The sequence below is a fragment of the Oncorhynchus gorbuscha genome, linkage group LG17 (genome assembly GCF_021184085.1).
Source record: "Oncorhynchus gorbuscha isolate QuinsamMale2020 ecotype Even-year linkage group LG17, OgorEven_v1.0, whole genome shotgun sequence".
Lineage (NCBI taxonomy): Eukaryota > Metazoa > Chordata > Actinopteri > Salmoniformes > Salmonidae > Oncorhynchus > Oncorhynchus gorbuscha.
The window spans coordinates 7,534,659-7,606,747 of NC_060189.1; the positions used below are offsets into that span (position 1 = coordinate 7,534,659).

The following is a 72,089-nucleotide window of genomic DNA, read 5'->3' on the forward strand; positions in this document are numbered from 1 at the left end:
TTTTGCAACTGAATCCTAGTGAATACATCCCTGGCAACCTAAACTGTAATACATGTATTACCGCTTTTACATAGCTATATGCTGAAAGGCATGTTTCATGTTGTAATGTCAAAATATTTCTTGTAAATTTTATCACGTCATTAAAATACAGTACGGTATTGATAAACATGATATATTGGCCTGTTATAGCTGATTCGGGATCTCAAGACCCACCATTGTGATTTTCATATGACCGTAGAACAGGTGCACCGCTCAGCATCACATCAGCCCAACATCAACAAGTTTATAAACATACCCCATATTAAAAAACCTGGTGGAGGAACAAACAAGCAATGCAAACAAACAATGCTGAGACGATGCACCTGATTACCTGAAGCTCCAAAGCTGTAGACCTACTGTGACATTTGTCTTCAAATAAACTTAAATATAATGCCTTTTTATCATTAAAAACAATTCAAATAAAGACGCATCTTCTGTGTATGGTCTACATCTTCAACATCTTCTGTGTATGGTCTACATCTTTAACATCTTCTGTGTATGGTCTACATCTTCAACATCTTCTGTGTATGGTCTACATCTTCAACATCTTCTGTGTATGGTCTACATCTTCAACATCTTCTGTGTATGGTCTACATCTTCAACATCTTCTGTGTATGGTCTACATCTTCAACATCTTCTGTGTATGGTCTACATCTTCAACATCTTCTGTGTATGGTCTACATCTTCAACGTCTTCTGTGTATGGTCTACATCTTCAACATCTGTGTATGGTCTACATCTTCAACATCTTCTGTGTATGGTCTACAGCTTCAACATCTTCTGTGTATGGTCTACATCTTCAACATCTTCTGTGTATGGTCTACATCTTCAACATCTTCTGTGTATGGTCTACATCTTCAACATCTTCTGTGTATGGTCTACATCTTCAACATCTTCTGTGTATGGTCTACAGCTTCAACATCTTCTGTGTATGGTCTACATCTTCAACATCTTCTGTGTATGGTCTACAGCTTCAACATCTTCTGTGTATGGTCTACAGCTTCAACATCTTCTGTGTATGCTTTGAAATGAACATAGTTGCTTATACAGGAAGTTGGACTGATAGAGGAAGGTGGACTGATACAGGAAGGAGGACTGACACAGGAAGGAGGACTGACACAGGAAGTAGGACTGGTACAGGAAGGAGGACTGGTACAGGAAGTAGGACTGGTACAGGAAGGAGGACTGGTACAGGAAGTAGGACTGGTACAGGAAGGAGGACTGGTACAGGAAGTAGGACTGGTACAGGAAGGAGGACTGGTACAGGAAGGAGGACTGGTACAGGAGTGTGGACTGCAGATGGTGGTCTAAAGCTTCAACATCATGCAACAAGGTAGGTGTGGGGGGAGAATAAGTTGACATTACATTCACCCCTCTTGATATGGTTGTGTTCGAGAGAAAACATGTTGCATTCCATTTTCCGACGGTGTCCGTGACCTATACACAACAGATGTTGGCACTAAATGCTATTGTTTTAACCTTTGGAGTGTTTATGAATCACCTATAAGCAGTACAGTGTGTGGTTCATGTCATCCAGCTCTTTATTATCCCTGGATTTCTTCCCTAGAAATATTAATAGACATTTTAATCACAAGAGTGGCATTGCTTTTCAAAACTGAGACATTTGATCAAGCCAACATATTACTAACAGCGTATTTCTGGTAGGGGGGTAGGGATTCAGCTGGGGAAAGTGCCCTAACTTAGCTTTGCATATGTTTTCATTTAATATAATGGAATGATTTTCAAAGATCAAATCAATTTCATGGTTTCCGGTCCAAGCGAAGTCCAAAAACTATAGGAGCAGTCAGCTTTACGCATATCAAGAATCATTTAGAATTTAACCTTTGGCAAACGCCAGAGTAGTGATGCTTGGTGCAAAAGATGATGGAAATTGGAACACTCGTCAGAGTCTGGGTCACACTGTCTGCTGTAGTCCTCAAATGTTCGCTTCTTAGAATTACTCATTCTAATATCTAGAATTACCCATTCTAATATCTAGAATTACCCATTCTAATATCTAGAATTACCCATTCTAATATCTAAAATTACCCATTCTAATATCTAGAATTATTCATTCAAATAGAAAAAATTACCCATTCTAATATCTAGAATTACCCATTCTAATATCTAGAATTACCCATTCTAACATCTAGAATTACCCATTCTAATATCTAAAATTACCCATTCTAATATCTAGAATTACCCATTCTAATATCTAAAATTACCCATTCTAATATCTAGAATTATTTATTCAAATAGAAAAAATTACCCATTCTAATATCTAGAATTACCCATTCTAATATCTAAAATTACCCATTCTAATATCTAGAATTACCCATTCTAATATCTAGAATTACCCATTCTAATATCTAGAATTATTTATTCAAATAGAAAAAAATACCCATTCTAATATCTAGAATTACCCATTCTAATATCTAAAATTACCCATTCTAATATCTCGAATTATTTATTCAAATAGAAAAAATTACCCATTCTAATATCTAGAATGACCCATTCTAATATCTAGAATGACCCATTCTAATATCTAGAATTACCCATTCTAATATCTAGAATTACCCATTCTAATATCTAGAATTACCCATTCTAATATCTAGAATTACCCATGCTAATATCTAGAATTACCCACTCTAATATCTAGAATTACCCATTCTAATATCTAGAATTACCCATTCTAATATCTAGAATTACCCATTCTAATATCTAGAATTATTCATTCAAATAGAAAAAATTACCCATTCTAATATCTAGAATTACCCATTCTAATATCTAGAATTACCCATTCTAACATCTAGAATTACCCATTCTAATATCTAGAATTATTCATTCAAATAGAAAAAATTACCCATTCTAATATCTAGAATTATCCATTCTAATATCTAGAATTACCCATTCTAACATCTAGAATTACCCATTCTAATATCTAAAATTACCCATTCTAATATCTAGAATTACCCATTCAAATATCTAGAATTACCCATTCTAATATCTAGAATTACCCATGCTAATATCTAGAATTACCCACTCTAATATCTAGAATTACCCATTCTAATATCTAGAATTACCCATTCTAATATCTAGAATTACCCATTCTAATATCTAGAATTACCCATTCTAATATCTAGAATTACCCATTCTAATATCTAAAATTACCCATTCTAATATCTAGAATTATTTATTCAAATAGAAAAAATTACCCATTCTAATATCTAGAATTACCCATTCTAATATCTAAAATTACCCATTCTAATATATAGAATTACCCATTCTAATATCTAGAATTACCCATTCTAATATCTAGAATTACCCATTCTAATATCTAGAATTATTTATTCAAATAGAAAAAAATACCCATTCTAATATCTAGAATTACCCATTCTAATATCTAAAATTACCCATTCTAATATCTAGAATTATTTATTCAAATAGAAAAAATTACCCATTCTAATATCTAGAATTACCCATTCTAATATCTAAAATTACCCATTCTAATATCTAGAATTACCCATTCTAATATCTAGAATTACCCATTCTAATATCTAGAATTACCCATTCTAATATCTAGAATTATTTATTCAAATAGAAAAATATACCCATTCTAATATCTAGAATTACCCATTCTAATATCTAAAATTACCCATTCTAATATCTAGAATTATTTATTCAAATAGAAAAAATTACCCATTCTAATATCTAGAATTACCCATTCTAATATCTAAAATTACCCATTCTAATATCTACATTTACATTACATTTAAGTCATTTAGCAGACGCTCTTATCCAGAGCGACTTACAATTACCCATTCTAATATCTAGAATTACCCATTCTAATATCTAAAATTATTCATTCAAATATCTAGAATTACCCATTCTAATATCTAGAATTACCCATTCTAATATCTAGAATTACCCATTCTAATATCTAGAATTATTCATTCAAATAGAAAAAATTACCCATTCTAATATCTAGAATTACCCATTCTAATATCTAGAATTATTCATTCAAATAGAAAAAATTACCCATTCTAATATCTAGAATTATCCATTCATTGTTACATCTAAAAAAAGGATGTGAAAAAGAGCACCAGCATGTCATAGCCGTAGGAAGTAGGGGTGCTGAGGGTGTACACCCCCTGATAAATGTGACTCAGGCCTTTATCACTCCTGTATGAGTGGAGAAAGATACTCCTCAGCACCTCCCCACATCCTTCCGAGGGCCATGCACCATTTGGTGGTCTCTGAGAGAGGTACCGATTTCCATTGGAGGTGTCCTGGTAAGAGGACTGATAATGACCAGCTTGTGACAGGGGTACAACTCACACTTTACTGCCACACCGAACACACACACACACACACACACACACACACACACACACACACACACACACACACACACACACACACACACACACACACACACACACACACACACACACACACACACACACACACACACACACACACACACACAGAGAGAGAGAGAGAGTGCTTACCAGAAGAGGGAGACTAGTAGTAGTGTTAGTGGAAGCGTTGTAGTTGTTTTCTGTAGAAGATAATAAACAGGGAATATACTGTACTACCAGTGTAATAGCAATGTAAGGCTATAGAAAGGGAATGGCAGTCTGCCGCCTCACGGCCCGTTGCAGGTGCACATGAGCAGCGTCCCAGGTCTCCTCCTTGCGCTTAAACCATTCGTCCACTGCAGGAGCTTCGATCTGGCTCTGATTCCAAGGTTCCAGTACCTGCTGATACCCCTGTACGCACTGGAAGGGAGAGAGGTTAGTGGAGGAGTGAGTTTTGGGCCATCTCTGCCCAGGGAATGAACACTGCCCACTCCCCTGGCCAGTCATAAGCAGAAACCTACCTACATCCTGGTTTACTCTCTCCACCTGCCCGTTACTCTCGGGTGAAAACCTGAGGTGAGGCAGACTGAGAACCCCAGACGTTCCATGAACGCCCTCCATACTCTGGACGTGAACTGGGGACCCCGATCAGAGACTATGTTCTCAGGCACCCTGTAGTGCAGGAAGATGTGAGTGAACAGGGCCTCCGCTGTCTGTAGGGCCGTAGGGAGACCGGACAAAGGGAGGAGACGGCAGGACTTAGAAAACCGATCCACAATGACCAGGATCGTGGTGCTGCCCTGTGAGGGAGGAAGATCCATCAGGAAGTCCACTGACAGGCGCGACAACGGCCGTTGTGGAACGGATAGGGGTTGTAACTTCCCTCCGGGCAGGTGCCTGGGAGCTTGCACTGGGCGCCCACCGAGCAGGAGGAAACATAAACCCTCACGCCTTTGGCCAAGGTGGACCACCAGTACTTCCCACTAAGGCAACACACCGTCCGCCCGATGCCAGGATGACCAGAGAAGGGTGACGTGTGGGCCCAATAGATCAAACGATCGCGGACAGCAGACGGAATGTACAGACACCCAGCTGGACACTGGGAAGGAGTGGGCTCTGTGCGTAACGCCCACTCAATGTCCGCGTCCAACTCCCACACCACCGGTGCCACCAGGCAAGAGGCCGGAAGTATGGGAGTGTGATCCATGGACCGCTCCTCTGTGTCATACATCCGGGACAGTGCGTCTGCCTTAGCGTTATGGGAACCTGGTCTGTAGGACAGAGTGAAAACAAAACAGGTAAAGAACATGGCCCATCTTGCCTGGCGAGGGTTCAGTCTCCTCGCCACCCGGATGTACTCCAGATTGCGGTGGTCAGTCCAGATGAGAAAAGGGTGTTTAGCCCCCTCAAGCCAATGTCTCCACGCCTTCAGAGCCTTGCCAACAGCCAACCGCTCCCGAGCAGCAGGTAGTCAGCAGGTTGTCCAGCCGGATGGACAGGTCCAGCAGCTGGTCCAACGTGATGGTGGTATCTCGGCAGGCCAACTCCCGATGGACGTCCTCGAGCAGACTGCACCGGTAGTAATCGATCAGTGCCCTGTCGTTCTCTCCCGCGCTGGCAGCCATGGTCCGGAAGTCCAATGCGAAATCCTGCGCGCTCCTCGTCCCCTGCCTCAGGTGGAACAGATGTTCACACGCCGCTCGACCCTCAGGCGAGTGGTCAAAAACTGCCCAAAATCGACGGGTGAACTCTGCGTAATGGGCTTTGCCTGAGAGGTAGGAGACGAGAGCAGACGACAGAAGGAGCCGGGTGGATGGTCGCCAGGTAGAGTTCCAGCTGGAGTAGGAACCCCTGGCATCCGGCAGCCGTCCCATCATACTCCCTCTGGAGCGCGAGCCGAATCCCGCTGGGACCGGGTGAAGGAGGGGTGGACAGTGGGGTCGGCGATAGTGGAGCTGGGTGAGGCGCTGGAAATCCTCCTCCTCTCTCCCAACAATCCATCGTCTGCAGCACGCAATCCATGGCGGTGCCCAGGCATTGCAACATGGTTGCGTGCTGCTGGACGCGCTTCTCTATCGCCAGAGAGTGGGTGTCTGCTCCTGCTGACTCCATTCGTGGGTGAGTGATTCTGTAATCGGCCTGTGTGTAGCTGGAGTGGAGGAGTCAGGCGCAGGACAGGAGATATGAGTAATGAACGTACTTTACTCAAGACTATCAAATATATACAACACAATAAACTAGCCCACAATAATGAACCGTATACATACAAACAATCACTCCCAAAAAAACATGGGGGAACAGAGGGTTAAATAATGAACAAGTAATTTGGGGATTGAAACCAGGTGTGTAAAACAAAGACAAAACAAATGGAAAATTAAAAGTGTATCGGCGATGGCAAGAGGGCCGGTGACGTCGACCGCTGCCCGAACAAGGAGAGGGACCGATTTCGGTGGAAGTTGTGACATTTATTGAACTTACAGGCAACAGATGATCTAATCATTATGGTAGGATACTATAACACAGTGTTACAAGTACCTCAATGGACCATAAAGGTAATCACTCTACAAACTATCATCACCGTGCCCTTAAGGAAATCACACATTTTATGGACACATTAGAAATAGTAGATATTTGGCGACTAAAACACCCTGACCTAGTGAGATATACATGGAGAAGACTTAATCAAGCTAGTCGTCTTGACTACTTTCTTGTTTCTTGCATCAAAGGTTAAAAACGTTTTAATAGGAGACAGAATGCGATTGGATCATCATCTAATTGGCCTTCACATACATCTTATGGAATTTCCACGTGGACGGGGATATTGGAAATTTAATCAAAGTTTACTGGAGGACAACTTATTTTTAACTAAGACAAAATAATTTATAACTGAATTTTTTTCCAGTATAATATAGATTCAGAAAATCCCCTTATTGTTTGGGATACCTTTAAATGTACCTTCAGGGGTGATTCAATGCAATATTCATCAATAATAAAAAAGCAGTTTCTGGCGAAAGAGACAAGAGTAACAAGGGAAATCCATGAACTAATAGTACAGGTAGATAGCAATAAAAACAATACTACAGAGATACAAAATAAGTTGGAGGAAAAACAAAAAGAACTTGAGGAACTTATTCAAGAACAATCTAATGTAATCTATTACAAAAATAAAGTAAACTGGATGGAATACAGAGAGAAATGCACAAAATTCTTCCTGAATCGCCAATACAGGAACGCTAACAAAAATAATTTGCAGAAACTCGTTACTGAAGATGAAGTCATCTATGATTCTCCGAATGATATTTTAAAAGAGGAAGCTAATTATTTTAGGCAGATGTTCTCTTTTCTCATCCTCTCCCAATGAATGAAGATGATGGTAAAGAATTATTTCCAAATAAAAAAAAATGGAAAACTAACAAATGTACAGAAAGGTCATTGCGAAGGCCAAATTACAGAAGAAGAACTTGTTGAGGTGATTAAATCCTTTCAGTCTGAAAAAATACCAGGGCTTGATGACATACCGGTAGAGGTATATCAAGTATTTTTTTATACACTAAAAGCTCCATTGTTAGATTGTTTAAACTACTCCTATAGAGATAGTAGTCTGTCAGGTACTCAACTGATTTCTCTATTATTAAAACAAGACTGATGGAAAATACAGTATAAAGACCCAGTCTATTTAAAAAAAACTGGAGGTCCCTTACACTTCAATGCTGTGAGGCAGCAGGGTAGCGGCAGGGTAGCCTAGTGGTTAGAGTGTAGAGGCGGCAGGGTAGCCTAGTGGTTAGAGTGTAGAGGCGGCAGGGTAGCCTAGTGGTTAGAGTGTAGAGGCGGCAGGGTAGCCTAGTGGTTAGAGTGTAGAGGCGGCAGGGTAGCCTAGTGGTTAGAGTGTTAGACTAGTAACCAAAAGGTTGCAAGATCAAATCCCTGCGCTGACCATATAAAAATCTGTTGTTCTGCCCCTGAACAAGGCACTGTTCCTAGGCAATCATTGAAAATAAGAATTTGTTCTTAACCTGTCTAGGACAGCCAGTGAAAGTGCAGGGCGCCCAATTCAAAACAACAGAAATCTCATAATTAAATTCCTCAAACATACATGTATTTTATACTGTTTTGAAGGTAATCTTGTTGTTAATCCCACCACAGTGTCCGATTTCAAATAGGCTTTACAGCGAAAGCACCACAAACGATTATGTCAGGTCACCACCAACTCACAGAAAAATTTTGCCATTTTTCCAGCCAAAGAGAGGACTCACAAAAAGCACAAATAGAGATTAAATTAATCACTAACCTTTGATGATCTTCATCAGATGAAACTCATGTTACATAATACATGTATGTTTTATTTGATAAAGTTCATATTTATATGAAAAATCTGAGTTTATATTGGCGCGTTACGTTCACTAGTTCTAAAACATGCAGTGATTGTGCAGAGAGCCACATCAAATTACAGAAATACTCATAATAAACATTGATAAAGATACGACTATGGAAATTTAGATAAACTTTTCCTTAATGCAACCGCTGTGTCAGATTTCAAAAAAACTTTACGGAGAAAGCAAACGATGCAATATTCTAGGTACAGCCTTTAGACAACAAAGCAGACAAAAAGATACCCGCCATATTGGGTAGTCAACATTACTCAGAAATAGCATTTTAAATATTCACTTACCTTTGATGATCTTCATCAGAATGCACTCCCAGGAATCCCAGTTCCACCATAAATGTTTGATTTGTTCGATAATGTCCATCAGTTATGTCCAAATATCTTCTTTTGTTAGGGCGTTTGGTAAACAAATCCAAAAACGCGTTCAGGTCACGCCGAACGTCGGACGAAAAGTTAAAACATTTCCGTTACAGCCCGTAGAAACATGCAAAACTAAGTATGGAATCAATCTTTAGGATGTTTTGAACATAAAACTTAATTAATTAATGTTCCAACCGGACAATTCCTTTGTCTGTACAAATGAAGTGGAACGTAGCTACCTTTCACGTGAGTGCGCCAGACTGAGGCTGTGGCACTCTGCCAGACCACTCACTCAAAGAGCTCTCATGAGCCCCTTCTTTAGAGTAGCATCCTCAAAACAGGTTCTAAATAATGTTGACATCTAGTGGAAGCCTTGGGAAGTGAAACATAACTAATATCCCACTGTATCTTCAATGGGGGCTGAGTTGAAAATCTACAAACCTCAGATTTCCCTCTTCCTGGTTGGATTTTTTCTCAGCTTTTTCTCATATGAGTTCTGTTTTACTCACAGACATCATTCAAACAGTTTTAGAAACTTCAGAATGTTTTCTATGCAAATGTACTAATTATATGCATATTCTAGCTTTTCCGGCTAGGTAGCAGGCAGCTTAATTTGGGCACGTTTTTCATCCAAGCTACCCAATACTGCCCCCTACCCCAAATAAGTTTAAAACTGACTTGCCTAGTTAATTTAAGGTTAAAGAAAATACTAGTGAAATGCATAGCACTCCGAATTAAAAAGGTTTTACCAGGTATTGGTCATCCAGATCAGACAGATTTTGTACATTGGAGACAATATACGACAACTACTAGAAATAATACAACATCATGAAACATATACGAAGCCAGGAATGGTATTCATAGGTATTTAAAGGCATTTGATTTTTTTCAATTTTGGTAATTATTTTATAAAAAGGGGTAAAATATTATGTATAGCAACCCGAGATGTAAAATAGTAAATAACGGCTAAATCTCAGACAGTTTTGAATTGTCAAAAGGAGTTAAACAAGGGTGTCCGAGGTCACCTTATCTATTTGTTATGGCCATCGAAATGCTAGCAACTAAAATCAGATCCAATAACAACATTAGAGGATTAGAAATCCAAGGCTTAAAAACAAAGGTGTCCATGTATACCGATAACTCAAGTTTTATATTAAGGTTAAGTCCACAAGCTAGATCCCTGCAATGTCTCATTGAAGATCTAGATACCTTTCTGTACTCTCTGGACTAAAATTATTACATAGCATTCTTGCCACCAACAAAATGTTGAATATTTGGGGCATAAAGTCATCGAAGCTCTGCAGATTTTGTTGTGAGGATACAGAATCAATAGACCATTTATTTTGGTATTGCCCTTAGGTAGCCTGTTTCTGGTCTCAGGTTCAGGTTCAGGAATGGCTGAAAATGAATAGCATTGATCTAAAATTGACCCTAAAAGTAGTACTGTTAGGAGATCTGGAGAGACCAGGTCAGTCAAATACTAAAATACTAATACTCTTAGTAAAAGTATTTATCTTCAACTCGCAATCTGTGGATTATTTTCGATTAGATAGACTGAAATTGTATGTTAAACATCACAGCATAGTTGAAAGATATGTGTTGCGTAGAAACCTGAAGCGGGTGGCCAGCATAGATAGATGGGATGGGCTGAGGGAAACTGAGGGTTGGGGATGTGGAATTGGAGACAAGTGGGAGTGGAGTTGCTGTGTGGGAGATAGAATGATGGTCAAAAAGTTTTTTAAAAGGTCAAAATAAAACATAATAAAAAGTCTGTTTGAATGACACTGAGGCGCAGTGTTTTTACAACTGAAGCCGGTTTGCCTGAGGCCGATGCCGTGCAGGTGTTTGTACACATGCATATACACACACTCTCAATGGGGGAGGGTGGGACTGTGGGAGGGATCTCAAATGGTGTTGGGACAGCTATTGGGGAACTGTGGGGAAGGGATCTTGGGGGGTTCGGGTTCACATTTTTTGGCCAGGTGGTAGATTTGTCAACGTGCCCTTGAGCAGGGCATTGATCCTGGATGCTTCTGTGTGTCGCTCTGAGTGGGAATCTGTTGGATGACTGGTATGATGTAGTTGTTAAGCGGTCTCACTGCAAGTATATTGTATTTTTTGGAAAATCAATAAATGTAATAAAAAATAAAAAATAAACTTTATCCTGCCCTATGAAACATCAGAATAAAGACCAACACTTTATCCTGCCCTATGAAACATCACAATAAAGACCCACACTTTATCCTGCCCTATGAAACATCACAATAAAGACCCACACTTTATCCTGCCCTATGAAACATCAGAATAAAGACCCACACTTTATCCAGTCTTATGAAACATCAGAATAAAGACCCACACCTTATCCGGTCTTATGAAACATCAGAATAAAGACCCACAATTTATCCGGTCTTATGAAACATCACAATAAAGAACCACACTTTATCCTGTCCTATGAAACATCACAATAAAGACCCACACTTTATCCTGCCCTATGAAACATCACAATAAAGACCCACACTTTATCCTGCCCTATGAAACATCACAATAAAGACCCACACTTTATCCTGCCCTATGAAACATCACAATAAAGACCCACACTTTATCCGGTCTTATGAAACATCAGAATAAAGACCCACACTTTATCCTTATGAAACATCAGAATAAAGACCCACACTTTATCCTGAAACATCACAATAAAGACCCACATCCTTTGAAACATCCAATAAAGACCCACACTTTATCCTGCCCTATGAAACATCACAATAAAGAACCACACTTTACCCTATGAAACATCACAATAAAGACCCACACACTTTATCACAATGCCCTATGAAACATCACAATAAAGACCCACACTTTATCCTGCCCTATGAAACATCACAATAAAGACCCACACTTTATCCTGCCCTATGAAACATCACAATAAAGAACCACACTTTATCCTGTCCTATGAAACATCACAATAAAGACCCACACTTTATCCTGCCCTATGAAACATCACAATAAAGACCCACACTTTATCCTGCCCTATGAAACATCACAATAAAGACCCACACTTTATCCTGCCCTATGAAACATCACAATAAAGACCCACACTTTATCCGGTCTTATGAAACATCAGAATAAAGACCCACACTTTATCCGGTCTTATGAAACATCAGAATAAAGACCCACACTTTATCCTGCCCTATGAAACATTACAATAAAGACCCACACTTTATCCTGCCCTATGAAACATCACAATAAAGACCCACACTTTATCCTATGAAACATGTTCAGTTGCTGCCCTCTGAAACCTGATAGATGTGTTGGAGCTCTGCTCTTATGCTACACATGGTGTATATCTTTCTTTTTAGTTCCATTATCCTATTGAGGGGATACATGCACAATGTGATCAAATGCTCTACTTTCATGGTTTTGACATGTTCTATATTTTTCACCATGTTAACAGGCAATTAATAAATGTACAACCTTTTGAGTTTTGTCTATTTTCTGAAGATGCATGTGATTATAGTAGACTGTATTTTGTGATATTCTTACTTTATCTGATCATAGGGCAACAGAACATAAGTACTTGCCTATACAATGTTTTACAGACTACCATAAAAAAACTGATTTTTTGTAATTGATTGTGCAGCTTGGATGTAATATGGCTGTGCACAATGGTAAACTAATGTTAGCTAGCCATGCTGCCTCATGCTAGTTGTGTTAAAACCAGCTCTAGATTTGTTTCCCCTTTCAACATCTGTTGGAAACTGGAAAAGGGATTTTTCTCCCTTTCCATTTTACAATAAACAAAGTATTTATTGATGACAAATGTTTATTGTGAAAAAAGTTGATTGACATAGGGAGTACTAGTAGTGGGAAAACTTGAAAATAAATCGATTTCTAGCTATTTAAACCTAGTACGTTTTGTTTTAATTTTTGTTTTTGTTGTTGTTGTTGTGAATTAACTAGCTAGCTAGATATCTAATTGGGACAAGCTAGGTACAGCCAAGAAGAGGATGAAGACCATTTGTGCCTACTGAATATGCATGACGTTCATTAGGAAAACGGCCACTGTCTCGTGCACTCGTCCTAAACAAAGTAATCTCTTTAAGCAATTAGGTAAGTCAAGTCTACCAAACTTAGTGCACTCTGTTTGATATAGATTCTAGTTTTGGAAAAATAAAACAGTATGGAGATCAATATTTTTGAGAATAATAGCAGAATCTCGGCCAAAATCCATCTAGCTCAGTCTTCTCCCACTGCCGGACACTGGGCTTCCTCTCACTACCATATTTGGCAGGGAAAATAAACTTCAACCGGATATCTCACATTTATACATGCAGTGTAGAATGTATGCACACATGACTGTAAGTCGCTTTGGATAAAAGCGTCTGCTAAATGGCATATATTAATTATCTGTCTCATATATCTGTGATATTACCGTCATGGCAGCAACATTCATCCATGTAGCAGCATTAAGACTTTTGGTTTTCCGGTTTAGCCTTCAAAATAAAAGTCTGCATTAAAAAGCTATGCGTGCGGTATGAAAAAAAATCATTTTTGCACCTTAACATAGTTCATTATGCTGAAATGAAATTATAAAATTATAACGGCATCAGGGAAAAACCTAAACTAAAGAGAATTACTACTTTATATAAGATAAATAATATTATCTATCAAATGTATGTATAAAGCCATTTCTACATCAGCAGTTTTCACAAAGTGCTTATACAGAAACCCAGCCTAAAACCCCAAAGAGCAAGCAATACAGATGTAGAAGCATGGTGGCAAGGAAAAACTCCATAGAAAGGCAGGAACCTAGGAAGAAACCTAGAGAGCAACCAGGCTCTGAGGGGTGGCCAGTTCTTTTCTGGCTGTACCGGGTGGAGATTATAAGAGTACATTTCCAATAAGGCCAGATTGTTCTTCAAGATGTTCAAACGTTCATAGATGACCAGCAGGGTCAAATAATAATCACATTGGTTCTAGAGGGTGCAACAGGTCAGCACCTCAGGAGTAAATGTCAGTTGGCTTTTCATAGCCAAGCATTTAGAAGTCGACACAGCACGTGTGGTAGAGAGAGAGAGAAAGTGCGAGAAAGCGTGAGAGAGGGGGAGAGAGAGGCTCGAAACAAGGTAGCACGACCGGTGAACAGGTCAGGGTTCCATCACTGCAGATGTAGCGTGATGTTGTTCCCCTAGATCATGTTTCAGTATGATATGTTACATAAAGGAATAACAACAGACACCAATGTCAGGTTCAATAGCCTTGTTTGTGCATTGTACGAATGGCAACAACTGGAGTCCCGGGGAACAGTCCGGCTAGTCGATTACCTATCAACTAGACTCCGTAACAGATTATGCACCAAGTTGCACACAAGGACCAATTCAAATAGGTCAAGAGGGGATGTTAATAATAATAATTCAGTGTGTTTTTTTTATTACAGCTGCATAGCTAATGTTATTCTTTAGTGTACAAACACTTTTTCATATCAATATTGGACATACATGTGATTGTAAAAGTTTTGTATATTTTGGTTTGGCCCATCGCGGGTTCTGTATTTTCGTACCCCCTTATTGTTCTCTTTTGCCTGACCTTCGGCATAGCAAGGTATGTTGTCCTTGGCTCCGAAATTGGTCAATTTAAAACCGTGGTAATGTTACACAATGTGCTGTTATGCAACCATAAGTTTGTTACAATGTGGACAATATAAAGATGAATGTTAACAAGTTTCACCAAGCTCGCTAACTAGGGTATCTATTGTAACTTCTGAGTACTTGGGACAGTGTTTGAGTGAGTGTCCATGTGCTTGCGCAGGTACCTGAGAGCTATGACTGCGCCAAGGGTTAACATATTGTGTGTTGTCTCTTCGTGTGCAGGGCAAATAAAAATAATTCAACCAGCAGAACCTCCAGTTGTGACAGTGCCCTAATTAAAAAGTACACAACGCAGAACGTACCACGCTACACAGACATAACAGCAGAAACTGGATCAGCAGCAAGACCAGGTGGATTGAGGACAGGGACAGCTAGGAGTTGTCAGGCCAGGTAGTCCTGAGGCATGCTCCCAGGGCTCAGGTCCTCCGGGAGGCGAGAGGGAGATGGAAGAATTAGAGGGAGCATACCAAAGATCACACAGGAACCAGATAAGACAGGAGAATTAGATCAGACAGGACAACTACTCTGTCTGAGAAGTAGTTGGTGAACCAGGCGAGGCAGTCATTTGAGAAACCAAGGCTCAAGTGTAGATGAAGGGTAGGAGACAGGTGAAAATAAGATTTTTTTTTGCCTTGAGACAATTGAGACATGGATTGTGTATGCCATTCAGAGGGTGATTGGGCAAGACAAAAGATTTAAGTGCCTTTGAACAGGGTATGGTAGTAGGTGCCAGGCTCAACAGATTGAGTGTGTCAAGAATGTATTTCACGCTCAGCTGTTTCCCCGTGTGTATCAAGAAAGGTCCAACACCCATCCAGCCAACTTAACACAACTATGGGAAGCATTGGAGTCAACATGGGTCAGCATCCCTATGGAACAATTTCGACACCTTGTAGAGTCTATGCCCGGACAAATTGAGACTGTTCTGAGGGCAAAAGGGGATGCAACTCAATTCCAGGAAGGTTTTTCTCAGTGTTCTGTACACTCAGTGTAGTGTATTGTGACCAAATGAGTGGGTGGAGTAAGATGTGTTGATGGGAATATAGAACTCAGTCCCTCATGAAATAACACCATATATATATATATTCTATAGACCCTACTGAATCATTTCAATCCCCACATTTACTTTGGCACCTAAGAATAGTTTTTGCTCTATAATTTTTTTCATTGTAGCTTTATTTTACCAGTTAAGTTGACTGAGAACACATTCTCATTTACAGCAATGACCTCGGGAATAGTTACAGGGGAGAGGAGGGGGATGAATGAGCCACTTGGAAGCTGGGGATGATAAGGAGGTCATGATGGTATTAGAGCCATATTGGGAATTTAGCCAGGACACCGGGGTTAGCACCCCTACTCTTACAATAACTGTCTTGGGATCTTTGGTGACCACAGAGAGTCAGAACACCCATTTAATGTCCCAACTGAAAGACATAAGCATTCCATATAAATGGAATCGCATTGTATCAAATCGAATGGGTGGAGTAAATTATTCACTCCGTATTATTCAGTGCCCCATGAAATGACACTATATATACATTCCACAGACCCTACTGAGTATTCCTTACAATACCTTTAATGTGGTACGTATAATAGTTTTTGCTCTACACGCCAATATGTTTTCCATATACAGTGATGTGCATTGGGGACATTTATTTGACTTTGGAACATTGCAAATGTTACTTAAATATGAATACATTTTAATCATTGTTAAATGTTTATACAATTATTTTGCATATACCATGAATAAACACAGGTTATTGAAAGTTTTATACTATTACGTGGGGGGGCTTTTATTTTGAACATTTGCGGGAATTCCGTGACACGGAAGTACTTTTTGTAGTTGTTGAGCATTGTTGATAAAATGCTGATATGATAATGCATTTTCACTGAAATCTACAAAATGAAGGGAACGGGGGGAAAAAATGATTTAACGGCTCAGGTCGACTTGATATTGTAACGAATGAACTCCTACTAGCTTCATTACCTAAGTTCGTAGTGGTAGTTCAGAAAGGAGTGTTTTTAACGTTGCTAGCTTGGCTACCGTAAACAAGCCATCTGGCGACCTGTCACAGCTCGTTGTGGTCACTGTCAGGTGCTTTTCATTGTGGTGAGATGCCTATCGAAAGAACTCTCTCGGACCTCCGTTCACGGTTGGGGGGTAGGTGTCCTTCGTCTATCATTATACTCCATTGATGCACTACTAATCCTAGGTACTGGCTAGTTAGTTTTAGGATATGTTCTAAAAAAAATTTTTTTTTTAAGTATCTCAATGAATATAATGTTCACTGACTAGCTAATGTTAGTTACCGTTTCTCTAGCTAGATATGATTGTGAATTAGGTAGCTGGGTTGATAGAATTTTTTTTTTTTTTCATATCACATCATTGTGAAAAGTAGTATGCATGGTGTTTGCTAGAGAATTGAACAATATACAGCATTTCAACTTGCACTACACTTTCTGTCTAATGTCTAGCCTATTTCTGTCCTGCTTTTCCAACCCACACCTTAAGGGTCGAAGGGCAAAGGCTCCTCCACTACTGATTACACATTAATCTGAAGGATCTTGCCCCTAAACCCTGCTGCTCTTCCCTGTCTTTGTCAGAGAGACGTAGCTAGTCACTGAACCCGTCTGATGAGGAAATGCAGTTCAGACAGTCATCAGTGCATGTGTCTATACAGACTCTCTCAAGATATTGTATCCTGTTAAGGATTTCCTTAACTGAAGCACAGAAACCCTCAGAAGTTATTGGCTGTATTTTATATGGTCATGTTGATGACCGTGATCGTCTATTCAATTCACTCCGTTGTCTCCAAATCTTGCATTCACTAAGAAAGCAAAGGGCTGTACCAGCTAATGACAGAGGCCCTTGATTTCTCCCCCAATTTCCTCTTGAAGACAGTGCAGTGACAGAGTAATGCATGAGTAACAGTGGAATCAATTGTCTTTGTCATGGTTATACTGTACTGTATGAGGATTCTGTGTGGGCAAAATCGCTCTTAGTGTCTCATGAGATCACACCATGTTTATGTGGGCATGACCATTGAATTAAGCTCTTTGTTGTCTGTTGACTGTTAAATAGGCCTAGCTAGGTTTTGAAGGTTCCACAGCCTATGCAGTGAAAGTGTTGTTGGTCTAACTAAAGATTTGAATTAAAATTATTATGATTCAGGTTTGCATTGATGTCAATGGAAGATTTGTGTGTAGTGTAAGCTTCTGTAGCTCCTGCAGATAGTCAGGATTAGGCCCAATGATTTATATATATACACTAGATGACTGATGGGGGTGCTGTTTTGATGCCACGGTGCCTCCATCTTGGCACTCCCCCAAAATGCATTCATTAATGTCTACATTCGTTTTTGCCACATTTTTTCTATTGCAAACACCTTAATGCATACTTTAAAATTATATTATACGAGCTAAACATTTAAAAAATAGTTTAGAAAAACATTTTCCTTCATGTATATTTTTCTGAGATTACTAATGTTACTGTCCCCGCTACAACAACAAAAATATTTAAATACTGTACATGGGATTTTTGTCCTTCAAAATTTTAATTGAAATACAGTATAATTCTATTTATGTCTATGGCAGACTGCACCTACTAGGGAGGGCCAATATGGCCGACCGTGTGTTCAAATCCTCTCAATGGCCAATACATAGCAAAATGCAATCTAGGGCTTATATAAATCATTGATTGTGTCTAAATGAGTTTACACTCTGTAGGAGTGCAAGAAGATGCACTGTTTTTCTTAGACACTCTAATCTATTTAGCCTATAGGCCAGTGCCATACAGGGTGGCGATGGTCTTGCACCATGGTTGAATGTGTAGGAGAAAGTAATTGCACACAGAAACCTGGTATGTTAAAAGCCTAACGGTTGTTGTAAAGCCTTGATGGGGCAAGATGTCTTTTTTACCGTTATCCCATAGGATATGAGAAGATTGAGGAAGCTACATCAAGGACCTCTATAGCTGACCTTGAGGATGCCAGACTTATATTCATCAATCAGCCTCAACTCACTAAGTTCTGCACCAATCACGTCAGGTAGCCCAAGTGTTTACATTTTATAAGTAAACTAATTTGTAGGCCTGTGTTATTATTTGGCAATGACTATTTTGCCCAGTCAATTCTTTGTAAACACCTAATAATTTCTCTACCGTGCTGCTGAATATTGTTGTGGGTTTCTCTCTCGCCTTTTCCAGCACAGCCAAATACAATGCGCTTACCTTCCTGCCTCGATTCCTATACGCTCAGTTCAGGAGGGCTGCTAACTCATTCTTCCTGTTCATTGCACTACTGCAGGTGGGTCTAAATAATTACACAGTGTATTTTGCACATTTCAGCACTGTTTAGCAGACAGAAATTCTCACCTATCAGACACACATTGTGGTTGTTAAATGGATAGTTTTTTTTTTTTTAGGTTTTAAACGACTTAATCGAAAATCGGTTTTGTAAAAAAAAAAAAAAAGGGTTAACTATCGATTTAACACACAGACTAACTATGTCTGTCTCCATTCTCCTGGTAGCAAATTCCGGATGTTTCTCCCACAGGACGGTGGACTACCCTGGTTCCTTTGATCCTCATCCTGTTGGTGGCAGCCCTGAAGGAGATCGTTGAGGATCTGGTGAGGACCATAGAACTAGAATGACATTAAATATATCTCTATTTCTATACAGAGGACATCCGTTATGTGTTCTCTGAAAACGTGCCCAAGTGCATGGGCATGTCTGAAAGTCGTTATTGTACTCGCTGACCGTGTGGTTTTTGATTTTCTTGAAACTGATTCCATAAAAAGGTCCTTTGGATGAAGGATGCTTGACATACAATAAAACATTGGACAGAGATAATTTCACTTTTGAATGTTCTTCCCAACAGAAACGTCACAAAGCAGATAGGGTGGTCAACAGGAAGGAGGCCCAAGGTAAGAAACTGTTGAAATGATTGATCTTATTACTGCTTTTCAAACAGGTGTAGGTTATTGGACAGATTTTAATATCTCTCCTCTTCCTGTTTCCCTATTTCTCCCTTGCTCTCTCTTTGTCAGTTCTGAGAAATGGAACATGGGAGACTGTTCACTGGGAGAAGGTATGTCACTCAATATCAGGCCAGAGTCAGATATTTTCTGCTTACGTTCCTCTGCCTTCAGATGGGCTGAACCCTAATTGTTGTTTGATGTCTAGTGATTCAATGGTTAAGTAGAGCAACAGTCTGTCACTGAATAGGGTGTACATTTTAAGTTGTCATATTTTACATTGCCTAGTAGTTTATTCTTCATTAGGGGGAAAGACTTAGGATTTAGACCTAGCTAATGATTTAAACACATGTAAACTCAGGGAAAAAAGAAACGTCCTCTCACTGTCAACTACATTTATTTTCAGCAAACGTAACATGTGTAAATATTTGTGTGAACATAACAAGATTTAAGAACTGAGACATAAACTGAACAAGTTCCACAGACATGTGTCTAACAGAAATGGAATAATGTGTCCCTGAACATAGGGGGGGTCAAAATCAAAGTAACAGTCCGTATCTGGTGTGGCCACCAGCTGCATTAAGTACTGCAGTGCATTGCCTCCTCATGGACTGCACCAGATTTGCCAGTTCTTGCTGTGAGATGTTACCCCACTCTTCCACCAAGGCACCTGCAAGTTCCCAGACATTTCTGGTGGGAGTGGCCCTAGCCCTCACCCTCTGATCCAACAGGTCCCAGACGTGCTCAACGGGATTGAGATCCAGGCACTTCGTTGGCCATGGCAGAACACTGACATTCCTGTCATGCAGGAAATCACACACAGAATGAGCAGTATGGCTGGTGGCATTGTCATGCTGGAGGGTGATGTCAGGATGAGCCTGCAGGAAGGGTACCACATGAGGGAGGAGGATGTCTTCCCTGTAATGCACAGTGTTGACATTGCCTGCAATGACAGCAAGCTCAGTCCGATGATGCTGTGACACTCCGGTCCAGACCATGAGGGACCCTCCACCTCCAAATCGATCCCGCCCCAGAGTACAGGCCTCGTTGTAACGCTCATTCCTTTGACGATAATGCGAATCCGACCATCACCCCTGGTGAGACAAAACCACAATTCGTCAGTGAAGAGCACTTTTTGCCAGTCCTGTCTCGTCCAGCGATGGTGGGTTTATGCCCATAGGCGACATTGTTGCCTGTGATGTTTGGTGATGACCTGCCTTACTACAGGCATACAAGCCCTCAGTCCAGCCTCGCTCAGCCTATTGCGGACAGTTTGAGCACTGATGGTGGGATTGTGCATTCCTGGTAGATGTTGTTGCCATCCTGTACCTGTCCCACAGGTGTGATGTTCGGATGTACCGATCCTGTGCAGGTGTTGTTACACGTGGTCTGCCACTGCGAGGACGATCAGCTGTCCCGTCTGTCCCAGCTGTCCTGTCCCATCTCCCTGTAGCGCTATCTTCGGCGTCTCACAGTGCGGACATTGCAATTTATTTCCCTGGCCACCTCTGCAGTCCTCATGCCTCCTTGCAGCATGCCTAAGGCACGTTCACGCAGATGAGCAGGGACCCTGGGCATCTTTGCTTTGGTGTTTTTCAGTCAGTAGAAAGGCCTCTTTAGTGTCCTAAGTTTTCATAACTGTGACCTTAATTGCATACCGTCTGTAAGCTGTTAAGTGTGTTAATGACTTTTCCACAGGTGCATGTTCATTAATTGTTTATGGTTAATTGAACAAGCATGGGAAACAGTGTTTAAACCCTTTACAATGAAGATCTGTGAAATTATTTGAATTGTTAGGAATCTTCTTTGAACGACAGGGTCCTGAAAAGGGGACGTTTCATTTTTTTGCTGAGTGTGTGTTTATCTACATAATGTCTAGTAACTGCCGTAGTGTAGAGGTGGGAGATGTAGTCACATTAAATGGGAGAGAATACATCCCTGCAGACTCGATCCTGCTGTCCTCCAGGTAGTGCTAGAATCACAGACGGTAGATTGGTAGTTTGTTGTGGTTATGTCTCTCTGCTTTAGGCTTCAGTAACCTCTGTTCCCTTCTAGCTTCAGTAGGTCACGCTATCTGTGTTAGTTGTTCTGATATCTTGTTTTGAAGTAGTCTCACTCTTTCTTTCCCTTCCTCTCCCCTTCCCGACATTCCCTGTGTTCTGTCTGTCAATGTGTCTCTGTGTGCCCATGTCTCTGTCCGCACCCCCCCACCCTGACCGTTCCCTGTGTTCTGCCTGTGTGCCCATGTCTCTGGCCGTACCCCCCACCCCGACCGTTCCCTGTGTTCTGTCTGTCTGCCTGTGTGCCCATGTCTCTGTCCGCACCCCCCACCTCGACCGTTCCCTGTGTTCTGTCTGTCTGCCTGTGTGCCCATGTCTCTGTCCCCACCCCCCACCTCGACCGTTCCCTGTGTTCTGCCTGTGTGCCCATGTTTCTGTCCCCACCCCCTACCGTTGCCTGGTCGCTCCTGGTACGTTCTTTTGCGGGTAACTTAGGTGACGGTCGGGGACGTAGTCAGAGCCAGTGACGGGGACCACCTCCCGGCAGACCTCGTCCTGCTGGCGTCCAGGTCGGGGTCTTGTAGTCTACTGGCATTGGGGCTGAAATCAAACCTTTTGTAACAGTGTTGCACCTATCACTTTTTTACTAGACCACGTGGTTGTAAAGGACACAAGAGGAAGAAAGGATCCTACTTAATTATTTGAACATGCTAAATGCCAAATGCCCCGTGTCATACTTGAATCCTGCGGAGTGGGACTGCTCCCCTTGTTGGCACGATCTCTGTTTGTACCAGGCATCTCTTCCTCTTTACGTTACTGTCTAAAAATCAAAGGACTAGCTAGGTTATTGTACTGATAACAAACCTAGTTATTAGACCACAGAGCACACTCATCTTGGAGCTTAGTGCTTTACTGTCTCCCTGTTGCTATGGCTACTGTAGCATTGTTGTTCTCTCCCTGGATCTATTTTCTTACCCATCTCTGTTCCTGTTGTTAGATAACTTCTGTGAACACCATTCTAGATGCATTCTAGATTGTTTTGACGGCCACTTTCTTTTCACCAGCGAGCCACATGCTATGTGCTACATCGAGACGTCAAATTTAGACGGGGAGACCAACCTAAAGATACGACAGGTGAAGGTTCTTAATTCATCCACACACACACAGACGCATACACAGACACACCAAACATACCACTTATTACGTTCCATTGTGGCCCAGATAGGAGGAGTCAGCTCGTCAACTCAACCCCTGCACCTTTTCCTTCCCCAACCAGGGTCTTCAGGTCACAGCTCATGACAAGGATGCTGATAAGTCTGTCGCGGCTGAGAGGATGCATGGAGTGCGAAAGCCCCAATCGCCACCTCTACGACTTTGTAGGCGTCATCCGATTAGAGGGTCATAGGTGAGAGAGATCTACCTGTCTATCAATCAATCAATTATATATATATAGATGTATAGGTCCTAGCCCTTTCTACAGCGACAGTAACCCAGCCTAGACCTCCATAGAGCATTCAACAGCACAGTGCCAAGGAAAAGTTCTGTCTCAGTATTCTTTCATACAGTCCTTTCAGGAAGTTTCCACCCTCTGACACAGCTTAGTGTGAATCACTACTTCCTAGGGTTGCAATAAATCTGATATCCACCGATTCGTTCTCCCCAGTCCAGTCCCTTTAGGTCCGGAGCAGATCCTTCTCCGTGGAGCCCGGCTCCGGAACACCCAGTGGGTGAACGGCATGGTGGTGTACACAGGGCACGACACCAAGCTGATGCAGAACAGCACGCGGCCTCCGCTCAAGCTGTCCAGCGTGGAGCACATCACCAACACCCTGATCCTGGCGCTGTTCGGCTGCCTGCTGGCCATCTCCCTGGTCTGCTCGGCCGGACAGACACTCTGGAAGACCCAGTACGGGGACTTTGCCTGGTACATGGACCTCAACTGTGAGTCACCTTACTTTATGTTAAGTAACTTTATGCTAAATTACTTTGTTACGTTATGTTTTATTACTTTACGTTAAATTCTACTTTGCGCTATTCTACTTATTTTACTTTTACTTTATTCTATTAGTACAACGTGATGTAGGATGGATATGATCATGGAGGCACTTTCTATCAGACTGATATATTATTGGATAATACCAATGAATTAATACCAATTATTGGATAATACCAATACCAACTGTAATTTGTGTATGATCCCAATTTAGTAACCAGCAAATATCTGATATATAATAATTTACATGAACCATTACCCTCTCAGTAAATGTAATGACATGTTGTTTTTATTTCTTTACCACTGTAGTCTTAGCATCTCCAGGTAACAACCTTTCTCTGAGGCCTGTAGAAATGTTTTTGGTTGTATCCCCCAGACTAGTGACTTAGACCCCGTTGCTCATTAACGTAGAGCTTGTTTAGAAGTAAGAGCTTGTTAAAATAGAGCTTGTTTAGAAGTAAGAGCTTGTTAAAATAGAGCTTGTTTAGAAGTAAGAGCTTGTTAAAATAGAGCTTGTTTAGAAGTAAGAGCTTGTTAAAATAGAGCTTGTTTAGAAGTAAGAGCTGTAGATTATTTTATATGTGAATTCCATGGCCCATGGTAAACAATGTGTCCACCTAGCTAGTCATGTTTTAAAGTCATACTGTAGCAAAACCAAAAACCGAGTGTTCAGATTATAACTTTTTTTTTTTTTTTAACTCTGTTTTGCACCATTTTATCCCTAGTGAACATGTCCCAGGTCTAAAGAAAGGGTTTGTTGTGGCACCTGGATTCAAATTAGATTAAAGGTCATTTCTCTGTGTAACTTGCTCTAACTCCTTCCTACCAGATGGTGGCGCTGCCAACTTTGGCCTCAACTTCCTCACCTTCATCATCCTCTTCAACAACCTCATCCCCATCAGTCTACTGGTCACCCTGGAGGTCATCAAGTTCATCCAGGCGTACTTCATCAACTGGGTGGGAAAATCACTGCACTACACAGCCTCTTACTTCATCAACTGGGTGGGAAAATCACTGCACTACACAGCCTCTTACTTCATCAACTGGGTGGGAAAATCACTGCACTACACAGCCTCTTACTTCATCAACTGGGTGGGAAGATCACTGCACTACACAGCCTCTTACTTCATCAACTGGGTGGGAAAATCACTGCACTACACAGCCTCTTACTTCATCAACTGGGTGGGAAAATCACTGCACTACACAGCCTCTAACTTGGTATCTCAGAGTGACGGTCAATTTCAATTTAATTCTGGTAGTGAACACTCTAAGTAGACGTTTAAATAGAATAATGCCACAGGAGTAAATGTATCTACTTCAAAAGCTTGGTGAGAAGTTTTGGCAAATATGGAATTTGATCTAGTACACGTGAGTGAGCATAGAAATTGATGTCCGTACTATGGTAGATTTGGGACATTCAATTTATGCAATGACTTTCTCCACATCTTGTTTGTACTGCAAAGCCTATTGGGGATGTGAATGTGTTTGTGTGTGTTCAGGACATGGATATGCATTATGAGCCTACGGATACCTCTGCCATGGCACGGACGTCCAACCTAAACGAGGAACTGGGTCAGGTCAAATACATCTTCTCTGACAAAACAGGCACCCTCACCTGCAACGTGATGCAGTTTAAAAAGTGCTCCATCGCAGGTGTCGCCTACGGGTGAGAAGGCGTTAATCCAACCATTTTATAGGCATGAATTAGCATGAATAATACTATGTACTTTGCTGGATAGGTACAGTTGAAGTCAGAAGTGTACATACACTTTAGCCAAATACATTTAAACTCTGCTTTTTACCGTTTCTGACATTTAATCATCGTAAAAAATAACCTGTTTTAGGTCAGTTAGGATCAGCACTTTATTTTAAGAGTGTGAAATGTCATAATAGTAGAGTGATTTTTATTTCAGCTTTTATTTCTTTTATTACATACACTCAATTAGTATTTGGTAATATTGCCTTGAACATTTTCTAACTTGGTCAAAAGTTTTGGGTAGCCTTCCACAAGCTTCCCACAATAAGTTGGGTGAATTTTGGCCCATTCCTCCTGACAGTGATGGTGTAACGGAGTCAGGTTTGTAGGCCTCCTTGCTTGCACACACTTTTTCAGTTCTGCCCACAATTGTCCTATGGGATTGAGGTCAGGGCTTTGTGATGGCCACTCCAATACCTTGACTTTGTTGTCCTTAAGCCATTTTGCCACAACTTTGGAAGTATGCTTGGGGTCATTGTCCATTTGGAAGACCCATTTGCGACCAAGCTTTAACTTCCTGACTGATGTCTTGAGATGTTGCTTCAATATATCCACATACTTTTCCTGCCTCATGATGCCATCTATTTTGTGAAGTGCTCCAGTCCGTCCTGCAGCAAAGCACCCCCACAACATGATGCTGCCACTGAGCGGCCTTTCAGGTTATGTCGATATAGGACTCGTTTTACTGTGGATATAGATACTTTTGTACCGGTTTCCTCCAATATCTTCACAAGGTCCTTTGCTGTGGTCCTGGGATTGATTTGCACTTTTCGCACCTAGGTACGTTCATCTCTAGGAGACAGAACGCTTCTCCTTCCTGAGTGGTATGATGGTTGCGTGGTCCCATGGTGTTTATACCTGCATACTATTGTTTGTACAGATGAACGTGGTACCCTCAGGCTTTTGGAAATTGCTCCCAAAGATGAAGCAGACTTGTGGAGGTCTACAGTTTATTTTCTGAGGTCAAGGCTGTTTCTTTTGATTTTCCTATGATGTCAAGCAAAGAGGCACTGAGTTTGAAGGTAGGCCTTGAAATACATCCACAGGTACACCTCCAATTGACTCAAATGATGTCAATTAGCCTATCAGAAGCTTCTAAAGCCATGACATAATTTTTTGGAACTTTCCAAGCTGTTTATAGGCACAGTCAACTTTGTGTATGTAAACTTCTGACCAACTGGAATTGTGATACAGTGAATTAAAAGTGAAATAATCTGTCTGTAAACAATTGTTGGAATAATGATGTCATACACAAAGTAGATGTCCTAACCGACTTGCCAAAACTTGTTTGTTAACAAGAAATTTGTGGAGTGGATGAAAAACGAGTTTTAATAACTCTAAGTGTATGTAAACTTCTAACTTCAACTGTATCTCGTTGTCTTTTACTGTAGTGCTTGTTCACACAGTTATGTGGTGTAGGACAGATCTTTATTCTCATCCCAATTGTAAACATATTTAAAATTGTAGATAAACCAAACATGTCAGAATATAATATTAGTTGTTGTTGTTGTCTGAAAGGCACAACACAGACAGTCCTGAGGAAGAGGGCTTTGGCGATCCGACCTTACCGGAGAATCTCCACAATGATCACGTGAGTACATAAACATTAGACGATGTACTACCTGTCTGTATCAACGTGTTTTTTTATTTTTTATTTTATCTCTTTTTTTTGTGTATTAATTGTGTTTGTGCGCCCAGCCCACAGCCACTATTATCCAAGACTTTCTGACCATGATGGCTGTGTGTCACACTGCTGTTCCTGAGAAGACTGATAACACTATAGTCTATCAGGCCTCTTCCCCAGGTACACATGTCTACAATACCATGCTCTCTCCCTCTTGTACTATATTATACCCCTTCTACTATATTACACCTCTTCTTACCCTTCTACTATATTACACCCCTTGTACTATATTACACCCCGTATACTATATTACACCCCGTATACTATATTACACCCCGTGTACTATATTACACCCCGTGTACTATATTACTATATTACACCCCTTTTAATATTTTCCACCTCTTCTTCTATTGCCTTTATGACGTTGTACAGTGTAATCTTTGATTCTAGAATGATTCTACAGCTTCACTCCTGAATTTGAAAATCCCCAACAATCTCAAGTTTACTTTATTACGATGTTCCTTTCCCCTGTCTAGATGAAGCGGCCCTGGTGAGAGCAGCCAGCAGCCTGGGCTTTGTATTCTCTGGACGAACCCCAGACTCAGTCATCATACACGCTGTAAGTGGAACCAATTTATTATGTGATGCAGAATTAGAGTTAAACAATGTTTGTTTGAATCAGAGCCATATATTTAGATTAATAGTTTGGATTTCTAGCTGCTATTTATGCTATAAATTACTGTATAGGAACACATGCCATTGTTTGTCTTTGTTTACAGCTGGGAACAGAGCAAAGGTTTGAGTTGCTGAATGTCCTCGAATTTACAAGGTAGTTTTTGTATGCATTTGATGAGTCGTTGTAGATGTGTCCTGTCTATTGTTGGACTGTATTTGTCTCTTGGTTCTCATTTGAAAACCCTGATCTTTACTCTTTTTTTAGCGATCGCAAAAGGATGTCAGTCATCATGCGTACACCGTCCGGGCGGATCCGACTTTACTGCAAAGGAGCGGTTAGTATGGAGGACCAAGACTACACACATTTATATTTTTTTATGTGTTCCTCAAATGAACATAATGCAACTGCAGAGTTAGCTTTTTACACATTCTTTGAAGGGCGATTGTACTTCCTGATTTGGCCTCATTTTAGATTTGGTTAATTAAGAAATGCTAGCTGCCATGACTGAATTCAAACATTAGTTGGTTTCGGGGTGTGGTTTGATGTGGGTGTCTCTTGTGTGTCTTCGGAGGTGGGAAGAGTTAGCCAAAGAACGCCAAATAACCCTGTTTCTAAAAAGGAAAGCCAGCCCTATAGCAGCTTCTTCCCTTACCCTGGTTCTTTGACCACTTACAGCCTACTACTGTCTGCTCCCCCTGCACTGTCAGTAAGACTTACAAGACCTCACCACTTCAGCCTACTACTGTCTGCTCCCCCTGCACTGTCAGTAAGACTTACAAGACCTCACCACTTCAGCCTACACATTGTCAGTAAGACTTACAAGACCTCACCACTTCAGCCTACTACTGTCTGCTCCCCCTGCACTGTCAGTAAGACTTACAAGACCTCACCACTTCAGCCTACGGCGCCGGCTGAGATGCAACAATGGCAGGACTTGTGTATGTGGTCCTTCTGTAGCTCAGTTGGTAGAGCATGGCGCTTGTAACGCCAGGGTAGTGGGTTCGATCCCCGGGACCACCCATACGTAGAATGTATGCACACATGACTGTAAGTCGCTTTGGATAAAAGCGTCTGCTAAATGGCATATATTATGTGGTCGTCCTCTTGTCTGTGACCGGTGTTCTGGTTACAAACCGATGTGAGGAGTTTCTGTGCCTTGATGGGGTCATCAGTGGATCTGCCCGGTCCTCTCAGCTAATCCCAGTTGGAGCTGAGTCACAGGAAAAGTCTGGTGTAATCAATGGGTGAAGGGTCTGAAACCCGGATCGACGGTATGCAGGTCGTGTGGAGTTACCGTGGGACTAGAAAGGAGGACTGCACCCTGACAATCAGACCTGAGATGAGGTGACAAACACAACGTATTACTTCACGTGTAAACGCTACAAGTCGGGTTGGAAAGATGGCTCCGGTGGAGTCGCCCTGTCTGTCACAGACCTGCAGGTGATGAGGGGGAATATACTGAACTGTAGCATCACCAGCACTCTGATTGGAAACCCCACCGACATCTGGTGCAAGAATGGACAACATGACTATATGAGAGCACTTCATCTCGCGCTACCATTTCTGGACAACATTTAAATCCAGCTACTCCTGTGCTGTAAAAGGCCATGTATATCTGGGAGGGAGTGTAGGGAGTTTTTCCTAGCCACTGTGCTTCTGCACCTGCATTGCTTGCTGTTTGGGGTTTTAGGCTGGGTTTCTGTACAGCACTTTGAGATATCAGCTGATGTACGAAGGGCTATATAAATACATTTGATTTGATATCTCCATTCTCCTGCAGTGTGTCTTTATGACCAATACTTTTGGAGTGTCAATTACACCAAGAGGAGTATCTGTGCCTTGAGGGGATCATATGTGGCCAAATCCAGTATTTACACACATCCCAGTCATTCCACAGAACAAGGTTCATGTTGGTTTTTTAAAGAAGAATTGTAAAGATCTGAGGCTGGACCCAGACTACTACGCTGGTCGTGTGCAATACCATGGGAACAATGGGAGTGACTCCATGCTGGCAATTTAAAGGCCTGAGAGAGTGACTCAGCTGAGGTACAGGTTCAGATTAGGAAGAACACTTTCTGAGGAATACGCTGCCAGTCCTGGGGTTATCGTGACTGTCACAGACCTCCTGTTAGCGATGGATCCTACGTCTGTGTCCGAGGAGGAGAGAGTTGTCCCAAGATGCCGTATCAAATGTACTCTGGATCTCAACACAAACTTTATTTGGTATAAAAACAGACAGCCTGTACCAAAGAGTGATGCCTACTCCAACAGCCTGTACCTAGACCCGGTAAGCGTTGATGATACAGGCCGCTACTCCTGTGCTGTAAAGGGCCGTGAGGATCTCCACTCTCCTGAAGAGACTCTGTCAGATATGGCCAATAAAAAAAAGAATTGTGTCAATTGGTCCCTCTGGTGAAGTAGTGGAGGGCAGATCAGTGTCTCTGAGCTGCAGCAGTGATGCCAACCCTGCAGTGGACATTTTATACTTGGTATTTCAATAATACAACTTAGGCAAAGTGTATTCGGACACAGTTCTCTCACGTCAGCTCTGAGGACAGTGAACTCCAGCGCTGAGATGATATCATTGTAGCATCTCTCCAGATTCCAGTGTCTGCCTGGGTTCCTGTGGTGGGGGTCTGTCCTGGATGCTGGAGCTCTTCTAGTCCTCATCTACTGGATTTTGAAGAGGAGGTCAACTGGAGGAGGGGATACCATAGGTCACACGTAGTGTTCACCCTGACCCCAACAATGACACGTACACAGCTGTGAACAATATGTTCACAGCATAATGTCCAGGTCCCTTGAGTACGACACACTGGCAAGTGTGAGGGACTACGCCATTGACACGTACACGTCTCCTCAGAGAGACGCTCAACCCCCACTGTATGCGAACATGCAGAGGAGAGGATCACCACAGAACCCGGACTGAAGAAGATTACCACAGGACCAGGACTGAAGAGGATCAACACAGAACCAGGACTGAAGAGGATCAACACAGAACCCGGACTGAAGAAGATTACCACAGGACCCGGACTGAAGAAGATTACCACAGGACCCGGACTGAAGAGGATCAACACAGAACCAGGACTGAAGAGGATCAACACAGAAGCAGGACTGAAGAGGATTACCACAGGACCAGGACTGAAGAGGATTACCACAGGACCAGGACTGAAGAGGATTACCACAGGACCAGGACTGCAGAGGATCACCACAGGACCAGGACTGCAGAGGATCACCACAGGACCCGGACTGCAGAGGATCACCACAGGACCAGGACTGAAGGGTCTTGGCACAGAGAGTCACTGCAACAAACCAAAGCTAGTCCGAAAAATGTATCTACCCCTGCTATCGTAATGACCTATCTAGACATTTTATTTGAACCTTTTATTGAATATTGAATTTTAATGATCTTCTCTTGAAATTCTCATTATCTATGTTGATGAATATAGTATATTGGATTATGTCTATAGTAGTTTATGTTCTAATGTTGGGATTTGCTATTGCTGCATTTTTTTATTACAACATACTTTTCTCAGCTGCTAAAATGGATTATATTAGTAAAGCCTTTTTTAAATGTTTTTTGCTTCTGGAACAAATTGCTCTTGATATACACTCAGAGGCCAGTTTATTACGTACACAACCCTGTTCACAAATGATTCGCTCCTACAGACATTGAGTTGTGGCCGTGGCTTGCTGTATAAAGCAGGCATTGAGGCATTCAGTTACTGTTTGATTGAACGTTAGAATGGGAAAAACGAGTGACCTAAGCCACATTGAGTGTGGAGTGATTGTCGGTGTACGGCATGTCGGTTCCAGTATCTCAGAAACAGACTGCCTTCTGGGCTTTTCACACACACACACACGACAGTGTCTAAGGGTTTACTGAGAATCGACAAACAAAAAACATCCAGTCAGCGGCAGTCCTGTGGGTGAAAACAGCTCGTTGATGAGAGGTGGAAGGAGAAGGACAAGAGTCATGCAAGCTAACAGACGTCCCACAAACAGGCAAATAACGGCACAGTTCAACAGTGGTGTGCAGAACGGCATCTCGAAACGCACAACTCGTCGGTCCTGGTCACAGATGGGCTTTTGCAGCAGACGACCACACCGGGTTCCACTCCTGTCAGCATGAAACAGGGCTCCAGTGGACACGCGATCACCCTCACTGGACAATTGACGATTGGAAAAACATTGCCTGGTCTGATGAATCTCGGTTCCTGTTGTCATGCTGATGGCAGCGTTGGGATTTAGCGTCAGCAGCATGAGTCCATGGCTCCATCCTGCCTGGTGTCAACGGTACAGGCTGATGGCAGCGTCGGGATTTAGCGTCAGCAGCATGAGTCCATGGCTCCATCCTGCCTGGTGTCAACGGTACAGGCTGATGGCAGCGTTGGGATTTAGCGTCAGCATCATGAGTCCATGGCTCCATCCTGCCTGGTGTCAACGGTACAGGCTGGTGGTTGTGATGTAATTGCTTGGGAGCAACGGTTCAACTCCACAGCGTATCTGAACAAAGAATTCAGGCTGTTCTGGAGACAAAGGTGTGTCTGACCCGGTACATAATAAACTGGTCACTGAGTGTACATTATATATTTTGTTGCTTTCAGATACAATGCATTTGAAGGAAATAATTGTTTTGATCTTTGATCTTCTTCTTTCTCATGATAGTCACACTTGTTTTCTTATTCTATTACAAACTATTAATGAGGACCTTTTGGAAAAGTTCAGTGTAAATTAAATGCATGTTAGAAATTAGCTCAAAGTTAAATGTTTGAAATATACAAAAAATAAAATGAGTTTGCAGCAGTGCAATGTCCATTTGTGGTTAAAAAAACAAACAAAAACAGTTATGATATATTGCACATTCAAAGAATTAGCCACGTTTGTTGCAACAATCTGGGTGGGTCTTCTGACAGGACTCTGTCATCTACGAGAGACTGGCGGACAGCTCCAAGTACAAAGACATCACTCTCAACCACCTGGAGCAGTTTGCCACAGAGGGTGAGCCACAGTTCCACTGTTCTCACGCATTCCAATGGCATAGTTATTTTTTTTTATTTTACCTTTATTTAACTAGGCAAGTCAGTTAAGAACAAATTCTTATTTTCAATGGCGGCCTCCCGGGGAACAGTGGGTTTACTGCCTGTTCAGGGGCAGAACGACAGATTTGTACCTTGTCAGCTCTGGGATTTGAACTTGCAACCTTCCGGTTACTAGTCCAACGCTCTAACCACTAGGCTACCCTGCCGCCCCAGAGTAGAGTAGGACTAGCTAGCCAATGAACCTCTTCAGATGCAAGTATAGTGTTGTTATTTCATGTTTTCGTAATGATCTGGTTAGCTCTGATAGGTTCAACCCACCTTGCCCTCTGATTGGCTGGGCTGAATTTATCACTATGCTACTCATACTTATCCAATTATCTCAGATCTGTACTGTACAGAAGCATTGTATCATCTCTCTCTGTCTGTCTCTCTCTCGCTCTGTGTGTGTGTTTTGTCAGGACTAAGGACGTTGTGTTACGCTGTGACCAACATCTCAGAAGAGTCATACGAGCAGTGGGCTGAGTGGTACCAGAGAGCCGCCACCTCCCTTACCAACCGAGCTCTGAAGATGGAGGAGAGTTATGAGCTCATCGAGAGGGTAACCAATAGAAGAACCCGTCTTTACAATAAAATAAAGACACACCTTAGACCTACAACTGTTTTTTTTCTTCTAAAGGACCCTGTGCCTTCTGGCTGTCAGAAAATACTGTCATAAAGTGACAGTTTCCCGTAAGACGATACAAAATGCATTCTTTCTCAAGAGTTTTCATGATGAAGCTACGATGTGGCATTGGTGTAGGCTGCCTCCATATCTTTACGTGTTTGATTTAAGCTTGACGGAAAGCATTTGTACTTTTCGCTGCTGCTCCACCGGTTCCATTGGACCAGGTAATCAAGTATATCAAGTGCACCTCAAATATTTAAAATGTATTTCACTTGTATTTTGTTTTCTCCAGAACCTGCAGTTGCTTGGTGCCACGGCCATAGAGGACAAGCTACAAGACAAAGTCCCCGAAACCATAGAGACTCTGCTCAGAGCTGGTATCAAGATCTGGATTCTCACCGGAGACAAGCAGGAGACTGCCATCAATATAGGTGAGGAGGCAGACCGACTGACTGACTGGCACACACACACACACACACACACACAGACACACACACACACACACAGACACACACACACAACTCCACCTGCCAATACACACTAAAAGTGCTCAGACCCACTTAGATCCACTATGAATCAGTACCGTCAAATTAAATCCTTCTTACCCTCTGCCTCTCAAGGTCACTCGTGTAGGCTGCTGAGGAAGAACATGGGGCTATTGGTCGTGAACGAGGAGACACTAGAAGTAGGTGTCAATCCCAATCTCGCCCTCCTGTTGTCAACAACAGAAAACAAACCACAGCAACTGGATATGAGGCCTTTTCTGTTCTGAGCATGTCGTTCATAAATGTACTATTATGACGCTAGCAACACCACGGACGAGAATTCCATTCTCAGAGGAACCACATGTACCAAAAAAATCTATGTTTGTCTAAGTTGCTTTGTATAAAGGCATCTGCATCACAGTGCTAGCTGTGCCACCAGAGATTCTGGGTTCGCGGCTGACCGTAGCCGGGAGGCCCATAAGGCGGCGCTCAATTGGCCCAGCGTCGTCCCGGTTAGGGAGGGTTTGGCCGGCAGGGAAATCCTTGTCTCATTGTGCACTAGCGACTCCTGTGGCGGTCCTGGCGCAGTGCACGCTGACCAGGTCGCCAGGTATATGGTGTTTCCTCCGACACATTGGTGCGGCTGGCTTCCAGGTTGGACGTGCATTGTGGCTAGGTTGGGTTGTGTTTCGGAGGACGCATGGCTCTCGCCCTTCGCTTCTCCAGAGTCCGTACGGGAGTTGCAGCGATGAGACAAGACTGTAACTACCAATTGGATACCACGAAAAAGGGGGTAAAAAAAAATAAAGAAAAAGCTATAAAAAAATTAAGGCATCTGCTAAATGACATTCATTCAATAACTTACTATATCCTAGGGGACGCGAGCGGCTTTGAGTCATCACTGTGGCATGCTGGGAGAGGCGCTCCACAGGGAGAACGACGTTGCCTTGGTGATGGATGGCGAGACGCTGAAGTACGCCCTCAGCATCGAGGTGCGCCAGTACTTCCTGGATCTGGCCCTATCCTGCAAGGCCGTCATCTGCTGCAGGTAGCCAATCACAGCATAGGAGCCCTCCATTCAGACTGTTGCTAAAGATGGAGAGAAGCCCTCCTGTCGGTGTTCACTCCAACACTCCTGTTCACTCCAACTCCAGTTGGAACTAACCTGATTCAGCTAATTATTAGAATCAGGTGCACTAGTTTAGGGTTGGATTGAAAATCTACAGGACTGTAGCTCTCCATGCATAGGGTTGGAGTTAACCTACAGGACTGTAGCTCTCCATGCATAGGGTTGGAGTTAAAACCTACAGGACTGTATCTCTCCAGGAACAGGTTTGGAGTTAAAACCTACAGGACTGTATCTCTCCAGGAACAGGTTTGGAGAGCCCTGCTATAAACATTCATATTCAGTGATGATTCAATATCACGTGTGTGCCCAGGGTGTCTCCACTGCAGAAGTCGGAGGTGGTGGACCTGGTCAAGAGACAGGTGAAGGTGATCACCCTGGCCGTCGGTGACGGTGCCAACGACGTGGGCATGATCCAGACGGCTCACGTTGGCGTGGGCATCTCTGGCAACGAGGGCCTGCAGGCCGCCAACTCCTCCGACTACTCTATCGCCCAGGTATCCCCTCTTATCACCTTAACACATCATTACTTCTGGATGTATTTGAGGACTGTTTTTTAGGGGGAAATAATATCACTTATGGCATTATTTAACAAGGGCAAATGGACGATATGATATTGTGGATATCACCTAACCCTAATATGTGGCATCTGGTCTCTGTCTCGCTCCGCCTGTCTCGCTATGTCTCCATCTTTATGTCTCTCTCTGTTTCGTTCCCTGTCTTTTCAGTTTAAGTACCTGAGGAATCTTCTTCTAGTCCATGGGGCGTGGAACTACAACCGAGTGTCCAAATGCATCCTGTACTGTTTCTACAAGAACATAGTGTTGTACATCATAGAGGTAGGGCTGCTTCAGTAGGGCTGCTTCAGTAGGGCTGCTTCAGTAGGGCTGCTTCAATAGAATTCAGGTAAATTTCACTAAAGGTCCAGAGTTTCCAGAAGTCCCGGTTGGAAGGAATAAGCAGGAAATCCTCTAACCAGTCTTTTTTTCTTCTAATGTCTCATTGGGATTTTGTGAAAGTTCCCATAATTCTGCAACCCTTTGAGATCAACATGGATGTCAGTGTGTAATAGAGAACCTCAGTCACTCATTCATCTTGTTTTTTTAGATCTGGTTTGCGATCGTGAATGGTTTCTCTGGTCAGATTCTATTTGAACGTTGGTGCATTGGTCTTTACAATGTGGTAAGTGTGTGTACACTCATTATTCAACCCTTACATGGAGTTCTCCTTGATTTACCCCTGGTAAAATATGACTGTGTCACTTTTTAGTCTTTGTGTGTGTGTGGTGTGTGTGTGATAGATCTTCACAGCGATGCCTCCTCTGGCCCTGGGTATATTTGAGCGCTGCTGCAAGAAAGAGAACATGCTAAAATACCCAGAACTCTACAAGACCTCCCAGAACGCACTGGGTTTCAACACCAAGGTACAACCTCCACCCATTTAACCCCGGTCATTATTGCCTTGTGAAAAGGAGACGAGGGGCCTTTCTCATTTATCAATCATGAGCAGCACGAATTTGGGCGTGTAACATTTGCATAATCATTTTTTTCTTCTTTACATTTCAACATTTGGTCATTTTACCAAATTTTCAAAGATAAACTAATAATGCCTGCAGAATCAAAATGTTTATAGCATTAGGGACTTAAGGTCCATTTGGAAGTTGGAACTAGGCCCTCTTGGTTCATTTGTTTCCCCCTGTCCCACTGCAGGTGTTCTGGGCTCACTGTCTCAACGGCCTCCTCCATTCTGTCATCCTCTTCTGGCTACCCCTGCTGATCTTCCAACACGGTGTGTGTTTCTGTCCCGTCTGTCCAGCTGTCTCGGTCCGTTCTAGTATTAAACAGTCCTGCATGTTTGGTTTCTTTTATTCCAGATACTGTGTCTTGGAACGGGAAGACTCCAGACTATCTTCTCTTAGGAAATATGGTTTACACGGTAGGTTGACTGCATGCCCAAAAGAAAGGTCTGGTTTGTTTTTGGATAGCCTTCCCAGCTCTCAATGAAATATCTGAAAACACTTTGGTAAAATTGTTTCTGAATTTAGTATACACACAGTAGCAAGACTTCGATAGAGAAGACACGACACCTCTGATTTTCCATATCCTCATGAAATGTTGCCTGGTAAAGTGACTTGTTTTCTCTCTTCTCCGTCCTCCAGTTTGTGGTGATAACCGTTTGTCTCAAAGCTGGACTGGAGACTTCATCATGGACACTGGTGGGTTCAGTAGGCTTCCCATTTCTGTCATTCAGAATATGACGATGAGAAACAAAGTGTGATGTTTTTCCTGACCTGCTCTGTTGCTCCCTCTAGTTCAGTCACATAGCCATCTGGGGCAGTGTGTTCCTGTGGGTGTTGTTCTTCTGGCTCTACTCCACCTTGTGGCCAGTTATAGCTATTGCACCAGACATGTCTGGTCAGGTAAAGTACGGATCACTCTATGTTCAACAATATGCATTTGTTGGACAAATATGTTGCACAATAAGCAACACCGAAGCAAACTTACTATTCACGTGTGTGTGTGTGTGTGTGTGTGTGTGTGTGTGTGTGTGTGTGTGTGTGTGTGTGTGTGTGTGTGTGTGTGTGTGTGTGTGTGTGTGTGTGTGTGTGTTGCAGGCAGAGATGCTGTTCACCTCAGGAGTGTTCTGGATGAGTCTCCTCTTCATCCCTGTCACCTCACTGCTGTCTGACGTGGCGTTCAGAGTGTGAGTCCAGACCTTAATACATACAGTGCTAGCTTCAGAGGAACAAATACTCTTTACACAGCCCTTTCATTCTATAATAGAATTTACATCTCTCTCTTCTCTCTCGCTCAGGGTAAAGAGGTCTTTCTGGAAGAACCTGGTTGATGAGGTGCAGGAGCTGGAGGCTAAGGCTCAGGACCCTGGAGTAGTGGTTCATGGGAAAAGGTATTTTTATACCATCTAACTGTATTGAGAAAATAAAAAATTAAAAAATGTCACAAATACAACAAGTGTAGACCTTACAGTGAAATACTGAATTCAACAGGTGTAGTAGACCTTACAGTGAAATACTGAATACAACAGGTGTAGTAGACCTTACAGTGAAATACTGAATACAACAGGTGTAGTAGACCTTACAGTGAAATACTGAATACAACAGGTGTAGTAGACCTTACAGTGAAATACTGAATTCAACAGGTGTAGTAGACCTTACAGTGAAATACTGAATTCAACAGGTGTAGTAGACCTTACAGTGAAATACTGAATACAACAGGTGTAGTAGACCTTACAGTGAAATACTGAATACAACAGGTGTTTTAGACCTTACAGTGAAATACTGAATACAACAGGTGTAGTAGACCTTACAGTGAAATACTGAATACAACAGGTGTAGTAGACCTTACAGTGAAATACTGAATACAACAGGTGTAGTAGACCTTACAGTGAAATACTGAATACAACAGGTGTAGTAGACCTTACAGTGAAATACTGAATACAACAGGTGTACACCTTACAGTGAAATGCTTACTTACAAGCCCTTAACCAACAATGCAGTTTTAAGAAGGAAAAAAAAGTAAGAGATAAGAATAACAAATAATTAAAGAGCAGCAGTACCTATAGCGGGGCTATATACAGGGTGTACCGGTACAGAGTCAATGTGTGCATGCTTTTTTGTTTGTCTCATGTACTCTTCTCTCTCTCTCTCGTGTGTGTGTGTGTGTGTGTGTGTGTGTGTGTGTGTGTGTGTATGTGTGTGTGTGTGTGTGTGTGTGTGTGTGTGTGTGTGTGTGTGTGTGTGTGTGTGTGTGTGTGTGTGTGTGTGTGTGTGTGTGTGTGTGTGTGTGTGTGTGTGTGTGTGTGTGTGTGTGTGTGTAGCTTGTCAGAGAGAGCTCAGCTCCTGAAGAACAGCATATCGTCAGCATACAGCACAGAGTCCGTCCCTCAGAACATGCTACGTAAGTCACACGCCTTACAGAATGTGGTGCTTCACACTTGTCCTCTTCCTTCTGTACTACAGTAAAACATCACCATCTATAACAGTGTCTAAACCCAGAAGGCACAACATCACAAAACGTCCAGAAACGCTTGACCAAACAGACCAGGCCGGGGTTTGAGAGGTCAATCAGAGAAGTGTAAAATTCATCCTAAAGGCACAACCAAGATTGGAGCCAATGTCTTAAGTAGTTGAACATGTTATTACTCCAACCTCGTAAAGGTGACAAACTGACATGTTTTTCTTTTAGTCAAAAACACAACAACTATATATCAAAGGAGTGCCTTTGATATTGATGGCCTGCACATGGGATAGATAGAAGACCGTTAGACTCAATGACGTGCTTCTTCGCATGAGCTTTGCTAGCCAACGTCGCCATGACATCGCCTACAAGTGTGATCGGGGATTTCTATTGGAGAATCCGTTTGTCTAACTTCCTACTGTACTGCCTTTGACAACACTCTGACTACATTTCCCACAATGCCATTTGTCCCCTCACTGCCTCCATACACATGCAGGCATGGAGGGGGTGAGATTGTCGTTGTCACTCGAGGTGTGAAGGTTAGTGAGCCCCTCACAAGGTTGGATCTGTGTAAAGTAGGTAAACTTCCCTGGAGTCATAGAGCTTTGACAGTGGTTAGAATCGTCCCTGTAGTTTGAATAGATGGACCTGTGGGCTAGAAGAATAGAAATAGTTCTTAATATGAGAAGAAACTATTGTGTAGGATATGTATTGTGTTAGGATATACACTATACAGTGGCTTGTGAAAGTATTCACCCCCTTGGCATTTTTCATATTTTGTTGCCTTTACAACCTGGAATTAAAATAGATTTTGGGGGGGTTTGTATCATTTGATTTACACAACATACCTACCACTTTGAAGTAAATAACTACTCAAGCAAAATATGTTTTATTGTGAAATAGACAAAAAAAATAACTTGAGCGTGCATTACTATTCACCCACCTAAAGTCAATACTTTGTAGAGTCAAGTCTCTTGGGGTATGTCTTTATAAGCTTGGCACATCTAGCCACTGGGATTTTTGCCCATTCTTCAAGGCAAAACTGCTCCAGCTCCTTCAAGTTGGATGGGTTCCGCTGATGTACAGCAATCTTTAAGTCATACCACAGATTCTCAATTGGATTGAGGTCTGAGCTTTGACTAGGCCATTCCAAGACATTTTAAATGTTTCCCCTTAAACCACTCAAGTGTTGCTTTAGCAGTATGCTTAGGGTCATTGTCCTGCTGGAAGGTGAACCTCCGTCCCAGTCTCAAATCTCTGGAAGACTGAAACAGGTTTCCCTCAAGAATTTCCCTTTTATATAGCGCCATCCATCATTCCTTCAAATCTGACCAGTTTCCCAGTCCATGCCGATGTAAAAACATCCCCACAGGTTGATGCTGCCACCAGCATGCTTCACTGTGGGGATGGAGTTCTCGGGGTGATGAGAGTTGTTGGGTTTGCACCAGACATAGCATTTTGCTTGATGGCCAAGAAGCTCAATTTTGGTCTCATCTGACCAGAGTACCTTCTTCCATATGTGTGGGGAGTCTCCCACAGGCCAAACATCTTTGCTAATTTTTTTCTGTACCGCTTTTACATTTTCTTTGAAATAAGTTCATTTTTTTCACTTCACCACTTTGGACTATTTTGTGTATGTCCATTACATGAAATCCAAATAAAAATCCTTTGAAATTGCAGGTTGTAATGCAAATTTTTTGAAATGGGTGCCTTTTGCAAGGCAAATACAAAAGTATGTGGACACCCCTTCAAATTAGTGGATTTGGATATTTCAGCCACACCCATTGCTGACAGATGTATAAAATCGAGCACACCGCCATGCAATCTCCATAGACAAACATTGGCAGTAGAATGGACATACTGAAGAGGTCAGTGACTTTCAACATGGCACCGTCATAGGATACCACCTTTCCAACAAGTCAGTTTGTAAAATTTCTGCCCTGCTGTATTTGTGAAGTAGAAACGGCTCAGACGCAAAGTGTTAGGCCACACAAGCTCACAGAACGGGGCCACCGAGTGCTGAATCGCGTAGCGCGTAAAAATCGTCTCGGTTGCAACATTCACTACAGAGTTCCAAACTGCCTCTGGATGCAATTTCAGCACAAGAACTGTTCGTCGGGAGCTTCATGAAATGGGTTTCCATGGCCAAGCAGCCACACAGCCTGAGATCATCATGCGTAATGCCAAGTGTCGGCTAGAATGGTGTAAAGCTCTCCGCCATTGGACTCTGGGGCAGTTCTCTGGAGTGATAAATCACGATTTACCATCTGGCAGTCTGACGGACAAATCTTGGTTTGGTGAATGCCAAGAGAACGCTACCTACCCTAATGCGTAGTACCAACTGTAAAGTCTGATGGAGGATGAATAATGGTCTGGGGCTGTTTTTCAAGGTTCAGGCTAGGCCCCTTAGTTCCAGTGAAGGGAAATCTTAACGCTACAGCATACAATGACATTCTATACGATTTATGTGCTTACAACTTTGTGGCAACAGTTTCGGGAAGGCTCTTTCCTGTTTCAGTATGACAATGCCCCCATGCACAAAGCGAGGTCCCCATACAGAAATGCTTTGTTGAGATCGGTGTAAAAGAACAGGCCTGCACAGAGCCCTGACCTCAACCCCATCTGAACACTTTTGGGATGATTTGAAATGGCAACTGCGAGCTAGGCCTAATCGCCCAACCTCACTAATGCTCTTGTGGCTGAATGGAAGCAAGTCCCTGCAGCAATGTTCCAAAGTCTAGAAGAGTGGATGCTGTTATAGCAGCAAAGGGGGGACCATCTCCTTATTCATGCACATGATTTTGGAATGTTCGACAAGCAGGTGTCCACATACCTTTGGTCAGGTAGTGTACAGTGCATTCGGAAGGTATTCAGACCCCTTGACTTTTTCCACATTTTGTTACGTTACAGCCTTATTCTAAAATGTATTTAAATAGTTTTTTCCCCTCATCAATCTACATACATTAACCCATATTGACAAAGCAAAAACCGTTTTTTAGAAATGTTTGCTAATCTATTAAAAATAAAAACTGAAATATCACATTTACGTAAGTATTCAGACCTCTTACTCAGTACTTTGTTGAAGCCCCTTTGGCAGCGATTACAGCCTCCAGTCTTCTTGGGTATGACACTACAAGCTTGGCACACCTGTATTTGGGGAGTTTCTCCCATTCTTCTCTGCAGATCCTCTCAAGCTCTTTCAGGTTTGATTGGATATTTTCAGGTCTCTCCAGAGATGTTAGATTGGGTTCAAGTCCGGGCTCTGGCTGGGCCATTCAAGGACATTCAGAAACTTGTCCCGAAGCTACCCCTGCGTTGTCCTGTTGGAAGGTGAACCTTTGACCCAGACTGAGGTCCTGAGCACTCTAGAACAGGTTTTCATCAAGGTTCTCTCTGTACTTTGCTCCGTTCATCTTTCCCTCGATCCTGACTAGTCTCCCAGTCGCTGCCGCTGAAAGACCACCCCACATCATTATGCGGCATTCACCATACTTCACTGTAGGGATGGTGCCAGGTTTCCTCCAGACATGACGCTTGGCGTTCAGGCCAAAGAGTTAAATCTTAGTTTCATCAGACCAGAAAATCTTGTTTCTGATGGTCTGAGAGTCCTTTAGGTGCCTTTTGTCAAATTCCAAGCGGGCTGTCATGTACCTTTTTACTGAGGAGCGGCTTCCGTCTACTGTAAAGTTTTGATTGGTGGGGTGCTGCATAGGTGGTTGTCCTTCTGGAAGGTTCACCCATCTACACAGAGGAACTCTGGAGCTCTGTCAGAGTGACCACCGGGTTCTTAATCCCTGACCAAGGCCCTTCTCCCCCAATTGCTCAATTTGGCTGGGCAGCCAGCTCTAGTAAGAGTCTTGGTGGTTCCAAACTTCTTCCATTTAAGAGTGATGGAGGCCACTGTGTTCTTGGGGACCTTCAACGCTGCAGATGTTTTTTGGTACCCTTCCCCAGATCTGTTGCTCGACACAATCCTGTCTCGGAGCTCTACTGACAATTCCTTCAACCTCATGGCTTGGTTTATGGTCTGACAGGCACTGTCAACTGTGGGACCTTATATAGACAGGTGTGTGCCTTTCCAAATCATGTCATATCAATTACATTTACCACAGGTGGACTGCAATCAAGTTGTAGAAATATCTCAAGGATGATCAATGGAAACAGGATGAACCTGAGCTCAATTTCAAGTCTCATAGCAAAGGGTCTGAATACTTATGTAAATAAGGTATTTCTAAAAAACTGTTTTTGCTTTTTCATTATTGTGTGTAGATTGATGAGGAAAATAATTTAATCAATTTTAGAATAAGGCTGTAATGTAACAAAATGTGGAAAAAGTCAAGGTGTCTGAATACTTTCTGAAGGCACTGTGTAGGTAGCTGCTGGACCCCTCCCCAGTCTGACTCATCCATCACATCCTGTGTTAGACATTTACCTTCACCTAATATTGAGTTATTAGATCTATATGTCTAATTTAGCTGTGGGTTGTTGTTCTAACTGTCCTGGATTTCTGATAATGTAGTGTGTGATAATGTACTATGTGCAGTAGTGCTTCGCGTGTAGCCTGGTTTTTGTAGAGGGGAAGGGAACAAAGTTTGCTACAGGATTTGTGTGTGTTCGAGTTGACTGCACCTGTGGTGAATTGTGGGTAAATTGTGACAGACTTACTGATCTACAAATAATAATGAGTAGTTATTTATTGTAGACCAGTCGGTAGGCTGTCGGCTGAACAAGCCCTTTGAGATGGGTGGGGTTATACATCCTTATTTCAAAACTCTCACTAGGTGGTCAGCGTGAGATTTTGTAATGGCGTCTACGTTTTTATAAATAAGTTTCATGTGCTTGTTTTCCCTTAGACGGCTATGCCTTCTCTCAGGAGGAAAACGGAGCAGTGTCACAGTCTGACGTGATCCGGTCGTACGACACCACCAAGCAGAGGCCTGCTCAGCCCCAGTGGTGAAGCCTCTCCCCTCCCCCTCAGCGATGCCCTCCTATCACATGCTGCACTCAGCCATCCCCATTGGAGGAGGTTGACAGGAAGTCACCTCACGAAGTGTGGCCGGTCAACTTCCACCAGAAAGTCTGGAGTGAAGACCCCGTCCAGAAACAACCCCCAAAACCCATAACCTCCTGAGGAACTTCTGTTGATCTGAGAAGACTGGAACGGTGTCAGCAATATGGGGCAAATTCCCCTCGAGGGGCAGTGGTATGTATGTCCTATTGGTTATACCTGACCTATCTTTCAGATCTACTGAAGTGCAGAGGAGGTAGGAGGTGGAGCTAAGGGCTGTTTCTGGAATGTACAGAAGAGAGAAAAAAAATAACATTGCAAGATGACATTTACAGAAAGTGTTTTCACTGTTGGTTTGTCCCCAAGCACTGACTTTTTAATGTGTCTTTGTCCTGAAGACTTGACCTGTTTTTATATTTGTATGTGGAAGAGTTCCCATTCTAAGCAACGGGTGGCCTTGGAAGAGGGAACGTCTCATATTTAATTTTTTGGTGTGGCATAAGACCAAACTAGAACAAGATGTACGTGCCACATAAAGAGCAGTGTTGGACCAAAACGATCCACAAATCATCCCTAAACCTGAAATGTGTAAGAGAATGGGAAACCCTGTGATGTTGCTTGCCAAAGAGTAATGTGTGTAACCAATAGGGGTTTGAATGTAGTCTGATGATTGAATGCCATTTGCATTCAATCATTGCACTCCAGAATGATACCGCGAGTAAGCACTACGGGTTAAGACTTGATGATGGGCTTCTCATTTTAAGATTTATATCTCTGAAAGATTCCTTGCATTCCATGTTTCTCTCTAGTCAATCCATCCCAACAGTGCCTTTCAGAGAGTTTCTCTCATGCAGTAGTGTAATGCTATAGCGTGTGTGCATGTGTTTCTTCGTCTTCTGCGTGGTTTAAAATCCGTCCATGGCACTTTTCACTGCAATGCAAATGTTCTCTCATGACCGGGAAAAAGAATAATGTGTTAATTTGTTCATTTGAATTGTATCCTTGTTGTGTGAGGGATGAATGTTTCCGAGTATTTCTGGGGAAACAGAAATATCACTCAAACTTCACGTCCGTAAAAGCTGGAATATACCTTGGTTTTTGTTCAGAGAAAGAAAAATGTATTAATGTGTTCTTATGTTCCTTGAGTCAAAAAGAAGAATTCATAATTTAACAAGTTTACTTTTTCTATAACTTATTTAATATTTAATTCTCAGATGCATAAAGGGACTACTGAATAAAACCACTGCAACACTCAAATGCAACCTTCTAGTCTGTGCACTCAGATTTCTTTGCTCACACTTTTCACAGATATTTTAAACACTATAACAATAACGATGAGCATACAAGTGTACCTCACTCACATATCTGTATAAGCAGTGTGTGCTTATTGAATTGGAGGTATGCTGAGCGTGTACAGGATGTGGCAAAGTCCAACCACATGTTTAGCCCAGAACCTGTACCAGAGTAGTTTAGTTTCACTTTTGTAGTGTGAACATTCATTGTTTCGTTCAATGCTTGTACGCACTTGAGAAAAACAAGCAATGTAAATTGTCCCCCACGAATGGCCCAGCGCTCCCCTTGGGCCAATCAGTGTAATTTTGTAAATAGCGGATCTCTACGGCAAGACACATTCACCCAAGTTGAATCAAAATCAGGCCAGTAGTGTCTGATATATCACGTGGGTTAGCTAGACTCATATCCCTGAGCACAAATGTGCCATTTTCTTTTCAGAGTCAAATAGATCAAAAGATCTAAACATGTGCCCGTTATAGCGCCCCCATTTGGTCGATATGAATGTTCTTGCATATGTTGAGGCTTGGCAGTGTTTGTAACATGTGTACCAAATTGTTACAATACCAATATCTGACTGATTTATGTGCCAGACCACGCTCACATGAATGTTTATTGGTTAATAGTCTGCAAAATATTGCATTGAAAGACCTACAGTGAGGGGGGAAAGTATTTGATCCCCTGCTGATTTTGTACGTTTGCCCACTGACAAAGAAATGATCAGTCTATAATTTTAATGGTAGGTTTATTTGAAAAGTGATAGACAGAACAACAAAATCCAGAAAAACACATGTCAAAAATGTTATAAATTGATTTACATTTTAGCGAGGGAAATAAGTATTTGACCCCCTCTCAATCAGAAAGATGTCTGGCTCCCAGGTGTCTTTTATACAGGTAACGAGCTGAGATTAGGAGCACACTCTTAAAGGGAGTACGCCTAATCTCAGCTCGTTACCTGTATAAAAGACACCTGTCCACAGAATCAATCAATCAGATTCCAAACTCTCCACCATGGCCAAGACCAAAGAGCTCTCTAAGGATGTCAGGGACAAGATTGTAGACCTACACAAGGCTGGAATGGGCTACAAGACCATCGCCAAGCAGCTTGGTGAGAAGATGACAACAGTTGGGGCGATTATTCGCAAATGGAAGAAACACAAAATAACTGTCAATCTCCCTCGGCCTGGGACTCCATGCAAGATCTCACCTCGTGGAGTTGCAATGATCATGAGAACGGTGAGGAATCGGTCCAGAACTACACGGGAGGATCTTGTCAATGATCTCGAGGCAGCTGGGACCATAGTGTCGTGTCTCTGGCTATGCCGGATTAAGTGATATTACATGCTATTCTATACAATAATTTCTCCGTAATTAATATTACCTGATTGAGCTAATCATGTAAATGTAATTAACTAGAGAGTCGGGCCACCACAAACTAATATTTATAGAGCTGTTATCTTCCGAATAAACTCTTAAAGACCTAGTAATATTTTACATCAATAGCAGTCAATATTAATCGTCACCTTACTTCAGTCTCATCTGAAAGTTGTAAATTCTTGTTTATCTTCACAAATCCCGGGTAACAAGTTGAATCAGCAATACAATATTGAGTTTAATTATTTATTTACGAAATACCTAACTAATCACACAGAATTACACATACACATAATTAGTCATAACTTGATTACAAATTACGTCATAAAGGAAAACGTCCCTAGCGGGCGAAACAGATGACAGCTTGTTACACAAAAGAAAAGGGGCTGGGTTTGAGTGAAAGAGCGGGAAGACTGAGTAACAAAGAAGAAGCTGTGCTATCATAAATACAGTATCTTATGCATTCTAAATTACCGGCCATTTGGAAAAGGAAAATGCAATAAATATTTACTTCAGTAGGTTGGTGGTAGATGGAAGGCCGTGTTGCCAAACCGAGTCCTTTGTCCTTTGACGAATGTCTCTGGTGGTCAATTGGATACGTTGTAGTAACGTCATTGTGTGATAGACTGGATACTCTGTCTGTTCCTTCCTCACCCTTGTTTGCAGCTGCTGTTGCAAACTCAACAGCTTGGAGGTATCACTTCTGTAGTGAATAAGAGTTCAAAGTTCATACCATTCGCAACCAAAGCTCACGCTGACGTTGGCTTTGTTCTGTAGTTATTATCTGAACCATTCTGACATTCTGACATCAGACCGTTGTCCTCACATCCTCGGAACAGGAGGTTATATTGTCGTCAAGGCTTTATATAGGAAGGGAGAGGAGGACGTGTTTGAAAAGTTTTATAACCCATGTCCCTTCACAGGGGACACTGATTGAGAAGAGCCCTAACCTTATGAAAACCCAAATATCACATTTTAGAAGCTAAAATCACATTTCATCCCGAATCATTTCATATTCAAACATTTAAATTGAACAACAATTCCATGTGAATCTGATAACGCTGATGTGTAGACTTTCCACTGTAGAGTTTATGTCATCTTATCATTGATGAGAAATCCTCAGATGACAACCGAACTGACATCATATTCATTATGTTCCACCGCATATGTTCAATTGGTCGGATTACCAAAATATAGTTCATTTTCCCCCACCTTCTCATGTTCCCAGGTTTGCAAATTAAACATCAGTAGGGTAGAGAGAGGAAAAAGGGGGGAAGAGGTATTTATGACTGTCATAAACCTACCCCCAGGCTAACGTCATGACAATAGCCACCAAGAAAACAATTGATAACACACTACACCGTGAAGGAATGAAATCCTGCAGCGCCCGCAAGGTCCCCCTGCTCAAGAAAGTTTGAAGTTTGCCAATGAACATCTGAATGATTCAGAGGACAACTGGGTGAAAGTGTTGTGGTCAGAAGAGACCAAAATGGAGATCTTTGGCATCAACTCAACTAGCTGTGTTTGGAGGAGGAGGAGTGCTGCCTATGACCCCAAGAATACCATTCCCACTGTCAAACATGGAGGTGGAAACATTATGCTTTGGGGGTGTTTTTCTGCTAAGGGGACAGGACAACTTCACCACATCAAAGGGACGGACGGGGCCATGTACCGTCAAACCTTGGGTGAGAACCTCCTTCCCTCAGCCAGGGCATTGAAAATGGGTCGTAGATGGGTATTCCAGCATGACAATGACCCAAAACACACGGCCAAGGCAACAAAGGAGTGGCTCAAGAAGAAGCACATTAAGGTCCTGGAGTGGCATAGCCAGTCTCCAGACCTTAATCCCATAGAAAATCTGTGGAGGGAGCTGAAGGTTTGAGTTGGGACAAAATCCCTCCTGAGATGTGTGCAAACCTGGTGGCCAACTACAAGAAACGTCTGACCTCTGTGACTGCCAACAAGGATTTTGCCACCAAGTACTAAGTCATGTTTTGCAGAGGCGTCAAATAATTATTTCCCTCATTAAAATGCAAATCAATTTATAATATTTTTTACTTGTTTTTCTGGATTTTTGTTGTTGTTATTATGTCTCACTGTTCAAATAAACCTTCTATTAAAATTATAGACTGATAATTTCCCTCACTGTATGCCCATAGATGCCACATATCTGTATGTCCATACGGTGCCAGATGAGTAGCATTTTAACCTTTTGAAACTAGGGGGCACTATTTTTATTTTTGGAAAAAGTAACGTTCCCAAAGTAAACCGCCTATTTCTCATGACCAGAATATGCTAGAATATGCATATAATTGACAGCTTAGGATAGAAAACACTCTAAAGTTTCCAAAACTGTCAAAATATTGTCTGTGAGTATAACAGAACTGATATTGCAGGCGAAACCCTGAGGAAAATCCAATCAGGAAGTGCCTCTTATTTTGAAACCGTTGTGTTCCTATGCACCCCTATTGGCCATTGAAAGGGATATCAATGAGACTCCTTTTTCTACGTATTCCCTAAGGTGTCTATAGAATTTTTACGTCGTTTCAGGCCTTTATGTTGAAGAATGAGCGTAAACGACGACATTGCATACGTGGCCAGCTGAGGGCTCTGAGTGATTCTTGCGTAAAAGACAGAGGTAGTCATTTTTCCATTTTTTGTGACCAAGCTTCCTGCTGCTAGCTGGACATAATGCTATGCTAGGCTATCGATAAACTTACACAAACGCTTGTCTTGCTTTGGCTGTAAAGCATCATTTCCAAATCTGAGATGACAGGGTGATTAACAAAAGGCTAAGCTGTGTTTCACTATATTTCACTTGTGATTTCATGAATATGAATATTTTCTAGTATTTCTTTTTGACCGGATCCGGGATGGGTAGTTCCAAGAGGTTTTAAGTGTTTTCAACAAAATTATAAATGCCGGAAAATCCGTCATGGGTCCCTGAGGAAAATGTATTCCTTTGTGAGGAGAGTGACCTACAGTATGTACTGAATTTCATGACTTAATGTCAAATGGGGTGAGGGGTGTGACTTTTCAATGTTTGTATTTTCAACCTCTTGTTATAGCGCCACCATCTGGTGAATTTTATAAATGCTGGATATCTATGTGAAGACAGATCATTCACATAAGTTTTGTCAAAATTGGGCCAGTACTGTTTGAAATATTGCGTGTGACTAACGTGTGAATGTACGACCGGATGGAGACCGATCCACAGTCCCCTCCCTAATTTTATTGTTGTGGACAATGAAGCGGCCTTCTCAAAACATAAATACATTCATCAATACTGAAAAAAATGGAAATACAACTATCGAAAGGTGCAGAATTATGGGTGATTACTCTTCTTTTATGCATATTTCACCAAACAATTTGATACACATCAAATTTTATTCCTGATAAGCATATTGTGTGCAGGATTCATTCACTGTTTTCATCACAATCCAACTGCATGTATTCAGTTGAGAGGCTTGCCTGCTCATAGGTTTGTGTTCCACTGAAGCAGAAACACAATCCACATAACAGATAAGAAAAGGTAATGCAGTGGAGGAACACAACTGGTATGAATGTATAGGCCTCAAGCCAAACCAAAGCTCTGCCATGTTGGAGATAATGACTTCATTCTCTGCATTGTCTGCAATGTTGTAAAACAATTCCTAGAAATTAGACAGTCCCCTTTGCTAGATCTTTCCCTGTATTGTATCTGTTTCAGACCTACTACGGATAAAGACATGAATCATTTTGTGCAGTAGTATTTACTGACTGCCGGATACAGTGAACACATTTGCAATCTTTTTTTCTTATGATGAAAACAACGTGTTGGTATTCTATGAAGAGAACGCTTTACAGTAAATTTTGTATTTATTGATGACAATTGTATTTTAAAGTTTTGCAAAAGGTGGTTTAAGATATACAGCCCAGGTACAAAAGCAAGACATGTGATTAAAGCATTAGTAACATTGTTGTTCTGCCATTGGTACGTTTAACGACAGTCCATAAAAATACCTCTACGCCATTTAGAAAAATCGTAAAGTTGTGAATTGTAAAGTTTTGAAAAACAATCGGCATCCTTTTTTTCTCCTTCATTATGCTTCGACAGACAATACAATGATGCTCAGATGGGGTTTCTAGTTGTTTTTCTTCCTCACAACATTATAGCCTCCTGTCATGGCAGTGAGAGCTAAGCTACCCACATCTGTCCTTGAACCTTCCATGGTGAACACTTCATCCTGGCTACAGTTATATCAAGGCTACACCTGGGGACAGAATAGAACTGTCACCGATGTTGACATTTTGACCTGCACAGGGACCTATCCTGACCCCTGAAAGCTAAGTAGCAGGATTTTTACACAGGAGACAACAGAGACAGTTTCACTTCCACTTTTTATGTGTTTTAAACAATGTGCAACTAGTTATATAAAACATATATAAAACATATTCCACTGGAAATTCAGCTAAAGTCACAAACATTTCATAATTCCCTTTTGTTAACAAAAACAATTATGAATTCCTGTTTTTACTAACATGAGTGGCGCAGCGGTCTAAGGCACTGCATCTCAGTGCGACAGGTGTCACTACAGTCTCTGGTTGGAATCCAGACTATATCACATCCGTCCGTGAATCGGAGTCCCAAAGGGCGGCGCACAATTGGCCCAGCGTCGTCCGGGTTTGGCCGTCATTGTAAATAAGAATTTGTTCATTAACTGACTTGCCTAGTTGAATAAAGGTTCAATAAACATGTACACACATTGCTATTTAAGCTTCTACACCCAAAATATTGTCATTATTATTTGATGAAAATGAAGGCACTGTTAAAGGACTAAAGAATAATTGAACAAAGTGGAAAACAAAAGTATGTTTCCAAAGTTGTAACAACTAAAACATTCACGTAAGTGTTTCCCTGGATTTTTTTTGTAGCAATGGTGGCAAGGTCGCAGAGGGACCTAAAAAACGTTTTGTAGAATGAAGGTCCGTTCTGGGGACTTTTCAAAAGGATTCTACTCCAAAATGAATAAAAATGCAATTATGCTGTCACCATCTAAAATATAAATACCCCCTCCATAAATGATCCAATAACATATTGGTTCATCTTAGCAAGCAGGTGTGCTATTTATCAATAACAAGTTTTACCTGTAGCTGATGATATAGTGGCTATATCATTAGCTAGATCACAAACTATAAACCTTATCTTATTGCTAGTTAGCAATGTATTGATGAATTGAATGTCCCTGAAAAAATAAACATTCCACTGGCACTCATTCAAGTTACATTTAGCATCGGACTCCCCTATGCATTCAACGCCATTGGCGAGCTCTAAAACAGATCATCCCAGCTGTTGCTAAAAATTTCGGTTTTAATAGGGTGCAGTCCGCACATTTTCTGGAGTTCAGAAATAAAATGTAGATGCACTAGAAAGCTGTGATCCTCCTCTTTTTAACAGTAGTCATCAAAGCTGAATGTTGTGCAATGACTAGGGCATGCAAGTTTCTTTCCTTGTGGCACTCTCAATTTGAAAACGCCTCAAGATAAATATTATTTTCTCACATAGAATGTGACAAGTTGACCAATTGAATAGGTAAACTATTCCACAATGGGGTTGTCTGATTTTGCAGTTGATTACTTGTGTTGTTGGAAAAATGTATGTGGACCAAAGAAATTCATTATAATAAAAAATTTGGAAAAGCCAAAGCTGCAAGGGCACAGCTCCGCCTGGCTCTCATTAGGTTCATATGTGCCAGGTTTCAGATGTGTCTGGAACAGGCCCAATTTTACACTGAGGCAAGTGTGCCAGCTCCACTTCTTTGTGTCTTGAAAAGCTTAGCTATCATGACACCTGCTGTTATGACACCTGCTAATCCTACAATAATGAATGGTATTCCAATAGCATTTCCCACGGTTCCCCCTAACATAGCTACTATATTCACCCCTCCTATGAATAACAGAATAGCAACAAGCAATATCACAAAGTACTTCTTCTTTCTCCTCCCCTTCTCTACTCCCTCCTGTCTTATTCGTTGCTCTATGATTCTTTCCTGCTCCTGCCTCTGCTTTTCTTCCTCCGCTTTCCTCTTCTCCTCCTCCTCTTTGATCTTTTTCTGAGCCTTCTCATACATGTCATTGGTGTAGTAATTTCCTCCATTGTTCTCCACCATGTCTTTGATCTTCTCCAGAAGCTCTGTGACCTGAGTAGGGTCTTTATCGTTGTTATTGAACGAGTGATACCTGCCCCCGCAGGTGTTGAGAAGTTTCTGGATATCCTTGGACTTTCTCAGAACGTTGACTACTTCTTGCCCATTCAGTTGATCTTTACAGGTGAACAGCAAGAGGGTGTGCAATGAAGCGTCCTCTCCAAAGTTCTCCTGGATCCACTTCACGGTGTTCCTCTCCTCCTCTGTGAACCTCCCCCCCAGCCTGATCACCAGCAGGAATGCGTGGGGTCCCGGAACAGACAAGTTGACACACTCCCCTACTGTCTTTTTCACTTCTTCATCTGTCTTCACTGTGTCGAAGATGCCAGGAGTGTCAACAATATGCACCCGCATCCCACAAACCTCTCCAATTGTTTTGTAACACTTGTCTGTCACAGAATTAAGAGAGGCGTTCACTTCAAACACCTTTTTCCCCAGGATGGTGTTTCCGGTTGCACTCTTCCCTGCTCCAGTCTTACCCACCAGAACAATCCTAAACAAATCTAAAAAGACAGGACTGTTCACTACAAGATGTTCTGTTGTTTTATTCTTCCTTAGAGAGGTACAGTGCATTCGGGAAAGTATTCAGACCCCTTGACCTTTTCCACATTTTGTTATGTTACAGCATTTTAATTACATTTTATTTTTTTCCCTCATCAATCTACACCAATCTACACACCGTAATGACAAAGCAAAAACTGTGTTTTTTTTGTTTTTTTGCCAATGTATTTTCAAATAAAAAAACTGAAATATCACATTTACATAAGTATTCAGACCCTTTACGCAGTACTTTGTTGAAGCACCTTTGCTAGCGATTAAAGCCTAGAGTCTTCTTGGGAATGATGCTACCAGCTTGGCACACCTGTATTTGGGGAGTTTCTCCCATTCCTCTCTGCAGATCATCTCAAGCTCTGTCCGGTTCGATGGGGTGTGTTGCTGCACAGCTATTTTCAGGTCCCTACACAGATCTTCAATCGGTTTCAAGTCCGGGCTCTGGCTGGGCCACTCAAGGATATTAAGATACTTTTCCCAAAGCCATTCCTGCGTTGTCTTGGGGGTGTGCTTAGGGTCATTGTCCTGTTGGAAGGTGAACCTTCGCCCCAGTCTGAGGTCCTTAGAGGTCTGGAGTAGGTTTTCATCAAGATTCTATCTGTACTTTGCTCCATTCATCATTCCCTTGATCCTGACTAGTCTCTCAGTCACTGCCGTTGAAAAACAACCCCACAGCATGATGCTGCCACCAATATTTATGTATTTTTTATTTCACCTTTATTTAACCAGGTAGGCCAGTTGAGAACAAGTTCTCATTTACAACTGCGACCTGGCCAAGATAAAGCAAAGCAGTGCGACATAAACAACAACACAGAGTTACACATAAACAAACATACAGTCAATAACGCAAAAGAAAAGAAAGATATGCTTAACCGTGGTGATGGTGCCAGGTTTCCTCTACACGTGACGCTTGGCATTCAGGCCAAAGAGTTCAATCTTGGTTTCATCAGACCAGAGAATCTTGTTTCTTATGGTCTAAGAGTCCTTTAGGTGCCTTTAGGCAAACTCCAAGTGGGCCGTCATGTGCCTTTTACTGAGGAGTGGCTTCCATCTGGCCACTCTGCCATAGAGGCCTGATTGGTGGAGCGCTGCAGAGATGGTTGTGCTTCTGGAAGATTCTCCCAACTCCACAGAGGAACTCAGGTTCTTGGTCACCTCCCTGACCAAGGTCCTTCTCCCCTGATTGCTCAGTTTGGCCGGGCAGCCAACTCTAGGAAGAGTCTTGGTGGTTCCAAACTTCCACTGAGGCCACTGTGTTCTTTGGGACCTTCAATAATGCATAAATGTGTTGGTACCCTTCCCCAGATCTGTGCCTCGACACAATCCTGTCTTGGACTCTACGGACAATTCCTTCGACCTTATGGCTTGGTTTTTGCTCTGACATAGACTGTCAAGTGTGGGACCTTATATAGACAGGTGTGTGCCTTTCCAAATCATGTCTAATCAATTGCATTTACCACAGGTGGACTCCCAAGTTGTAGAAACATCTCAAGGATGATCAATGGAAACAGGATGCAACTGAGCTCATTTTTGCGTCTCATAGCAAAGGGTCTGAATACTTATGTTAATAAGTTATTTAAGTTTTTTATTTTAATAAATTTGCCAAAAAAAATCTAAACCTTTTTTCACTTTGTCATTATGGGGTATTGTGTGCAGATTAATAATCGGTTTTAGGATCAGACCAATTTAACAAAATGTGGAAGAAGTCGAGGCGTCTGAATACTTCCCGAATGCGCTGTAGATTGAGTATAGATCTGAATGCGCTGTAGATTGAGTATAGATCTGAATCGGCTCAGTTGATGGAAATGGGAAATATCAAAGTCCTTATGGTCTGGGGTGGTATTTTTGGAGATGAATTAACTCACCAGTAGAGGAGGTCTTGTCTTGGGTTACCAAGGGAACAACTGAATGGTGTAAGACAAAATAATACACAGTGAGACATTTTTTTAAATAATGGCAATAGGAAAAAAAAGAATAACTCATTATATCCAGCAATCATTTTAAGTGGACCACGGTTTATTCTACTTGTAAGATATACTTTATGTGAAAATTGTTCCATATAATTAGATCTGCTTTCATATTGTTCAGTAATAGGATAAAGTTACCTCAATATATGTGTGGTTTGTTGTCACTTAATTAAGCATCCTAAGTATTTGATATTTTGTTGTAATACCAATTACCCCACCTGGGACATTATTTAAAAAGTATACTCAGTCATAACAGACGTTATATAGGCAAATAAAACTCATAGAATAAAAAAAGGGAAATGGTGGTTTTAATTTTGCAGGTTTGGAATTGTATAATCTCGCCACCCAGGGCTTTTACTTGCAACATATCGTTAAACGCACTAAAGAGGAACAACGGGTACATATTTTTATGCATCTGTTTTCAAAGGATAAACCTAAGAACATGACCAACTTCATAGTTAATAACACTAAAACAATATGGGATAAAATGAAAAACGTATTCTACAAGAACCAATATCACTCCCTGAAAACACAACCCTATGGAACAGCCCTTGGACAGCTATTCAGAATTCAGAGATAAATTGGCCCGCGTGGAAATGAAAGGAATGGATACCATAAATGACTTGGTAAAAGGAAATACATTTATTTCCAAAACAGAATTAAGAAGCCATTTTGGATTGACAAATGTAGATATTTTCAAATACGTGCAATTTAAAAGTGTAATATCAAGAAATGTATATTTGAAATATTTTGGACATCAGAGCAAACTTGAGGGAATCCTATTTGAGTTGGAAAAGGATGTTAATATGATAAGTAAACTGTACAACTACTAAGACATGAAAATATCTGATATTGGCACAAATTGGAGGGAATGCTAAAAATAACGAACGAGATTACAGCAAACGAAAATGTTGCTTAATCCACTATAAAACGAATGTATAGAACGTATTATACAAGAGACTAAATCCACAAATTCTACAGCACAACGGTGTCTTAAGTGTAAAACTAACAACGACTGAATAAGTATATTATTATAGTATTATATATTACAATGCAAATGTAATTGTAATGTGTCTGTCTGCATATTTCCAGACATAGCGTATGAGGGTGCAGTGAAATACCTGATGTATTGGACGGTACTTTTCTCCTCAATCATTTTGAGAAAAAAACCAACGTATACTTAAAAACTGAAAATCAACTAATCTTCCATCGTGAACACAATGGAAAGGTCAATGCTTTGTTATCTAAACGTTGAAAGTACGTTGGCAAGGGGAAATATTTTGTGGTGGCACAGTTTGAGGCCATGTTCCGGAGTCTGATACGGGCGGCGCTGGATACGGGGATGTGAGCAGGTGATGTAGTTGATGTTTGTGTGCGTCTGTACGTTGTCGTTAGTATGTGTAAGTTTTGTATTGTAAAAAAAAAAAAAACATGAATAAAATCTTACTAAAATTTTAAATACATGTCACATGCAATACATGCAATAATCAGATGCGTTGAACAGGTCCTGGCTTGACTTCAGGCTCTATTTAATGTTCAATATAAGAGATCAAATTTAAACTACTCAATTCAGTACATTTGGAATCATGACAACATTGAACCAGTTTAACACGGATAATATTGCAAAATGTAAATATTTATACTGTACAGTTGCTGTTCAATACTCACTCTCGTCCTCAGCCATTCTTTCAGTCATTCTTTATCTCCGATATTCTACACACACCAAGGCAATAATATTCTACACACACCGAGGCTATACACCGAGGCTATACGTGACTATACCTCACTCCTTCCTCTACAGATATACAGTATGATATCAGAACTGTCATGTGACGTTGTTGTGGCCAACCCATGTTTCAATGCAGGTGCAGAGGGACAAATATAAACCCTGTACAAAGCAGAGGTTTGACTTTCAGTTTTGCGAACACTTGATGTTAACAAGGTCTATTTCATAGTCCTAACATTTTAGTAATTATTTTTTTTTACAGCAATCAACATCGTCATCATCTGTCTTCCTCCTCCTTTTTTTTACAGACACATCAACACCGATCTTTCTTGCGTCTCTCACCTTTATGTCAGGTGATATCATGCAACTATATACATGACATAAAAGCAACAACAGGAAATGTAAAAAAATATATATATAAATATTTTCAACATACACACAATACACATTAACGTCAAAGTATAATTAATTTGAGTAATTTTGACAAATTAATTAAAAATTAAAAGCTGAAATGTCTTGAGTCAATAAGTATTCAACCCCTATGTTATGGCAAGCCTAAATAAGTGAAACTGTGCTTAACAAGTCAAATCAAATCAAAAATCAAATTTATTTATATAGCCCTTCGTACATCAGCTGATATCTCAAAGTGCCGTACAGAAACCCAGCCTAAAACCCCAAACAACAAGCAATGCAAGTGTAGAAGCACGGTGGCTAGGAAAAGCTCCCTAGAAAGGCCAAAACCTAGGAAGAAACCTAGAGAGGAACCAGGCTATGTGGGGTGGCCAGTCCTCTTCTGGCTGTGCCGGGTGGAGATTATAACAGAACATGGCCAAGATGTTCAAATGTTCATAAATGACCAGCATGGTCGAATAATAACAAGGCAGAACAGTTGAAACTGGAGCAGCAGCACAGTCAGGTGGACCTATAATCTTTTCCTCAAAGAAGTTCATGAATTTATCACTGCTAAAGTGAAAGTCATCCTCTCTTGGGGAATGCTGCTTTTTAGTTAGCTTTGCGACAGTATCAAAAAGGAATTTCGGATTGTTCTTATTTTCCTCAATTAAGTTAGAAAAATAGGATGATCGAGCAGCAGTAAGGGCTCTTCGGTACTGCACGGTACCGTCTTTCCAAGCTAGTCGGAAGACTTCCAGTTTGGTGTGGCGCCATTTCCGTTCCAATTATCTGGAAGCTTGCTTCAGAGCTTGGGTATTTTCTGTGTACCAGGGAGCTAGTTTCTTGTGAGAAATGTTTTTAGTTTTTAGGGGTGCAACTGCATCTAGGGTATTGCGCAAGGTTATTGGAAGTTTACATACACTTTAGCCAAATACATTTAAACAACATTTATCACAATTCCTGATATTTAATCCTAGTAAAAAATGCCCTGTTTTAGGTCTGTTGGGATTACCACTTTTTTTTAAAGAATGTGAAATGCCAGAATAATAGTAGATAATTATTTAATTCAGATTTTATTTCTTTCATCACATTCCCAGTGCGTCAGAAGTTTACATACACGCAATTTGCATTTGGTAGCATTGCCTTTAAATTGTTTAACTTGGGTCAAATGTTTCAGGTAGCCTTCCACAAGCTTCACATAATAAGTTGGGTGAATTTTGGCCCATTCCTCCTGACAGAGCTGGTGTAACTGAGTCAGGTTTGTAGGTCTCCTTGCTCGCACATGCTTTTTCAGTTCTGCCCACAAATTTTCTATGGGATTGAGGTCAGGGCTTTGTGATGGCCACTCCAATACCAAGCCATTTTGCCACAACTTTGGAAGTATGCTTGGGGTCATTGTCCATTTCAAAGACCCATTTGCGAACAAGCTTTAACTTCCTGACTGATGTCTTGAGATGTTGCTTCAATATATCCACATAATTTAACTTCTTCATGATAACATTTATTTTGTGAAGTGCATCAGTCGCTCCTGCAGCAAAGCATCCCCACAACATGATGCTGCCACCCCCGTGCTTTACGGTTGGGATGGTGTTCTTCGGCTAGCAAGCCTCCCCCTTTTTCCTCCAAACATAACAATGGCCATTATGATCAAACAGTTCTATTTTTGTTTCATCAGACCAGAGGACATTTCTCCAAAAAGTATGATCTTTGTCCCCATGTGCAGTTGCAAACCATAGTCTGGCTTTTGTATGGCGATTTTGGAGCAGTGGCTTCTTCCTTGCTGAGCGGCCTTTCAGGTTATGTCGCTATAGGACTAATTTTACTGTGGATATAAATACTTTTGTATCGGTTTCTTCCAGCATCTTCACAATACCCTTTGCTGTTGTTCTGGGATTGATTTGCACTTTTTGCACCAAAGTACGTTAATCTCTAGGAGACAGAACGCTTCTCCTTCCTGAGTGGTATGATGGCTGCGTGGTCCCATGGTGTTTATACTTGCGTACTATTGTTTGTACAGATGAACGTGGTACCTTCAGGTGTTTGGAAATTGCTCCCAAGGATGAACCAGACTTGTGGAGGTCTACAATTGTTTTCTGCAGTCTTGGCTGATTTCTTTTGATTTTCCCATGATATCAAGCAAAGAGGCTCTGAGTTTGAAGGTCAGCCTTGAAATAGCTCCACAGGTACAACTCCAATTGACTCAAATTATGTCAATTAGCCTATCAGAAGCTTCTAAAGCCATGATATAATGTTCTGGAATATTCCAAGCTGTATAAAGGCACAGTCAACTCAGTGTATGTAAACTACTGACCCACTGGAATTGTAATACAGTGAATTGTAAATGAAATAATCTGTCTGTAACCAATTGTTGGAAAAATTACTTGTGTCATGCACAACGTAGATTTCCTTTACCGACTTGCAAAAACTATAGTTTGTAGCTAGCTAACGTCCACTGATTAGCTGCACTGGAGAAACTATTACACTCAACTGAACGACTTGATTAGTGTAGTGTTAGCTAGCTACATAGCTGTCTTTGCTGTCTTCGTATCCAAGATAATTGTGTAGTTTAGAGTGTGTAGTCTTAGAGTGATTATCTTAATTTACCGAGGTTAGCTAGCCAGCTATTTGTCGTCCTTAACGTAGGAGACTCTGCTAGCTAGCCAACAGCTAGCTAACAGCTAGCCGACAGCTAGCCAACAGCTAGCCAACGTCTACCGAATAGACTCACAACCCGGTCGCATTCACAGGTAGTATCACATTTTCATTTCATTTCATTACAGTACAACGGTTTGATTTGTTTGATCGTTGCTAGCTACATAGCTAGCTACATAGCCGTCTTTGTATCAAAGATAATTGTGTAGTCTAGAGCGATTTTCTAGGTTAGCTAGCCAGCTATTGTCGTTCTTTTAACGCAACGTAACGTAAACAACACTGCTAGCTAGCCAGCTAGCCCCCGAATAGCAGCACTGCAGAAACTATTACACTCAACGGAACGACTTGATTAGTGTAGTGTCAACAACGCACCCACTGCCAGCTAGCCTACTTCAGCAGTACTGTATCATTTTAATCATTTTAGTCAATAAGATTCTTGCTACGTAAGCTTAACTTTCTGAACATTCGAGACGTGTAGTCCACTTGTCATTCCAATCTCCTTTGCATTAGCGTAGCCTCTTCTGTAGCCTGTCAACTATGTGTCTGTCTATCCCTGTTCTCTCCTCTCTGCACAGACCATACAAACGCTCCACACCGCGTGGCCGCGGCCACCCTAATCTGGTGGTCCCAGCGCGCACGACCCACGTGGAGTTCCAGGTCTCCGGTAGCCTCTGGAACTGCCGATCTGCGGCCAACAAGGCAGAGTTCATCTCAGCCTATGCCTCCCTCCAGTCCCTCGACTTCTTGGCACTGACGGAAACATGGATCACCACAGACAACACTGCTACTCCTACTGCTCTCTCTTCGTCCGCCCACGTGTTCTCGCACACCCCGAGAGCTTCTGGTCAGCAGGGTGGTGGCACCGGGATCCTCATCTCTCCCAAGTGGTCATTCTCTCTTTCTCCCCTTACCCATCTATCGCCTCCTTTGAATTCCATGCTGTCACAGTTACCAGCCCTTTCAAGCTTAACATCCTTATCATTTATCGCCCTCCAGGTTCCCTCGGAGAGTTCATCAATGAGCTTGATGCCTTGATAAGCTCCTTTCCTGAGGACGGCTCACCTCTCACAGTTCTGGGCGACTTTAACCTCCCCACATCTACCTTTGACTCATTCCTCTCTGCCTCCTTCTTTCCACTCCTCTCCTCTTTTGACCTCACCCTCTCACCTTCCCCCCCTACTCACAAGGCAGGCAATACGCTCGACCTCATCTTTACTAGATGCTGTTCTTCCACTAACCTCATTGCAACTCCCCTCCAAGTCTCCGACCACTACCTGGTATCCTTTTCCCTCTCGCTCTCATCCAACACCTCCCACACTGCCCCTACTCGGATGGTATCGCGCCGTCCCAACCTTCGCTCTCTCTCCCCCGCTACTCTCTCCTCTTCCATCCTATCATCTCTTCCCTCTGCTCAAACCTTCTCCAACCTATTTCCTGATTCTGCCTCCTCAACCCTCCTCTCCTCCCTCTCTGCATCCTTTGACTCTCTATGTCCCCTATCCTCCAGGCCGGCTCGGCCCTCCCCTCCCGCTCCGTGGCTCGATGACTCATTGCGAGCTCACAGAACAGGGCTCCGGGCAGCCGAGCGGAAATGGAGGAAAACTCGCCTCCCTGCGGACCTGGCATCCTTTCACTCCCTCCTCTCTACATTTTCCTCCTCCGTCTCTGCTGCTAAAGCCACTTTCTACCACTCTAAATTCCAAGCATCTGCCTCTAACCCTAGGAAGCTCTTTGCCACCTTCTCCTCCCTCCTGAATCCTCCTCCCCCTCCCCCCCCTCCTCCCTCTCTGCAGATGAATTCGTCAACCATTTTGAAAAGAAGGTCGACGACATCCGATCCTCGTTTGCTAAGTCAAACGACACCGCTGGTTCTGCTCACACTGCCGTACCCTGTGCTCTGACCTCTTTCTCCCCTCTCTCTCCAGATGAAATCTCGCGTCTTGTGACGGCCGGCCGCCCAACAACCTGCCCGCTTGACCCTATCCCCTCCTCTCTTCTCCAGACCATTTCCGGAGACCTTCTCCCTTACCTCACCTCGCTCATCAACTCATCCCTGACCGCTGCCTACGTCCCTTCCGTCTTCAAGAGAGCGAGAGTTGCACCCCTTCTGAAAAAACCTACACTCGATCCCTCCGATGTCAACAATTACAGACCAGTATCCCTTCTTTCTTTTCTCACCAAAACTCTTGAACGTGCCGTCCTTGGCCAGCTCTCCCGCTATCTCTCTCTGAATGACCTTCTTGATCCAAATCAGTCAGGTTTCAAGACTAGTCATTCAACTGAGACTGCTCTCCTCTGTATCACGGAGGCGCTCCGCACCGCTAAAGCTAACTCTCTCTCCTCTGCTCTCATCCTTCTAGACCTATCGGCTACCTTCGATACTGTGAACCATCAGATCCTCCTCTCCACCCTCTCCGAGTTGGGCATCTCTGGCGCGGCCCACGCTTGGATTGCGTCCTACCTGACAGGTCGCTCCTACCAGGTGGCGTGGCGAGAATCTGTCTCCTCACCACGCGCTCTCACCACTGGTGTCCCCCAGGGCTCTGTTCTAGGCCCTCTCCTATTCTCGCTATACACCAAGTCACTTGGCTCTGTCATAACAGAGCCAAGTGACTTGGCTCCTCACACAGGAAGCGGCGCAAGTCCTAATCCAGGCACTTGTCATCTCCCGTCTGGATTACTGCAACTCGCTGTTGGCTGGGCTCCCTGCCTGTGCCATTAAACCCCTTCAACTCATCCAGAACGCCGCAGCCCGTCTGGTGTTCAACCTTCCCAAGTTCTCTCACGTCACCCCGCTCCTCCGTTCTCTCCACTGGCTTCCAGTTGAAGCTCGCATCCGCTACAAGACCACGGTGCTTGCCTACGGAGCTGTGAGGGGAACGGCACCTCAGTACCTCCAGGCTCTGATCAGGCCCTACACCCAAACAAGGGCACTGCGTTCATCCACCTCTGGCCTGCTCGCCTCCCTACCACTGAGGAAGTACAGCTCCCGCTCAGCCCAGTCAAAACTGTTCGCTGCTCTGGCCCCCTAATGGTGGAACAAACTCCCTCACGACGCCAGGACAGCGGAGTCAATCACCACCTTCCGGAGACACCTGAAACCCCACCTCTTTAAGGAATACCTAGGATAGGATAAGTAATCCCTCTCACTTCTACCCTCTCAATGGATTAAATCATTTCCCCCTCATCAATCTACAGACAATACCACATAATAACAAAGTGGAAACAGGTTTTTAGAAATATTTGCAGATGTATACAAATAAAAAATAAACTTAAATACATTATTTATGTAAGTATTCAGACATGCATTCTGTTTCCATTGATCATCCTTAAGATGTTTCTACAACTTGATTGGAGTTCACCTGTGGTAAATTCAATTGATTGAAATTATTTGGAAAGGCACACACCTGTCTATATAAGGTCCCAGAGTTGACAGTGCAAGTCAGAGCAAGAACCAAGCCATGAGTTTGAAGGAATTGTCTGTAGAGCTCCGAGACAGAATTATGTCGAGGCACAGATCTGGGGAAGGGTACCAAAACATTTCTGCAGCATTGAAAGTCCCCCAAAACACAGTGGCCTCCATCATTCTTAAATGGAAGAAGTTTGGAACTACCAAGACTCTTCCTAGAGCTGGCCGCCTGGCCAAACTGAGCAATCGGGGGAGAGGGCTTTGGCCAGGGAGTTGATCAAGAACCCAATGGATACTCTGACAGAGCTCCAGAGTTCCTTTGTGGAGATGGGAGAACCTTCCAGAAAGATGACAATCTCTGCAGCACTCCACCAATCAGGCCTTTACGGTAGAGTGACCAGACGGAAGCCACTCCTGAGTAAAAGGCACATGATAGCCCACTTGGAGTTCGCCAAATACAAAAAAAAACATCACAAGTACCACTCTTCATATTTTCAAACATGGTGGTGGCTGCATCATCTTATGGATGTGCTTGTCAGTGGCAAGGGAGTTTTTTAGGATAAAAATAAATTTCCTTTTTCCTAGAGGAAAACCTGGTTCAGTCTGCTTTCCAACAGATACTGGGAAACAAATGCACCTTTCAGCATGACAATAACCTAAAACACAAGGCCAAATCTACACTGGAGTTGCTTGCTAAGATGACATTGAATGTTCCTGAGTGGCCTTGATACAGTTTTGACCTAAATTGGCTTAAAAATCTATGGCACGACTTGAAAATGGCTGTCTAGCAATGATCAACAAACAACTTGACAGAGCTTGAGGAATTTTAGGTGTGCAAAGCTCTTAGACTTATCCAGAAAGACTCACAGCTGTAACATGTATTTCTGTATTTCACTTTCAATAAATTTGCAACAATTTCTTAAAACATGTTTTCACTTTGTCTTTACGGTTTATTGTGTGTAGATGGGTGAGAAAAAAAACAATCAATATAATCCATTTTGAATTCAGGCTGTAACAACAAAATGTGGAAAAACATCAAGGGGTATGAATCCTTTCTGAAAGGCACTATACACGTGATTAAAGAACATCACATATCAGGAATCACCACAAGGAGGATTGAAATCATGCAGCAGTGTCTAGTGTCTGGGTCTTTTTCCTGATCTGTCCCACATGGTTCAATAGTTTGATTGACTGGAGGATGAACGAGTTCCTGTGTCGGTTTACTTTGCATAGTGGTTCTCTGAGCGTCTTTCTGAAGGCAGGACTATGTATTCTGAGTGGAGGACATGGTTGGTGTCCGTGGAGATTTTTGATGCTAGTTTGTTCACGCTCTTGATGTAATTTACTGTTGAAGCATTGTTATAATTAGTATTATTATTATTATTATTAGTAGTAGTATTATTGATACTATTATAATTATTATAATTATTATTAGTAGTAGTGGTATTATTATTGGTATTATTATTAGTATTATTATCAGTATTATTATTGGTAGTATTATAATTAGTATTATTATTAGTAGTAGTAGTATCATTATTGGTATTATTATAATTATTATTTGTATTAGTATTATTATTGGTATTATTGGTATTATTATAATTATTATTATTATTATTAGTATTAGTAGTAGTATTATTGGTATTATTATAATTAGCAGTAGTATTATTAGTAGTATTATTATTATTGGTATTATTATAATTGTGTCACGCCCTGGTCGAAGTATTTTGTGTTTATCTTCATGTATTGGTTCAGGCCAGGGTGTGGCATGGGGTTTTTGTATTGTGGTGTGTTTTGTCTTGGGGTTTTGGTATGTATTGGGATTGTAGCTAGTGGGGTGATCTAGCAAAGTTTATGGCTGTCTGGAGTGGTTCTCAATCAGGGGCAGGTGTTTATCGTTGTCTCTGATTGGGAACCATATTTAGGCAGCCATATTCTTTGGTTGTTTTGTGGGTGATTGTCCTTAGTGTCCTTGTTCCTGTCTGTGTTAGTTTTCACTAGTATAGGCTGTTTCGGTTTTTGTTACTTTGTTTGGTAGTGTTTGTGTTTTAGATTCGTGTTACGTTTTTGTTCATTTAACATGGATCGCAATCTACAAGCTGCAGTTTGGTCCGACTCTCCTTCACCACACCTAGAAAACCGTTACAAATTGGTATTATTATTATTATTGGTATTATTCTAATTATTATTATTATTATTAGTAGTAGTAGTATTATTATTGGCATTATTATAATTAGTATTACTATTTGTATTATTATAAATAGTAGTATAATTTTAATTATTATAAGTAGTATTATTATTGATGCAGTCTTCAGAAGGCGGAGGATATCTTGTTTTGTGTGGTACGTCATGCAGTGTTGTCATGCAGTGTTGTGTGATGGACTGGATGGTCGGTGATGCTCAATGTCATTTTTAGTTGTTGTTTGTCTTGCAATTTAAGACCACAGATGACTGTGTGATCCCGCTCTCCGTAGTCTGTGACTAAGACATTTTCACAGGTTAACATTCACAAGGCCGCAGGGCCAGACATATTACCATGGCACGTACTCAGAGCATGTGCTGACTGGCTGTCAAGTGTCTTCACTGACATTTTCAACCTCTTCCTGACTCAGTCTGTAATACCTACTTGTTGCAAGCAGACCACCACGGTCCCTGTGCCCAATAATGGCAAGGTAACCTGTCTAAATGACTATCTGCCTGTAGCACTCACATCTGTAGCCATGAAACGCTTTGAAAGTCATGGCTCACACCATCATCCCAGACACCCTGGGCCCACTCCAATTCGCATACCGCCCCAACAGATCCACAATCACCATTCCACTCCACACCTGCCCTTTCCCATCTGGACAAGAGGAACACCTATGTGAAAATGCAGTTCAATGACTACAACTCAGCATTTAACACCATATTCCCCTCCAAGCTCATCACTAAGCTCAGGACCCTGGGCCTGAACACCTCCTTCTGCAACTGGATCCTGGACTTCCTGATGGGCCGCCACCAGGTGGTAAGGGTAGGCAACAACACATACGCCACGCTGACCCTCAACGCGGGGGCTTCTCATGGGTGGGTGCGTGCTTAGTCCCTCCCTGTACTCCCTGTTCACCCATGACTGCGTAGCCAGGCATGACTACGTCATTAAGTTTGCAGACGACACAACGGTGGCAGGACTGATCAACTAATCACAGCCTATAGGGAGGAGGTCAGAGACCTGCTGGTGTTGTACCAGTACACCAACCTCTCCCTCAACGTCAGTAAGATAAAGGAGCAAATCGTGGACAACAGGAAACGGAGGGCTGAGCACGCCCCCATTCACATCGACAGGGCTGAAGTAGAGTGGGTTCCTCATGTTCCTCTGTGTCCACATGACTAAGGATTTAACATGGTCCACACACACCAACACAGTCTTGAAGAGGGCACAACAACTCCTCTTCCCCCTCGGGAGGCTAAAAAGATTTGTCATGGGCCCTCAGATCCTCAAAGTTCTACAGCTGCACCATTGAGAGCATCTTGACTGGCTGCATCACTGCTTTGTATGGAAACTGCTTGGCATCTGATCGCAAGGTGCTACAGAGGGTAGTGCATACGGCCAAGTACATAACTGGGGCCGAGCTCCCTGCCATCCAGGACCTCTATACCAGGCGGTGTCAGAGGAAGGCCCTAAAAAATTGTGAAAGACTCAAGCCACCCAAGACAGACTGTTCTCTCTGCTAACGCACGGCAAGCGGTACCCTTTACACAAAGTATAGAACCAACACGACCCTGAAAAGCTTCTACCCCCAAGCCATAATACTGCTAAATACTGTAGTTAGTTAAATAGTTAACCAATAGCTACCTAAACTATTGACCTTTTCTGCACTAACTTTTTTTGACTCCTCACATACTCTGCTACTACTGTTTATTATGTGTCACTTTATTCCTAGTTGTACATATCTACCTCAATTACCTCGTACCTCAGCACAATAACCGGTACTGGTACCCCATGTAAAAGCCAAGTTATCGTTTTTATTATTATTATGTGTCTATTTTTCTATTATTTCTCTATTTTCTGTCTCTCTGCATTGTTGGGAAGGGCCCATAAGTAAGAATGTCACTGTTTAGTCTTCACCTGTTTGTTTTTTTACGAAGCATGTGAGAAAAAAATTGCTTGTTTAGATTTTGAAGGGAAGGTGACCACAAAAATGTGTGGGTAAAGTAGAGATAAAGAAACACATGTGCAGAACGTGATTTGAATCTTCAGTTCTGGGGAAAAGGCTTCAAGGGGTGTAGAGATGTAGGGATGTAGGGGTGTAGGGATGTAGGGGTGTAGGGGTGTAGGGATGTAGGGACTGGGATGTAGGGATGTAGGGACTGGGATGTAGGGGTGTAGGGACTGGGATGTAGGGGTGTAGGGACTGGGATGTAGGGGTGTAGGGACTGGGATGTAGGGGTGTAGGGACTGGGATGTAGGGGTGTAGGGGTATAGGGATGTAGGGGTGTAGGGGTGTAGGGGTAGGGGTGTAGGGACTGGGGTGTAGGGGTGTAGGGGTATAGGGATGTAGGGATGTAGGGACTGGGGTGTAGGGATGTAGGGACTGGAGTGTAGGGGTGTAGGGACTGGGGTGTAGGGGTGTAGGGACTGGGGTGTAGGTGTAGGGACGTAGGGGTGTAGGGACTGGGATGTAGGGGTGTAGGGATGTAGGGACTGGGATGTAGGGTTATAGGTATGTAGGGGTGTAGGGATGTAGGGACTGGGATGTAGGGGTGTAGGGACTGGGATGTAGGGATGTAGGGGTATAGGGATGTAGGGGTGTAGGGATGTAGGGGTGTAGGGATTTACAGACGATTTAGCAGACGCTCTTATCCAGAGCGACTTACAAATTGGTGCATTCACTTTATGACATCCAGTGGAACAGTCACTTTACAATAGTGCATCTAAATCTTAAAGGGGGGGGTGAGAGGGATTACTTATCCTATCCTAGGTATTCCTTAAAGAGGTGGGGTTTCAGGTGTCTCCGGAAGGTGGTGATTGACTCCGCTGTCCTGGCGTCGTGAGGGAGTTTGTTCCACCATTAGGGGGCCAGAGCAGCGAACAGTTTTGACTGGGCTGAGCGGGAGCTGTACTTCCTCAGTGGTAGGGAGGCGAGCAGGCCAGAGGTGGATGAACGCAGTGCCCTTGTTTGGGTGTAGGGCCTGATCAGAGCCTGGAGGTACTGAGGTGCCGTTCCCCTCACAGCTCCGTAGGCAAGCTGTGAGGGGAATGTAGGGGTGTAGGGGTGTAGGGACTGGGATGTAGGGGTGTAGGGGTATAGGGATGTAGGGATGTAGGGACTGGGATGTAGGGGTGTAGGGATGTAGGGGTGTAGGGGTGTAGGGATGGGGTGGTTAGCTTCGGATCCAGCCTCTGCCTTTTTATGTTTGATTTAATGCTTTTAGATCACATTACTTGCAGGTTTCAGCAGATAAAGGAAACTAAATCAAATATTTTTTTTTCTAAAGAAGCATTGAATATCTATTAGAGTAGAACCAACTCCCCTGCTTTTACACTTTGATTAGACTATTTGGCCATTTTCTGATGTTTTGTGGTGGAAAACTAATTGCAATTTTTTTTTTTTTTACCTTTATTTAACTAGGCAAGTCAGTTAAGAATGACGGCCTAGGAACAGTGGGTTAAATGCCTATTCAGGGGCAGAACGACAGATTTGTACCTTGTCAGCTCGGGGATTCGAACTTTCAATCTTTCGGTTACTAGTCCAACGCTCTAACCACTAGGCTACCCTGCCGCCCCATAATATGTCAATCGTGTTACTCATAAATACTGTAAGTAGGCTAGAAATGTTTTAGACACATAACATTTTTTTTAAAGCTTGAGTTCAATTGCCTGTATCTGTTGAACATAACAAGCTTCCATTCCCTCTGTCACAAGGAGAGTAAAGGCTCATTTAAGAAAATATTGTCAACCCCGTTACGGTCAACCCCGTTACGGTCAACCCCGTTACGGTCAACCCCGTTATGGTCAACCCCGTTATGGTCAACCCCGTTACAGTCAACCCCGTTACAGTCAACCCCGTTACAGTCAACCCCGTTATGGTCAACCCCGTTACGGTCAACCCCACTGTTCTAGTATTTCTTTCTCAAATTAACCTCTTGAAATTGTAAAAAATTAAAGTGTCATTAAGTTGAATGTGCTGTTTATGACAAAATTGTACAATTAGGTGAAATAAATGGTTATTTTTGACCAAATTACACTACCAGGCAATATTCGTGGAACAAAACTACTATACTGCCACTACTATACTGCAACTACTATCCTGCCACTACTGTACTGCCACCACTACTTCTGGGCTACTTAAAACAATTTCAAAATAAGATCTGTGGGGTTTTTTTTCTCACAAAGCTCTGCTGGTGGTTCAGGCTCTGGTCTTGTCCCATCTTGATTACTGTCTGGTAATATGGTCAGATGCAGTACAGAAGAACTAGCAATAATGCTGCAGCTAGCTGAAAACAAAGCAGCAATTATATAGTTAGTCTTATGAGAGTAATTGTGTTATACCTAGTTTTTCAGAGATGCCTCAACCCCCCCCACACACACACACACACACACACACACACACACACACAACTCTGTGTGTTTATGTCTCTGCTAAGGCATTGTGGTTTGCCCTCTGCAGCACAGCAATAATGATCGCAATAACCTGTACTTTCCATCCTGTTGCAAAAACCAAAGCATTCTCATGTCCTGTTGAGAAACTCTAGCAATGGCTGCCTCATCTCTGAAAAACAATCAGCAGTATAATGAATAAAATCTCCAAGTGTCACAATAAACAGCCTGAATAAAGACAATGTGTTTATTAGGATATGTTTTATAATGTATTTTTAGCCCAAAGTGATACAAATATGACTGGACATATTTGCCCAGTGGAGTCAAAAACATCAAGAAAGAGACTTCCAAAAGTCATTGCAATAACAGCTAGTTTTCGGTTTTCCCCTCCCCACTCAGACCACTCAGACCACTCAGACCACTCAGACCACTCCCAGACAGTCCTAGAAAAATTCATGATTGACACATAAATTGGTCTTGCTAATGGCTAAGAAGCTATTACTGTTTAAAAAATATTGATTTTTATTAAAATCAATCACATTAACGTACATAATTGTTACAGAGAACACCACTACTACTGCCACTACTAATACTACTACTACCACCAATACTACTACCACCAATACTACTACCACCAATACTACTACCTCCACTAATACTACCACCAATACTACTACCACCAATACTACTACCACTAATGCTACTACCACCACTACCACTACTACTACCACCACTACTACTACCACCACTAATACTACCACCACTACTACTACCACCACTACTACTACCACCACTACTACTACCACCACTACTACTACCACTACTACTACCACCACTAATACTACCCCCAATACTACCACCACCACTACTACTACCATCACTAGCACCATCACCACTACTACTACCATTGACAGCACCACCACTGACAACACCACCACCACTAACAACACCACCACCACTATTGCCAGTCACCACTTTTACTTCTACTATTACTACTGCAGTCACTACTACTACTACTATAACTTATTTCACAACTAGAAATACTTTAGGAGAAGATAGTAAGCACACAAAGTACCCCTACAGCACCGGTTGTCACAGGAAGGCCAAAAAGATCATCAAGGACAACAACCACCCGAGCCACGGCCTGTGTGTATTGTTGTGAATTGTTAGATATTACTGCACTGTTGGAGCTAGAAACACAAGCATTTCACTACACCCGCAATAACATCTGCTAAAGATGTGCATGTGACAAAATCAAATTTGATTTGATATCATATGATCTCGGTTCATCTCTGATTCTCACTGTTGATGGCTGCCATCCTATTGCCCTCGCCATGCACACACTCGCTCCCAGAATGAAGGAGCGACGAAGGCAGTCCGGTGATAAAATCTAAGGCGAGTGAGACCACGGTCGAGAGGGAATGGGAAGCGGTCTGAGCGGCCGGCAGGAGGGGAGTTACCGGACTTAGTCTGCGTGCAGACCGAACAAGCAGCCACGAAACGACGCGTGTCACGATCCCGAGTGGGCCACCAAAAACGCTGGCGAATGGAAGCAAGCGTACCCCGAACGCCGGGGTGGCCGGCTAACTTGGCAGAGTGAGCCCACTGAAGAACGGCCAGACGAGTAGGAACGGGAACGAAAAGAAGGTTCCTAGGACAAGCGCGCGGCGACGGAGTGTGAGTGAGTGCTTGCTTTACCTGCCTCTCAATTCCCCAGACGGTCAACCCGACAACACGCCCCTCAGGGAGAATCCCCTCGGGGTCGGTGGAGACTACTGACGAACTGAAGAGACGAGATAAAGCATCAGGCTTGGTGTTCTTAGAGCCCAGACGATAAGAAATAACGAACTCGA

At 42.3% G+C, this 72,089-nt stretch overlaps 2 protein-coding genes across 2 annotated transcripts; one reads left to right on the plus strand and one right to left on the minus strand.

The window, feature by feature from the left end:
• Positions 1 to 16,641: 16,641 nt before the first annotated feature.
• Positions 16,642 to 45,371, plus strand: LOC124001446 (phospholipid-transporting ATPase IA-like). The gene is given in 35 exon segments (XM_046308178.1): positions 16,642 to 16,949; positions 18,720 to 18,834; positions 18,993 to 19,092; positions 19,317 to 19,415; positions 19,667 to 19,712; positions 19,836 to 19,876; positions 22,259 to 22,332; positions 22,828 to 22,897; positions 23,040 to 23,075; positions 23,077 to 23,168; positions 23,427 to 23,704; positions 24,586 to 24,713; positions 25,256 to 25,422; positions 27,031 to 27,103; positions 27,211 to 27,316; positions 27,673 to 27,755; positions 27,916 to 27,965; positions 28,077 to 28,146; positions 32,729 to 32,813; positions 33,313 to 33,452; positions 33,811 to 33,949; positions 34,139 to 34,203; positions 34,879 to 35,051; positions 35,443 to 35,626; positions 35,858 to 35,968; positions 36,237 to 36,311; positions 36,430 to 36,552; positions 36,839 to 36,917; positions 37,003 to 37,064; positions 37,288 to 37,344; positions 37,441 to 37,548; positions 37,744 to 37,832; positions 37,944 to 38,036; positions 38,967 to 39,046; positions 43,960 to 45,371. Coding segments are annotated over 35 exon segments (3,441 nt in total). The 5' UTR covers positions 16,642 to 16,903; the 3' UTR covers positions 44,064 to 45,371.
• A 5,246-nt stretch (positions 45,372 to 50,617) lies between these two features.
• LOC124002218 (GTPase IMAP family member 7-like) lies at positions 50,618 to 57,329 on the minus strand. The gene is made up of 3 exons (XM_046309569.1): positions 57,151 to 57,329; positions 55,381 to 55,419; positions 50,618 to 53,466 (listed from the first exon to the last, which is right to left on the minus strand). Exons 1-3 carry the CDS (start codon positions 57,176 to 57,178, stop codon positions 52,544 to 52,546), a joined length of 990 nt encoding a protein of 329 aa, XP_046165525.1. The 5' UTR covers positions 57,179 to 57,329; the 3' UTR covers positions 50,618 to 52,543.
• Positions 57,330 to 72,089: the final 14,760 nt, after the last annotated feature.

Excerpts from the sequence above, each read along its gene's own strand:
- LOC124002218 (XM_046309569.1), bottom strand. The coding sequence starts at position 57,178 with ATGACTGAAAGAATGGCTGAGGACGAGA. Across the intron at positions 55,420-57,150 it reads AAGAATGGCTGAGGACGAGA|TTGTTCCCTTGGTAACCCAA; the intron begins GTGAGTATTGAA and ends TACACCATTCAG. Across the intron at positions 53,467-55,380 it reads AGACAAGACCTCCTCTACTG|ATTTGTTTAGGATTGTTCTG; the intron begins GTGAGTTAATTC and ends CTGTCTTTTTAG.